The sequence below is a fragment of the Pleurodeles waltl genome, chromosome 5 (genome assembly GCF_031143425.1).
Source record: "Pleurodeles waltl isolate 20211129_DDA chromosome 5, aPleWal1.hap1.20221129, whole genome shotgun sequence".
Taxonomy (NCBI): Eukaryota; Metazoa; Chordata; class Amphibia; order Caudata; family Salamandridae; genus Pleurodeles; species Pleurodeles waltl.
The window spans coordinates 63891642-63963730 of record NC_090444.1 but is presented as its reverse complement, the minus strand read 5'-3'; the positions used below and the strand labels follow the sequence as shown (position 1 = coordinate 63963730).

Below are 72089 nucleotides of genomic sequence, written 5' to 3'. Positions count from 1 at the left end.
TAAAGTACTTACCTGCAATACCTTTCAAATGAGATATTACATGTAGAATTTGAACCTGTGGTTCTTAAAATAAACTAAGAAAAGATATTTTTCTATAACAAAACCTATTGGCTGGATTTGTCCCTGAGTGTGTGTTCCTCATTTATTGCCTGTGTGTATGTACAACAAATGCTTAACACTACTCCTTGGATAAGCCTACTGCTCGACCACACTACCACAAAATAGAGCATTAGTATTATCTCTTTTTGCCACTATCTTACCTCTAAGGGGAACCCTTGGACTCTGTGCATACTATTCCTTACTTTGAAATAGTGCATACAGGGCCAACTTCCTACAGTGTTGATCCCAAGTACAAACTCTTTATTCTCTGAAGCTAGAAGCAGAATATAAAAACTATCTTAGGTCAGCTACAATATCAAGGCATAATAGTGCATTGTCATGCCACAATGAACAAGCCTTCTTTTTCTAGCACTGAAGTCTGATAATTTATATAGGATAGCCTTAGATGATAAAGATTTACATGTGCAAACACTCCACATAAATCTAGTGAGAAAAAAGTATAAAACAACCATAGAAATATCTATTGGTTTCTACAGTCAAAATATAGGGCCTGATTACAACTTTGGAGGAGGTGTTAATTCGTCCCAAAAGTGACGGTAAAGTGACGGATATACCACCAGCCGTATTACGAGTCCATTATATCCTATGGAACTCGTAATACTGTGGGTGGTATATCTGTCACATTTGGGACCGATTAACACCTCCTCCAAAGTTGTAATCAGGCCCATAGTGCCTGAATCTGAGTACCTAACTGCTTTTCCATCCAGTGGTTTTCAATATGCGTATACACAATTGCCCTAGGATGTAAGAATAGACGTGTGCTAAGAGTGACACAGATCTCACAAGATTACAAAGCTCTATCATATTTTGAATACATATACATTACGGACAATGACTTGATTGAACACCTGGCTAGGGTGAACTTTTGTCCCAACATGGGTATAAAATAAATGTTAAGATATCTAAAATTGCATATTTAAATGTAATTTTCATTGGATGGAGGGTTCATTATGCCAATGGCGGAGACTACTCAATCTCAGGCGCTGGCGTACACTTGCGGTGCGCTGATAGAGTAACGGCCATCGAAGGTTTAGTCATTTGTCTACACAGCCTAGTTAGAGTGAGTGGACAAATGCTAAGTTATCATTGTCTGTCACTGCCAGGTTTTACTTTTTGGTAAGGGGCAGAAAAAACTGTAATGAAGAGGGGGGTCAGTATTTTTTTCATTTTCAAAATTCCGCATAGGGATTCCTTTTTGAAAATAAAAAAACATTAAACGTTTGCTGCCTGGCTCCATTATGTTGACAGAGCTGTCCATCAAACTTTCAATGCATTTGGAGGAACCGCCGTGACGTGGCTCCTCTAAATGCAAAATATGTCCGCTGGGCCGGCAGACATTTCAAAATTTGATAGGCAGGTACTCCCTCAGTGTGACGGAGTACTTTACTCTGTCGCCCTGACAGAGTAAATACCTGTCCGCCAAACGCTAAATCAGGCCCAAAATATTTATAGCTATGGGACAACAAATCTAGCCTAGTGGTTAAGGTTTCTCCCAGCACTTCAAGCTACACACATTTGATGTACAACATTGTAGGAGGCTGGACTGGCTTGTAGTGAGTACCAAGGGGTACTTGCACCTTGCACCAGGCCCAGTTATCCCTTATTAGTGTATAGGGTGTCTAGCAGCTTAGGCTGATAGATAATGGTAGCTTAGCAGAGCAGCTTAGGCTGAACTAGGAGACGTGTGAAGCTACTACAGTACCACTTAGTGTCATATGCACAATATCATAAGAAAACACAATACACAGTTATATTAAAAATAAAGGTACTTTATTTTTATGACAATATGCCAAAGTATCTTAGAGTGTACCCTCAGTGAGAGGATAGGAAATATACACAAGATATATATACACAATAGCAAAAATATGCAGTATAGTCTTAGAAAACAGTGCAAATAATGTATAGTTACAATAGGATGCAATGGGGAAACATAGGGATAGGGGCAACACAAACCATATACTCCAAAAGTGGAATGTGAACCACGAATGGACCCCAAACCTATGTGACCTTGTAGAGGGTCGCTGGGACTATTAGAAAATAGTGAGAGTTAGAAACATAACCCTCCCCAAGACCCTGAAAAGTGAGTGCAAAGTGCACTAAAGTTCCCCTAAGGACAAAATAGTCGTGTTAGAGGGAGAATGCAAGGAAAACACAAATCAGCAATGCAACAACGATGGATTCCTGTCTGAGGGTACCTGTGGAACAAGGGGACCAAGTCCAAAAGTCACAAGCAGCTCGGAGATGGGCAGATGCCCAAGAAATGCCAGCGGTTGGTGCAAAGAAGCTCTTACTAGGCTGAAGAACTGTGAATACTGCAGGAACGACAAGGGCTAGAGACTTCCCCTTTGGAGGATGGATCCCCCACGCCTTGGAGAGTCGTGCAGAAGTGTTTTCCCGCCGGATGGACGCCAACAAGCCTTGCTACACGCAAATCGTGCGTTTGGCGTTTTTGGACGCTGCTGGGGCCCAGGAGGGACCAGGAGGTCGCAAATTGGACCTGCAGAGAGAAGGGACGTCGAGCAAGACAAAGAGCCCTCACTGAAGCAGGAAGCACCCGGAGAAGTGCCAGAAACAGGCACTACAAGGATGCGTGAAACGGTGCTCGCCGAAGTTGCACAAAGGAGTCCCACGTCGCCGGAGACCAACTTAGAAAGTCGTGCAATGCAGGTTAGAGTGCCGTGGACCCAGGCTTGGCTGTGCACGAAGGATTTCCGCCGGAAGTGCACAGGGGCCGGAGAAGCTTGCAAAGTCGCGGTTCCCAGCAATGCAGCCCAGCGAGGTGAGGCAAGGACTTACCTCCACCAAACTTGGGCTGAATAGTCACTGGACTGTGGGGGTCACTTGGACGGTGTCGCTGGATTCGAGGGACCTCGCTCGTCGTGCTGAGAGGAGACCCAAGGGACCGGAAATGCAGTTTTTTGGTGCCTGCGGTTGCAGGGGGAAGATTCCGTCAACCCACGGGAGATTTCTTCAGAGCTTCTGGTGCAGAGAGGAGGCAGACTACCCCCACAGCATGCACAAGCAGGAAAACAGTCGAGAAGGCGGCAGGATCAGCGTTACAGAGTTGCAGTAGTCGTCTTTGCTACTATGTTGCAGGTTTGCAGGCTTCCAGCGCGGTCAGCGGTCGATTCCTTATCAGAAGGTGAAGAGGGAGATGCAGAGGAACTCGGCTGAGCTCATGCATTCGTTATCTGAAGTTTCCCCAGAGACAGAGACCCTAAATAGCCAGAAAAGAGGGTTTGGCTACCTAGGAGAGAGGAAAGGCTACTAACACCTGAAGGAGCCTATCAGCAGGAGTCTCTGACGTCACCTGGTGGCACTGGCCACTCAGAGCAGTCCAGTGTGCCAGCAGCACCTCTGTTTCCAAGATGGCAGAGGTCTGGAGCACACTGGAGGAGCTCTGGACACCTCCCAGGGGAGGTGCAGGTCAGGGGAGTGGTCACTCCCCTTTCCTTTGTCCAGTTTCGCGCCAGAGCAGGGGCTAAGGGGTCCCTGAACCGGTGTAGACTGGCTTATGCAGAATTGGGCACATCTGTGCCCAACAAAGCATTTCCAGAGGCTGGGGGAGGCTACTCCTCCCCTGCCTTCACACCATTTTCCAAAGGGAGAGGGTGTCACACCCTCTCTCAGAGGAAGTTCTTTGTTCTGCCATCCTGGGCCAGGCCTGGCTGGACCCCAGGAGGGCAGCTGCCTGTCTGAGGGGTTGGCAGCAGCAGCAGCAGTGAAACCCCAGGAAGGGCAGTTTGGCAGTACCAGGGTCTGTGCTACAGACCACTGGGATCCTGGGATTGTGCCAACTATGCCAGGATGGCATAGAGGGGGCAATTCCATGATCATAGACATGTTACATGGCCATATTCGGAGTTACCATGGTGAAGCTACATATAGGTAGTGACCTATATGTAGTGCACGCGTGTAATGGTGTCCCCGCACTCACAAAGTTCAGTGAATTGGCTCTGAACAATGTGGGGGCACCTTGGCTAGTGCCAGGGTGCCCTCACACTAAGTAACTTTGCACCTAACCTTTACCAGGTAAAGGTTAGACATATAGGTGACTTATAAGTTACTTAAGTGCAGTGAAAAATGGCTGTGAAATAACGTGGACGTTATTTCACTCAGGCTGCAGTGGCAGGCCTGTGTAAGAATTGTCAGAGCTCCCTATGGGTGGCAAAAGAAATGCTGCAGCCCATAGGGATCTCCTGGAACCCCAATACCCTGGGTACCTCAGTACCATATACTAGGGAATTATAAGGGTGTTCCAGTAAGCCAATGTAAATTGGTAAAAATGGTCACTAGCCTGTCAGTGACAATTTGGAAAGAAATGAGAGAGCATAACCACTGAGGTTCTGGTTAGCAGAGCCTCAGTGAGACAGTTAGGCACCACACAGGGAACATACACATGCACACCTATGAGCACTGGGGCCCTGTGTGACAGGGTCCCAGTGACACATACATATAGGCCACAAACCTATGAGCACTGGGGTCCTGACCAGCAGGATCCCAGTGACACATAACAACCATACTGAAAACATGGTGTTTTCACTATGAGCACTGAGGCCTGGCTATCAGGATCCCAGTGAGACAGTGAAAACAGTGACAAACACCCTGACATACACTCACAAACAGGCCAAAAGTGGGGGTAACAAGGCTAGAAAGAGGCTACCTTCTCACACAACCCCCCCCCAAACGAAGGACAATAAGGCTAACCTTGGCCAGTTGAGACTTTATTGTCTAAGTGGTGATAAGTAGAGAGTAGCTCTGCAATAGACTGGTTACTCCCTTTATCATCCACTATATGGTTACTTCCCTGTGGGGATGTAAACCACCCTGTTTGAAGTTTTTTAGCTAAGCAACAATGTGAAGATGTATTTTCAGAGTTTCTATCAGTAAGTTTTAGTTTAGAGCAGTGGGAATTGTCCACTGAACCTATTTGTAGTGATGGAAATGCCAGACAGGGATGCTGTCTCAGAAAAGCCATAGCTGGGCAAAAACTTTGTCCATCTGGCTGGAAGAGAGAACAGGGATGCTGTTTCTCTTGAGTTGGAGCAGGGCAGGGATGCTGTCCTATGAGCTCCACACTAGGGCAGGGATGCTGTCCTAAGTGTTGTGAGGTAGTGCAGGGTTTCTGCACTAAAGTTTCTCTGGAAGGGTTGGAGGGATGCTCCATGTTAACTAAAATGGTGCTGTTTTTCTCACCAATGTTAGTTATCCCACAGAGAGGTACTTCCACCTCAGGGAGTCCAGCTTTGCCAGCTGATGATTCCCTTAGAACAGGTGCCACCCCAGGAGAGGTTTCTCCCACCACAGGAATAGTATCCTGAATGGTAGGGTGGTTAGGGGATACTGTGATACCCTTTTTACCTGTTGATGGAGAGGGATCCTGAGTTTTCAGGCCTTCTCTCCTTTGCTTTTTCATTTCACTTGAAATGAGAGGGAACAATTCCTCAGGGATGCCCAGCATGGCTGCATGGGCATAAAACTCTACATCAGCCCAACCTGAGGCCTCTAGGTCATTACCTAAGAGACAGTCTACAGGTAAGCTAGGTGATACCACCACCTGCTTAGGGCCAGTAACTCCACCCCAACTAAACTGAATTATAGCTAAGGGAAGAAACTTAGTGGAGTTATGGACATCAATAATCTTATACTGTTGTCCAATGATGTGTTGTTCAGGAGGCACTAGGTTTTCAGTCACCAAAGTGAAACTGGCACCTGTGTCCCTGTAGGCCAAGGCCTCAACACCATTTATTGAAACTGTCTGCCTGTACTTATCCATTGTAAGGGGACAAGCAGCCAGTGTGGCAAGGCCAATGCCACTAGGTGTGACAGAAACTGTCTTGGGACTGATTACATCAGTTTCCACTATGGACCCATAAGTGAACCCAACTACACCCTTTGCTTGACTGTTGCCAGCAGTCCCACCACTAGTACCACTACTGCTAGGGGCACTAGAGCTTGATGTATTAGTGGTGGTAGGCTCAGGGGGTTTACCTGGACAGGACTTATCCCCTGGCCTATGGCCTCTGTTTTTACACACAAAGCACCAAGGCTTTTTAATGTGTGCAGGTTGGGAAGAAGAGGAAGAATTTGTTTTATCCCCACCCTCTGAAGAGTGTTTAAGATTTGAAGTGGGATCTTTGGTTTTACCCTTATCCCCATGCTTATCTTGAGATTTTTCACCATCTTTCTTCTTATTGCCATCTTTGTCACCCCCTGTATGAACTTTTCTGTTCACCCTTGTTCTGACCCATTTGTCTGCCTTCTTTCCCAATTCTTGGGGAGAGGTCAGATCAGAGTCTACCAGGTACTGGTGCAACAAATCAGACACACAATTATTAAGTATATGCTCTCTCAGGATTGTGTTATACAGGCTTTCATAATCAGTAACTTTACTGCCATGTAACCACCCCTCCAAGGCCTTCACTGAATGGTCAATGAAATCAACCCAGTCTTGTGAAGACTCCTTTTTGGTCTCTCTGAACTTTATCCTGTACTGTTCAGTGGTTAAGCCATAACCATCCAGGAGTGCATTCTTAAGAACTTGGAAATTGTTAGCATCATTTTCTTTTACAGTAAGGAGCCTATCCCTACCTTTTCCAGTAAATGATAGCCATAGGATAGCAGCCCACTGCTTTTGAGGGACATCCTGTACAGCACAGGCCCTCTCAAGTGCAGCAAACCACTTGTTAATGTCATCCCCCTCCTTGTAAGGGGGAACTATCTTATGCAGATTCCTGGAATCATGCTCTTTTGCAGGATGACTATGGGGAATACTGCTGCTGCCACCATGGGTATCTAAACCCATTTTCTGTCTTTCCCTCTCTATTTCTAAAGACTGTCTATCCAAATCCAGCTGTTGCTTCTTGAGCTTCAGTCTGGTTTGTTCCACTCTCAATCTATTGAGCTCCCTTTCTAACAATCTGTCATCAGGGTGGGTGGGAGGGACATTTCTAGATACAGAGGTATGATGGGAATGAACAGAAGGAGACCTGTCCCTTACAGAGGGCACCCTAACAGCTTGGCTACCAGCATAATGTGAGAGCACATCATCAGTATGATGTGATTCAACCTCTGTACCAACTATGCTAGACTGTCTAGTAATGGGCAGGCTGAGAAGTTTCTTTCCTGAACCTTTTCCTGGGGGAGTCCCTGGATCAGATTGAGAACCATTAGCTACTTTTTCTACAGATTGGGCACTTATGGCCTTATCCTGTACTCTAAGCATATTAATTAACAGTTCTAAGGAAGGATTCTTCCCTACACTCAAACCTCTCTCTATGCAGAGACTCCTTGCTCCTTTCCAGCTAAGGTGATCATATGCAAGTTTGGACAGTTCAACTTTTTGGCCTGTGCCAGACATTTTTAGAGAGAGTTAAAGTGATAGACAAAGAAAAAAAGTTTTCAGAACTTTTTGGAAAGACAGAAAAAACTTTTTAAACTTTTAAGAACTTTTTGAAAGTTTAGAAGTACTTTTCAGCACTTAGAAAAGAGTGAAAAGAGGAAATGCAAAACTTTTTGGCTATGTGTATATACACTGACCTTGTTTTGTATATTTTTCTCTTATGAAAAGTACAATGACAAGAGTGGTAAGTAGTCTCAAGCACTTATCCCACCACTGCACAACCAATGTAGGAGGCTGGACTGGCTTGTAGTGAGTACCAAGGGGTACTTGCACCTTGCACCAGGCCCAGTTATCCCTTATTAGTGTATAGGGTGTCTAGCAGCTTAGGCTGATAGATAATGGTAGCTTAGCAGAGCAGCTTAGGCTGAACTAGGAGACGTGTGAAGCTACTACAGTACCACTTAGTGTCATATGCACAATATCATAAGAAAACACAATACACAGTTATATTAAAAATAAAGGTACTTTATTTTTATGACAATATGCCAAAGTATCTTAGAGTGTACCCTCAGTGAGAGGATAGGAAATATACACAAGATATATATACACAATAGCAAAAATATGCAGTATAGTCTTAGAAAACAGTGCAAATAATGTATAGTTACAATAGGATGCAATGGGGAAACATAGGGATAGGGGCAACACAAACCATATACTCCAAAAGTGGAATGTGAACCACGAATGGACCCCAAACCTATGTGACCTTGTAGAGGGTCGCTGGGACTATTAGAAAATAGTGAGAGTTAGAAACATAACCCTCCCCAAGACCCTGAAAAGTGAGTGCAAAGTGCACTAAAGTTCCCCTAAGGACAAAATAGTCGTGTTAGAGGGAGAATGCAAGGAAAACACAAATCAGCAATGCAACAACGATGGATTCCTGTCTGAGGGTACCTGTGGAACAAGGGGACCAAGTCCAAAAGTCACAAGCAGCTCGGAGATGGGCAGATGCCCAAGAAATGCCAGCGGTTGGTGCAAAGAAGCTCTTACTAGGCTGAAGAACTGTGAATACTGCAGGAACGACAAGGGATAGAGACTTCCCCTTTGGAGGATGGATCCCCCACGCCTTGGAGAGTCGTGCAGAAGTGTTTTCCCGCCGGATGGACGCCAACAAGCCTTGCTACACGCAAATCGTGCGTTTGGCGTTTTTGGACGCTGCTGGGGCCCAGGAGGGACCAGGAGGTTGCAAATTGGACCTGCAGAGAGAAGGGACGTCGAGCAAGACAAAGAGCCCTCACTGAAGCAGGAAGCACCCGGAGAAGTGCCAGAAACAGGCACTACAAGGATGCGTGAAACGGTGCTCGCCGAAGTTGCACAAAGGAGTCCCACGTCGCCGGAGACCAACTTAGAAAGTCGTGCAATGCAGGTTAGAGTGCCGTGGACCCAGGCTTGGCTGTGCACGAAGGATTTCCGCCGGAAGTGCACAGGGGCCGGAGAAGCTTGCAAAGTCGCGGTTCCCAGCAATGCAGCCCAGCGAGGTGAGGCAAGGACTTACCTCCACCAAACTTGGGCTGAATAGTCACTGGACTGTGGGGGTCACTTGGACGGTGTCGCTGGATTCGAGGGACCTCGCTCGTCGTGCTGAGAGGAGACCCAAGGGACCGGAAATGCAGTTTTTTGGTGCCTGCGGTTGCAGGGGGAAGATTCCGTCAACCCACGGGAGATTTCTTCGGAGCTTCTGGTGCAGAGAGGAGGCAGACTACCCCCACAGCATGCACAAGCAGGAAAACAGTCGAGAAGGCGGCAGGATCAGCGTTACAGAGTTGCAGTAGTCGTCTTTGCTACTATGTTGCAGGTTTGCAGGCTTCCAGCGCGGTCAGCGGTCGATTCCTTATCAGAAGGTGAAGAGGGAGATGCAGAGGAACTCGGCTGAGCTCATGCATTCGTTATCTGAAGTTTCCCCAGAGACAGAGACCCTAAATAGCCAGAAAAGAGGGTTTGGCTACCTAGGAGAGAGGAAAGGCTACTAACACCTGAAGGAGCCTATCAGCAGGAGTCTCTGACGTCACCTGGTGGCACTGGCCACTCAGAGCAGTCCAGTGTGCCAGCAGCACCTCTGTTTCCAAGATGGCAGAGGTCTGGAGCACACTGGAGGAGCTCTGGACACCTCCCAGGGGAGGTGCAGGTCAGGGGAGTGGTCACTCCCCTTTCCTTTGTCCAGTTTCGCGCCAGAGCAGGGGCTAAGGGGTCCCTGAACCGGTGTAGACTGGCTTATGCAGAATTGGGCACATCTGTGCCCAACAAAGCATTTCCAGAGGCTGGGGGAGGCTACTCCTCCCCTGCCTTCACACCATTTTCCAAAGGGAGAGGGTGTCACACCCTCTCTCAGAGGAAGTTCTTTGTTCTGCCATCCTGGGCCAGGCCTGGCTGGACCCCAGGAGGGCAGCTGCCTGTCTGAGGGGTTGGCAGCAGCAGCAGCAGTGAAACCCCAGGAAGGGCAGTTTGGCAGTACCAGGGTCTGTGCTACAGACCACTGGGATCATGGGATTGTGCCAACTATGCCAGGATGGCATAGAGGGGGCAATTCCATGATCATAGACATGTTACATGGCCATATTCGGAGTTACCATGGTGAAGCTACATATAGGTAGTGACCTATATGTAGTGCACGCGTGTAATGGTGTCCCCGCACTCACAAAGTTCAGTGAATTGGCTCTGAACAATGTGGGGGCACCTTGGCTAGTGCCAGGGTGCCCTCACACTAAGTAACTTTGCACCTAACCTTTACCAGGTAAAGGTTAGACATATAGGTGACTTATAAGTTACTTAAGTGCAGTGAAAAATGGCTGTGAAATAACGTGGACGTTATTTCACTCAGGCTGCAGTGGCAGGCCTGTGTAAGAATTGTCAGAGCTCCCTATGGGTGGCAAAAGAAATGCTGCAGCCCATAGGGATCTCCTGGAACCCCAATACCCTGGGTACCTCAGTACCATATACTAGGGAATTATAAGGGTGTTCCAGTAAGCCAATGTAAATTGGTAAAAATGGTCACTAGCCTGTCAGTGACAATTTGGAAAGAAATGAGAGAGCATAACCACTGAGGTTCTGGTTAGCAGAGCCTCAGTGAGACAGTTAGGCACCACACAGGGAACATACACATGCACACCTATGAGCACTGGGGCCCTGTGTGACAGGGTCCCAGTGACACATACATATAGGCCACAAACCTATGAGCACTGGGGTCCTGACCAGCAGGATCCCAGTGACACATAACAACCATACTGAAAACATGGTGTTTTCACTATGAGCACTGAGGCCTGGCTATCAGGATCCCAGTGAGACAGTGAAAACAGTGACAAACACCCTGACATACACTCACAAACAGGCCAAAAGTGGGGGTAACAAGGCTAGAAAGAGGCTACCTTCTCACAAACATGACATGACAGATGACTTAGATCACATCTTTATTCGTCTGAAGAGGAATGCTTTATTACTACTGAGAAAATTCTCTCTGCAGTACAGACAACTGTAGTGAAGGAGTGTCCTTTGCTGCAGGGGAAGCAAACTATTATAGTTTCTCTGATACCTACACTAGAAGCAGCAGCAAAAGCAAGAATTCCTAATGTGCATGCTCTACACGGCATAGGGTGCAGAGGGCTGCTTCTTGAAATGCTAAATTTAAGTGTGCCCTTACACTTCACATGCAAGCATTTTTGCATTACACACAAAATATTCCACAGACTTTGAAAGCTTTATACATGAGTGTAAGAGTGTGTTCTACATGGATGGCTCTGCAAAGCCTGCGGTTGCCACTAAGTAGAAATGCAGCGCAGGGAACTGCTGAAGATGTACACACGCCAATGTTTTGGATGATTCCACTGCACAGCTCGCAGAGATACATGCCCTGTTACTTGTTCTACGAAGAACAGACCTGGCAGTTTTTACATTTATTGTCAGATTCTGCATTTTGTGTCCAATGATACAATGTAGATTTACCACATTGGCACCTGGAGTCAAAGATTACAAAGGGAAGACAATAAGTAAACAACTTTGGGGACAGGTGACTGTCCTACAGGATTAGCTTCTTTTGGTCCACGCACAGCACACATGGCCCATACAAGTGAAGGAAGTCATGCTAATGGGAAGTGTGCATTGGGTTTGGCTGCAAAACCAGCAGTGGAAACCTTTATGGTGGCTTCTGTAACTTGGTATCAAATGAAGATTGATACAGACAATTTGGAAGCAATACAAGCAACATTGAAAAGAGAGAAACTTCCTGACGGCTTTCCTTCTAAATACTCCTAACCTGTACTAAAGATAATGTTTCTATCAGATAAACATATTTGTCAAGGTGATTACAGTCTCATTTAGGTTCAGCCAAAAGTCTTTAATAACAAATAGCATCCACCAAGATGCATCACTGGCTCCTTCCTCCCTGCTCCTTCACCAACCGCCACGCAGAGAATCTCCTCGTCCTCCCCTTTCTAATCTCTGACATCATCAGTCAAAGATCTTAAACCACAACACATCTTCCCCCTTACAATGACCAACAAATTAACTTTAACTCAACTTCTAATACAAAGGAGAGTTTGAGAACAGGATAAAAAATGAGAAGGAAAAAAACATAACTAAATAAACTGAAAAACAACAAAATATAACATATATTGTATGTAAATGGAATTAATACAATTCTAAAGATTATTAGAACAATTAGTAGTGAATACACTATTATACATCATGTTACCATATCAAATTCCTCAATGTACAAAATCTTTCAAATGTCTAGGGAATATCTTCTTTCTTATGCTTCTCCTTATCTCCCCACTACTATCAGGCTCACAATAATTTTGCTCTTTGCACATGTTTTCAATATTCAATTCTCCATTCACACATTTGGCTAAGCATGACATACTCCATACATCACCTCCTTCTAGGACCACAACATTTCTTTTGATTTGCACAATGTTTCTTGGTCCCATAAATTTGGATTCACCTTTTTGTGTCCACATAGGTTTCTTTTTATATACCAAATCACCCACATGCCAAACTCTTTGGTGTGCACTATGTCTAGCATCAAATACCTCTTTGTACTTGGCTTGGTTTGCAATTACTTCATAACCGATGGGCCCCAAATTTTTTGATGACTTCTCACTCTTTCCTCTAGGCCACAATCATAATGGATTTAATTTAGGACCTGCCACTACCTCTTAAGACTCTAAACTGAGACATATCCAGTCACAGCATTTGGGGAATTCCTATGAGCCCACAATTTTTCTCTGAGAACAGTTTTCAAAGGTAGTCTATTATCAAGAGCAGTTTGCACACTAGCTCTCACTAATTGATTCATCTTCTCAACCAGACCAGTTGCCTGAGGAGAATATAGTGAAGTACGGAAATGGGAAATGGCTAAACTGTTCAGAAAGTTCTTCATCTCTAATGAAGTGAATAGTACACCATTATCAGTGATTAACACCGTAGGGATACCCTCACAAGCAAAAACATCAGTTAAAAACTCCATAACAACCTTGGTGGTAATTGAACTTACTTAACCGGCAGTGACCTACTTAGAAGTATAATCAACCAAAACAATGACAAATCTTTCCTTAAAAGGTAAGGCTTCAAATGGTCCAATCAAATCCAGCCCCAATTTGTGCCAAGGTTCATCTGGGATAGAGACAGGTGATAAAGGAGCAGTTCTTACACTTTTGGACTTATCATTACTTGCACATTGTATGCAATTTTTGACAAGTGCTTCCACCTGTCTATCTAAACCAGGCCACCAGTAACATTCTCTGACACTTGCCTTAGTCACGTTTCTACCTAAATGTCCCTCATGAGCCAAGTTGACTAACTTTTCATATAATCCTGCTGGTGGGACTAGTCTTTCACATATATACAAATTGCCCTCAACAATACTTAACTCATCCTTGACATTCCAAAATTCTCTAGCACCTTCTGAACAACCACTTAAACAAGGCCAACCTTCCACCACGTAATCAGAGACCAACTTACGAACAGCGCCCTTCTCACATTCTAAATACCATTCTTCTTTATCAATAGCTGATTCTTTGACCCACAATATCGGAACTTGGTCATCCGTAATGTGATCTGCCAAAGGCGATCTGGAAAGAAAATCAGCTGGAACATTCTTCTTCCCAGGCAAATACTCAACCTAGAAATTATATTCCATCAAGTTTTCTACCTAACGTTTGATATGCGGAGTTGTGTTTTCAACACTTCGGGAAGCAAATATCTGAACCAAAGGTCTGTGATCACTTCTAAGCACAAATGGTAAACCCCATAGAAAGTACTTAAAATGATTTGTAGCCCACTTGCAAGCCAAGGACTCACGCTCTATGACAGAATAATGTTCTTCTGACTCCTTAAGTGAATGAGACGCAAAAGCTACAACTCTTTCTTCACCGTCCACGATCTGTGGGAGAACTGCACCAAGACCCTTCAGGCTCGCATCAGTGGACAACACGGTTTTTCTATTAGTATCAAAATGACCCAAAGTGGGCATTTCTCCAATTTTGTTTTTTACAAAATTAATGGCTTCTTCACATTCCGAAGACCACTCAAAACTCATACCCTTTCTTAGCATAACCCTTAAGGGTTGTGTTAGACCTGACAGCCTTAGGGTAGTCACCCCTAACTTTTTGCCTGCCTCCCTCCATTTTTTTGGACACTGTTTTTGCTGGTTTATAGACTCTGTGCACTTTACCACTGCTAACCAGTGCTAAAGTGCATATGCTCTCTCCCTTAAAACATGGTAACCTGGAATCATACCTGATTGGACTATTAATTTACTTATAAGTCCCTAGTAAGGTGCACTTTATGTGCATAGGGCTGGTAAATTAAATGCTACTAGTGGGCCTGCAGCACTGGTTGTGCCACCCACTTAAGTAGCCCCTTTTTCCTTGTCTCAGGCCTGCCATTGCAAGGCCTGTGTGTGCAGTTTCACTGCCACCTCGACTTGGCATTTAAAAGTACTTGCCAAGCCTAGAACTCCCCTTTTTCTACATCTAAGTCACCCTTAAGGTGTGCCCTAGGTAACCCCTAGGGCAGGGTGCTGTGTAGGTAAAAGGCAGGACATGTACCTGTGTAGTTATATGTCCTGGTAGTGTAAAACTCCTAAATTAGTTTTCACACTACTGAGAGGCCTGCTCCCTTCATAGGCTAACATTAGGGCTGCCCTCATACACTGTTGAAGTGGCAGCTGCTGATCTGAAAGGAGCAGGGAGGTCATATTTAGTATGGCCAGAATGGTAATACAAAGTCCTACTGACTGGTGAAGTCGGATTTAATATTACTATTCTAGAAATGCCACTTTTAGAAAGTGAGCATTTCTTTGCACTTAAATCCTTCTGTGCCTTACAATCCACGTCTGGCTGGGCTTGGTTGACAGCTCCTTGTGCATTCACTCAGACACACCCCAAACACAGGGTACTCAGCCTCACTTGCATACATCTGCATTTTGAATGGGTCTTCCTGGGCTGGGAGGGTGGAGGGCCTGCTCTCACACAAAGGACTGCCACACCCCCTACTGGGACCCTGGCAGACAGGAGTAAACTGAAAGGGGACCTGGTGCACTTCTTAGCCACTCTTTGAAGTCTCCCCCACTTCAAAGGCACATTTGGGTATAAAACAGGGCCTCTGCCCTACCTCATCAGACACTTGCTGGAGAAGAACCCTGAACCAGAAACTACATCCTGCCAAGAAGAACTGCCTGGCTGCTCAAAGGACTCACCTGTCTGCTTTCTACAAAGGACTGCTGCCTTGCTGTTGCCCTGCTGCCTTGCTGAACTCTTGTCTGGCTGTGAAAGTGCTCTCCAAGGGCTTGGATAGAGCTTGCCTCCTGTTCCCTGAAGTCTCAGGACCAAAAAGACTTCTCTCTTTTACTTGGACGCTCCGTGCGCCAAAAATTTCGACGCACAGCTTGTTTCGCGGCGAGAAAAACGCCGCACACCGACGCTGATCGACGCGACGCTCTTGGGACGATCGAAGATCCGACGCACGGCCTCGCAAGGACAACGCCGCCCGACCTCTAGAGGAGAAATCGACGCGACGCCTGCCGTGAGATCGTAATTTCAACGCGCAGCCCCGCAGATCGAAGTCTAGAGGAGAAATCGACGCGACGCCTGCCGTGAGTTCGTAAATTCGACGCGCAGCCCCGCAGATCGACGCACAGCCGGAGAACAAGCAGGAGAATCCACGCACAGACCCGGGACATCTGGTAATCCCCGCGATCCACGGAAAGAGACTGTCCACGCGCCGGAAAACGACGCCCGACTTCCCCGCGTGGAAAATAACGACGCAAGTCCGTGTGTGCTGGGGAGAAATCGACGCACACACCCTTTTTCCACGCACCTCTTCTCTTGTGGCCCTCCGAGGAGATTTTTCCACTCCTAACCAGGTACTTGTGCTTGAAAGAGACTTTTGTTACATTCTAAAGACTTAAGACACTTTATATCACTTCCCTGTGATATTTCTACAATTTTCCATTGCAACTTTATTCTTTTTGACCTACAATTATCCTGATAAATATTATATATTTTTCTAAACACTGTGTGGTGTATTTTTGTGGTGCTATATGGTGGTATTGTATGATTTATTGCACAAATACTTTACACATTGCCTTCTAAGTTAAGCCTGACTGCTCGTGCCAAGCTACCAGAGGGTGGGCACAAGATAATCTTGGATAGTGTGTGACTTACCCTGACTAGAGTGAGGGCTTTTGCTTGGACAGAGGGTAACCTGACTGCCAACCAAAAACCCCATTTCTAACAGGTTGCACCACACTCACAAAACTCTTAATGAATTTTGAATAGTATTCAGCAAGACCTAAAAATGATCACACCTGATCCTTGTCTGAAGGTGTAGGCATAGATGTAATTGACTTGGCCAATGCTAGTTTAGGTTTAATACTGTCACCAGAGACAGTGTGACCCAAGTATGAAACTGTTCCAACCCTGAATTTACAATTTTATCTCTTCAAAGTCAACCCCTTTTACTTTAACCTCCTCAATGCTTCTCTTAGAGCTGTGTCATGTTTATCTTCATCTTCACCATAGACAAGCATATACTCCTGGAAAAACAATACCAAATCTAGACCCTTGAGCACTTCCTTCATTACTCTTTGGAAACATACAACAGCCAAAGCTAGTCCAAATAGCATCCTAACAAACCTGAAAGCTCCCAAAGGCATGACAAAAGATGTAAGATGTCTTGAGTCTTCATGGAGTATAATTTGATGATATGCTGCAGACAAAACCATCACACTAAATACTTTGGCCTGAGACAGCATCATCAGAGTTTTGTTAATATTGGGTAGTGGTTGACGATCCACCCATATAAACCGGTTGAGACCCCTCAAATCCACACACATTCATATTTTTGATCATTATCCTTAGAAACTAAAACAATAGAAGCTAACCATTCTGAGGCATCAATTTCTTCAATAACTCCCAAACTCAATAACCTATTAGGTTCATCTTGCAGTGGGTTTAACAACAAGTATGGTACTTTTCTTACTTTATGCACTACTGGTTTCCCTTTGGAATTAGGTGTGAAGGGTTGGGGAGGAGTAGCCTCCCCCAGCCTCTGGAAATGCTTTGATGGGCACAGATGGTGCCCATCTCTGCATAAGCCAGTCTACACCGGTTCAGGGATCCCCCAGCCCTGCTCTGGCACGAAACTGGACAAAGGAAAGGGGAGTGACCACTCCCCTGACCAGTACCTCCCAGGGGAGGTGCCCAGAGCTCCTCCAATGTGTCCCAGACCTCTGCCATCTTGGATTCAGAGGTGTTGGGGCACACTGGACTGCCCTGAGTGGTCAGTGCCAGCAGGTGATGTCAGAGACCCCTTCTGATAGGCTCTTACCTCTCTTGGTAGCCAAACCTCCTTTCTTGGTAGCCAAACCTCCTTTTCTGGCTATTTAGGGTCTCTCCTCTGGGTATTCTTCAGATAACGAATGCAAGAGCTCACCAGAGTTGCTCTGCACTTCCCTCTTCGACTTCTGCCAAGGATCGACCACTGACTGCTCCAGGACGCCTGCAAAACCACAACAAAGTAGCAAGACGACTACCAGCAACATTGTAGCGCCTCATCCTGCCGGCTCTCTCGAATGTTTCCTGGTGGTGCATGCTCTGAGGGCTGTCTGCCTTCACCCTGCACTGGAAGCCAAGAAGAAATCTCCCGTGGGTCGACAGAATCTTCCCCCTGCTAACGGAGGCACCAAAAGACTGCATCACCGGTCCTCTGGGTCCCCTCTCATCCTGACGAGCGTGGTCCCTGGAACACAGGAGCTGGATCCAAGTGACCCCCACAGTCCAGTGATCCTTCAGTCCAAGTTTGCATGTCTCCTAGTTCAGCCTAAGCTGCTTTTCCATAGCTACCTTCTATCAGCCTAAGCTTCTAGAAACACCTCTATTCTACTAATAAGGGATAACTGGACCTGGCACAGGGTGTAAGTACCACAAGGTACCCACTATAAGCCAGGCCAGCCTCCTACACATGGCAATTAGAAGCAGTGTCCTTCATCTCCTTAGCTCAAAAGGTAGCATGCTCCATACTTTCCACAATGGTAATAGCTTCACGTAAAGAAGGATTTTTCACTAACAACTTTTCTTGCACCCTCTAATTGTTAGTAAACCGTGCAAGCTGATCCCTGATGAGAGAGTCAGTTAAATCAGCCAATTCGCAAGTTTGTGCTGAGGCTTTGATAGATGCAACATAATTTCCAACCCTTTCATCTTTAGCTTGTGTTCTTATGAAGAATTTGTGCCTTTCCATGAAAATGTTTATTTGAGTTCCAAAATGTTTTTTAAGCATCATGACTGACATTTCATAAACATCTCTGGGGTCACCATCAGCAGTGCCAATGGTAATTAGGTCAAGACTGTCATAAATGTTCTTTCCTTCAATGCCCAAATTATGTAAAAGAATTCCTTGTTTTCTCGCAGGTGAGAATGTTTCCCCACCAATTCCAATCAAATAAGATTCAAACAGATTGATAAATTTTTTCCAAGGTATCACAGGTTAACCTCGCTCAGATAAAAATTGTGGTGGTTGGGATAAATTGAGAGGAGCCACTTGTGACATATTGTAATTATTAATAATGCAATACAAAAAAATAACAAGGTAAATTAATAAATACCACCACTAATTAACCTTAAAACAGACAAATTGACTAAATAAATATATTAAAATAGTGTAATCACTAAAGGTCATGAAATGACTCAACTTCCAGATCACTTCCAGTGTTCCTTAGTTTGTATCAGGAAGTAAGGCCAGCGTTCCAGCCTCCTGCAATAATTCCTTCATTAAACTAAGAAATGGCCATTCCTCAGTTCGTGTAGCAGGAAATAAGGGTAGCGTTCTAGCTTCTTGCGGTAATCCCTTTAATTAAACAGGAAGTGGCTATGCAAGCCGAAGTGTGAGCGGATCCATACAATTCAACACACCGACATTGGAACTGAAGCTCCCACTCTCACGCCAAAGCTCCCACACTCGCGCCGACCTCAAGAATCGGTTATGGCGCTCAAAACAACACTGACGCTCTGACACTCGTGCCGACCTTGGCGCTCAAGACAAAGCGCAAGGTAATTCTCTCACGTAGTCAATTTCCAAGATGGCGTGCTTCCCCAGAAGCGCATGCTCATCCGCAAATATAAGAATATTGTATATTCTTCCTCAAACTGCAGTTTGTGCTTATCCTCTACCCGTGTTTCACAAAATGTGAACACGACACCCAGTGCCTCACCAGATTGGCAGCAGGAATCCACGGAATTTCACCAAACCGGCGATCAACTGCACGCTGAGGTTCACCAGGCTGGTGGATGCTTCAGTAACTCGTCGCCACTTGTCAAGGTGAGTCCAGTCTCATTTAGGTTCAGCCAAAAGTCTTTAATAACAAATAGCATCCACCAAGATGCACCACTGGCTTCTTCCTCCCTGCTCCTTCACCACCCGCCACGCAGAGAATCTCCTCGTCCTCCCCATTCTAATCTCTGACATCATCAGTCAAAGATCTTAAACCACAACAATATTCCTAATGAAACTTGATTAGATTTAATAAAGGCAGCTCATGAAGGGATAGTTTAGCACTACTGTATCAATGCTTCAGCAACAATACCAGTGCCTCTACTAACCAAAGTTAAAAAAATATTTGCAGCCATGAACTATTGCTCGACAGATAAAACATTCCACTGTTGCAAAACAAACAGGGACTCCCCTTACTTACGCTGAGAAACTATTTGTGGTAATTTTTTCTCGACCACATTGTGCCAACCAAGAGTGTTAACTGGTGCAAATATTTATTGGTTGCAGTCGATTCATGCTCCAGATTCCTTTGGCTTTGACCACAAAAGATTGCCACTGCTCGAGCTGTCATAAAAGACTTATAGTACCTAGTGGCAATGAGAGCAGTTCAAACCATTCATTTAGACAATGGTCCTGCATTCGCCACTAAAGCATTCATGGATACTGCGTCTGCTTTAGGAGTACAACTGTTATATTCACACCCTTTCCACCTGGAATCAAACCAGGCTGTAGAACGCACCAACAGTATGCTTAAACATGCCTTGACTGGTAGAATATTGGATAAAGGATTTATCTGGCTGCATAATCTATTTGGGGTTCAAAGGGCGCTAAACAACTTGCCTAGAAGAGTATTAGGAGGTCACACCCCATTCAAAATGCTCTTTGGAGTATCAACATATGTCCCTGGAAAGATGGGAGAGTTTAAATCACCTTTGGCATGAGTCGCTCTGTTGCAGAACATTCAAGAAACTAGAACTAAGTTGTCTAATGTGAAGAAATCTGAGTCTGCCACTAACAAAGATAAGATTTCTAAAGCTGCTGATGGGTGACTCCCCAAAGTGGGAAAGCTAGTTCAAAAAAAGATACTGGAAAAATAAGTCTTTGGGCCTTTCTACAGACCATCTGTTCCACTTCTTGGGGTTAATGACACTCAATAATAATTTGGCAGTCATTGTCTTGTAAAAAGACAAACAGAAATATGATTGATCACATCAGAAAGGATTATGTGGCTGATTCTGTTCAGCAGACCCAATTCCCACCAAGGTGCCTCCAGAATCGATCTCCCTACTCTGAAATGACTTTCTCAAGAAGAGTACAGCCACGCTGAAGTCATGATCCCTATTCCAGCAAATGAGGATCCTGCAGTGTCTCCGACATTACCCCAAGTACCAGTTTCAACAAGTAAACCTGATGCTGTGAATTCAACAGTTCCACCCATGGTAACCACTGCTGTGGTTTAATACAAGTAGCATGGATCAGCACGATATTGTGCTGCCCATATAGTCGCCAACCTGGCACACAGACATCAGTTTCTTTCATGACCGTTTCCACACACAAAACGTGGAGCCATGTAAAAATTAATCTTAGGCCAGAATGCAGTATCTAATGGGATCATTAGGGTGAAGAGGCCAGGTGGCGAGAGGGGAGAATGGGAGAATTGGTGAGGAACCCGCAATTAAATAGAGTCTCTACCAGAAAAGGCATTAAAAAAGGTGAATAACTTTATCTTCTGAAAGAGATTTCTAACTGCAGATTCCTCACCTCATATCAGATACCCAAGAAATACCCACTCAGGGTGGGTCTATGAATTGGCTGAAACCATAAAATCATGGAGCCCGGACAGGCAGACTCCCCTCTTAACAAACCTGACTGTCCAAGCAATAGTACTTCGTGAACGTGTTGAGGGACACTTACATAGCGGCTTGTCAGATGCCCAGGATAGCTACCCCATGGGCCAACGCAGTAGTAGCTGTCTTGGCCCCAGAGGTATGAGCCTGCAAGCCTTCAAGAGGTTGCCCCTTAGCTGATGTATAGTAGATCTTAATGCAGTGTACAATCCATTGAAAAATGGTACAATTCTGCACAACCCTTTCCAGCTCCAGTAAACTCAATGAAGAACTGACCATCTACCTACAGGTTCTTAGTGCAGTAAATGTATAATGAAAGAACTCTCTTTGGGTCAGGGCAATTGCGGTTCTCCTTCTGCTTGAAAGGATGAGGGAAGCAAAAATAGTAGGGAAAGTGATGCTCTTGCCAACATGACATGGGGTCACAACATTCGACAGAAAGGAATCATGTGTTTGAAGAACCAATTTGTTAGCTAAAAGGCAGGTGTACAGAGGGTGAACTGAGACTTGCTCACTGTTCCAGCAAATGCAAAGGCCACCAGAATGACTGTTTTGATAGTCAAGAGTTGTAGAGAACAGCTCTGTAGGGACTCAAAAAGTAGCACATGAGAAAGGTGAGGACCAGATTGAGGTCCCATTGGGGCATCACCAAAGGGGTAGAAGGTAACAAATGTTGCAAACCTTTCAGGAAACTAATTACAACAGGTAACTTGAACAAGGATGGTTGATCTGGCAGCCACAGGAAAGTTGAAATGGTCAATACATAACCCTTAACAGTGCACAGGACAAAGCCTTGCCAGGCTAGAGACAAAACAAACAGCAACACCTCTGACAATGGTGCAAAAAGGGGGTCACCCTGGCAAAAAGAACACCAAACCATGAACTTATCCCAATGACAAGGATATACGGTGGTAATGGAGGGATGTCTGGCTGCCAAGATAACATCACAGACCTTAAGAGGAAGATTGAAAACTTTCACCTGTTGCTTCTCAATCTCTTTGAATGAAGGTAGACAGTGTGCAGCTTTGGGTGCAAGACCCTGTCCTGTTGCTGCGGTAGGAGATACTCCTGAAAGTGCATCCTGACCAGAGGAATGATACTCATGCTGAATAGCTTGTAATACCAAACCCTCTGCACCCAATCTGGAGCCACAAGAATGACTTGGGCCAGGTCTGTCCTGATCTTATTAGAACTCAGGGAAGGAGTGGAATTGGCGGAAAGGCATATAGAAGTCCTGAAGTCCACTCGATATGAAATGCATCTCTGAATGAAGACCGCTTTGGAAACTCCAATGTGCAGAATTTATGACATTATGCATTCTCAATGGAGGCAAACAGAATGGGCCAAGATTCTTCCCAGATGGGGAAAAGAACTTGTGCTACCTTTGCATGTAGTCGCCACTTGTGATCCGCAAGGCATTGATGGCCGATTTCACCCGCCATGGTGTTCAGTGACCCTGCATTCAGGAAAATGTCCTAGGATTCCTGTCAAGCCCAGAGGTGAAGAGCCCCCACTCACAGAATCAATGACCCTGTCCTGTTTGTTGCAATAGATTAGTAATGTAATTGCACTGTGTCCAGAATGGTCCAAATGAAAGACAGCATCTGAGGGAGAACCAATGTGACGTTAATAATGAACCCCAGTGAATGAAGGAGGTTTGTGAAAGTCTGGAGTTGGGTGAGGACTCCCTGGGGTAAGCTCCCCTTCAAGTGCCAGTCATGAAGGTAGGGGAAAACTGGAACCCTCAACCTATGCATATGGGCTGCAACCACTGCCATTACTTTCATGAACACCCTAGGGGTACTGGTAAAGATAAAGGGAGCACAGCAAACAGGAAATGCTCATAGCCCACCATGAACCACAGGTACCACCTGTGGCCTGTATGACAGGTTTTGGAAATGTGCCTCCTGCAGATCCAACACCACCATCCAGTCTCCAGGTCTAGCGCAGACAGAGCCTGAGCCAATGTGAGCATCTTGAATTTCTCAAGTAACCTCAAGTAGCTGAGAGGGTGCAGGTCTAATATAATATGGAGGTTTTCATCCTTTTTGGGCACCAGAAAGTAGTGGGACTAACAGCCACACCCTACGTCTGGTCCAGACACCAAAGGAGAAAGGAGAGACAGTCCTTTATCAACCTGTTTTGGGATGGTGGTAAAGGTGGGGGGTTTACACAAATGGGAGGGTGTACACCTTATACATAATCTGAAGCAACCATTATAGCAGACTGTTGGGGCAGGTAGTGCCTGATCCTGCTGCTAACGGGATGCCTTGCAGGATGGCGGATGCACTAACTAGGCTTAGACGCTGTGGCAACCTGGAGGGGTGGTGGACTGGACAGCACCCTGGATCTGGCACCCGCAGTCCTAAGGCAGGGTGCACTATAAAACAGGTGAGGACATAGCTGCATGAGCACTATGCCCCTACAGTGTCTAAGCCAATTCTTAGACATTGTAAGTGCAGGGCAGCCATAAAGAGTATATGGTCTGGGAGTTTGTCCAACACGAACTCCATAGTTCCATAATGGCTACACTGAATACTGGGAAGTTTGGTATCAAACTTCTCAGCGCAATAAATCCACACTGATGCCAGTGTGGGATTGAATGAGAAATGCACACAGAGGGCATCTTAGAGATGCCCCCTGCATGCCAGCCCAACTGCTAGTGCTAGGCTGACCGGTCTCTGCCAGCCTGCCCCTTCCAGACTAGTTTCTGGCCACATAGGGTGAGTGCCTTTGTGCACTCTGTGACCAGGAACAAAGCCTGTCCTGGGTGGAGGTGCTTCACACCTCCCCCTGCAGGAACTGTAACACCTGGCGAGCCTCAAAGGCTTCCGAAACTGGACTGGAGGGGAAGGCATACCAGAGTCCGATGAGATGTCAGAGGAACCCACATCTCATTAATAATTTTCTGCTGGCTTAGGGTCATTTTCTAGGGAACTAAACTCTTCTTCTTCATCTCCCTCTCTCTTCTCATCGGAATGATAATTTAGGAATGGTAAGTCCAGGGGTAAGTAGGACCTGAATAGTGATGACATTGTTGTTGGATTGTGGCGGGGGCACAGGTTTGGAGTCGGGAATAATGGTTTCATCGTCAAGGTGCACCAGAGGCATCAAGGATGGAGCCAGAGTGGAAGGAACCAGGATGAAAGGAGGCATCTGTGACAGCATTAGTCTAGATCCAAGGGCAGATCCCGACACCCTACCTGGGGTTGGGGGAGAACCCACCAGCAGTAACCCAGCGGTGGCACCTCTTGATTCCATGAGGTCCAAAGGCACTCCAGAGGGAGTCAGTGGGCCGAAGATGGAGTGCATGGCATCATAAGTTCTTTAAGTTGGGTGGATGTCATTCTGGCTCCAAGGAACTTGGGATGGCACTGAGCATGCCCGGACACTGGCTCCACAGGTGGAGCGTGGGGGTGGGGCCTATGAGCACGGTGTTGTGGCTGTGTAGCTGAAGAATGCTTTGACTTCTTCTGGTGCTTCTTGGACTTACCCGTCTTTGAGGAAGAAGTCTTGAACTGTGAAGACCATTGTGGTTGGGAAAGGCTCCAGGAATGGCCTTGTGATCGCCCACAAGAGCACACCCAGGATCGATGTGGAACCTTCTTCTGCTGTGCTGCCAGGAGCTTCAATGCCTGCCCTCATATCACCTTCAGATTCATGGACTTGCAGTCGTAGCAGGCTTTGGGATCTTTGCTCAACCCCAGGAACTACAGGCAAACGAACTGTGGGTCAAAGAGAGACATCTGTGTGTGACATTCTCCACATGATTTAAACCCTCTGGGTTTGTTGGGAGACATATCCCTAGCACACTTGGAGCAACACTCTAAAGAGGACTCGACAAAAAGTTGAAAAAAGTGGTAAAAAAAAACTGCGCAAGATAGCTCTCCAGATCTGTGCTGTTGGAGCAAAAAGAAAGGAACCTTTGTGAGGCCAGCAAGGGTCATTGCGACGTCACTTTAGGTGCAAACCAAGTCGGTGGACACTACCTGCCGGCGCACAGATGTACTGCTCAACATTATCCTAATCCAATCTGATGCTTCAGGAATATTCTAAGGTGAGGAATCTGCGATCAGAAGTCTATCAGATTCTTCCTATTTGAGAGACACTTTAAATGAAGCTACAATCACTTCTCTGCATTATCCTTGCTAACTTAGTCAGTGTAACCAGCTATAAACTGCTTGACCTTTCACCCCAATGCAAACTAATGGATCTGTCTGATTTGTTGGTTATCTGTTATTCTTACCATGGTCATTATGTATTTTTGTTCTCACTATGCCAGAGTACTTGTTTGCAACTGAAAACTGCTGGTACTGTCCTATTATAACTATTGCACCCCTACAGAGAAATGCGGGCATTGTCCCTCTAAAATTAAAAAAAGTGCAGATACTCAGAACCTGTGAGTAGCAGCCCATTTAAAGCACTGTTCACGCTATATAAAACTGTAATAATAAAAGAAGATAAATTAAATCCATATATTAGACGTGTTGGAATACAGTTTCATTTAGATTGGCAAAACCAAACAAGTTGAGAAATCGTGTATGTTTAATCAAAAATGCAAAGGTTGAAGCGTAAGTATTTACACCTTAAGGTATGATACCAATTATGGTATTTTCCCTATATGTCATTGACTGCCCCTGAAAAACTGAAATGACAGCATATCGCAGCAGAGCGTCATCCTGCAGCAGCAGGTGCGGTAGACGTTAAAAGCAGGCGTCCACGTTAGGGCCAGACTGGTGACAGCGCCACTGCAGCCAGAGGGGGTGAAGATGCAGAGCCCTCCTGCCCCTTCCTCAGGAACAAGAGTCCATTGCCTGACCTCGGCATGGCGGCCTCCGGGCAGGCCACTGTCACGCGCAGACCCGAAGTGGAAAGGTGCGGCCGGCACGTAGTGACGTCCTCGTGGGGGCGGTGGCTCGGCCTGCAGGTGGGCGGTGACGTCACCGGGGGCGGGGCCACGCGCAGGTGATGCGCGCGGAGGGCGCCGGAGGCCGGGGTGTTCTCAACATGGCGGCGGTCTGCGGGTTCGGTGAGTGGAGGGGAGGCCTCGGGGGGTGCGGGGGCCCTGGGGGTCCCGCGGCTGCTTGGTCGCTTTTCCCCGAGCGGCTCCGTAACTTCCCGTCCCGGGGTCCCCGACGCTTAACAAGCTCCAACTTTCAATGACAGGTGGTGCCTTTGTTAGCCTTTATAAAGGGTGCTGCCTGAGCACATTGGCCTATGGGTTAGATGTAAAAATGTATCAAAATGCGCTGTGACTGTTCCTTTGTTTCGTGCTTTTTACATTCTCTGCCTCGGTGTGAACGTTTCCGTGGTGCTTTCATTCCGGGGCGCTGTCCCACAGCATCAAGGTATGACTCGCAGTGATGGCATTAAATTGGGTGTTCATCTGGAATTTGCTTTTTGATGACCCCATGTCCGTGGTGGGGGCGAGTGGCGGTCCCGCAAGTTCTATTGGACACATACCTGGTGGAGCTCCACAGTAACGAGCTGTTCGTGAAGATTACACTTTCAGCTTTGTTAGTGTTCGGCTTTGGGCAGTTGGTTTTCATCCAGTGGGTGACTTTAGTCCTGCAGGCTCTGAACTTGATATGCTTCTGGGCCTCTTGCCCATGAGGGAGAGAATAAGCTGTCTGTCGGCTTAGCAGAGGGCGTTGATATCAAATGGTGCTGGCTAGTGGGATCATGTATGCGTTGAAGAGTGTCTGCTCAGTGAGGATCTTTGCAGACCTCGGCAGATGCGGGTGTCTGCGGTGTGCGTTACCAGGCTGTCTGACTAGGTAGTTCCAGTCCGGAAGGAGCTGAGGCTTTAGAGCGCCCTTGGATTCTGATGTTATATAGTTGTTGGGTGGGAGACTGTGTCATATGCTGTGGAGAGGTCAAGGGGCATGAGTACAGCCACGTCTCCTCTGTCCCGAGTCCTGCAGGTGTCATCTGTGGCAGCAATGAGGGCACTTCACCTGCTGTGGTTCAGTCCGAAATCAGACTGAGTAGGTTGAGGAGTTGGAGAGAAACCATCAACAGACACCTCACTAAATATCTCAACAACCATTAGGACCTTTGCTGGGAACCGTAAGAGGGAGATCAGTCTATACTTGGCTAGAGTTGAAATGTCCCAGGAGGAGTTCTTCAGCAATTGGGGGGGGTGGTATTTGCTTGTTTCTTTTGTTTTTAATAAAAAAAATCTTTAAAGGGCTTACATCCTGCCCACACGCCATACATTACCTATCATTTGTAGGCTTCACCATTCACTCTCCTTTTCTTGCTTCTGACTGGTAAGCAGCTGCTTCTTATCTCATCAGGCAGAACTTCATCTCTTCTTTCCTCAATGTTGGTTATTCCCTGGAGCTCGGACTAAGTACCCCTTCCAGTTGGCAGTCACTGGTTGCCAACTGGTGCCCTTCCACTAGCTTGCCCGTGCTTCAGAGGTCCTTTTTACCTGTGTTCCCGTCTCCCCTAGAGTACATGCGTTTGTTAAGCATGAACTCTACAAAAAGGTAATGGGGCACTTCACATGAGCACCAGTTATATTTCAGACTGACGGGGAGAGATTACATGTTTTGCCCAGAATCACAGCATGTTGAGCCGACGCTGAGACTCTCACCCGGTTCCCCAGCTTCAGAGTTGATTGCTCCAATCGTTGCGCCACATCCTCTCTCATCCGCTTCATTGCCCAGTTCTGCTCCCTGCCTCCTCCCTCGTACGTTCCAGATTGTCCAAACAGAGAGAGAGATGTCTTTCTATTTACCAAACAAACAAGTACAATATCAACAAAATTAAGTTTTAATTACTTTTTAGAATGTGATAATTTTATAACAGATGGGTCACAATTACTTCTGTTTGGTACATAGTTTAGACATCTGTTCCTTTTGTTTTTGTTGCCGATTTCTCTTTCATACTTTTTTTTTTTTTCCCATAACACACATTTTTTAAATAAATGTTTCTTTGCTTCTGTTATATTTCGAGATGAAGAGGGTTGGAGGGAAGCCTCCTACTTCTCTCTTCATGACACCTCATTGTGGTCTTGTTTCTGTATCTCACGCAGTAACGTTGCTTGCTCTGCTTATTCCAGTTACTCTCACGTTTAGAAAACCAGAGTGAAATGGAGCCTGCAGGGTGAGGGTGTTGCAAGATTTTGGGAATGGGGCTGTAGTGGCATGGGTGGGAGAGAGCAACTGGAAATGCGAGTGTAAATGAGGGGCACGGATGATGCTTTGCAAGGGAGAGGATTTGTTTTGCTCCCCACCTCCTCCTCCACACCTTCCACATTGCCCACTTTAATCACTGTTTCCTTAGAACAGGCGCATAAAGGATAGTGATTGTTCATAGCTGTACATAATGCCCTGTTGAAAAATACTGTAACTAGTAGTTGATCTCCTGTTGTGCCCCCACTAATTCATTGCTTGGTTTACTCAATCCAGTCAATGTCTGATGAGCACCCTCAGCACAGTAGACACCAAATTACTGTAAGGATATGAACTAAAACAATAAGTACGCAATGTGTTTCACCAATGTCACCCACGCTGTAGGAAAGTAGCATCCTTCTGACATAGTACCCCCTCTTTTTGCCTGGTGTCCGTCTGTTTAGTCTCTATTACATTGGGGTCTTGCTAATCAGGACCCCAGTGTCTGTGCAATCTCTAAATTTGGTTGTTGGAGGACTTTTACACCCCACAGTTGATATATTTGTGCCCCTGTGTAAGTCTCTAGTATATGGTTCCAAGGTACCCGGGACATTGGCGCACCAGGGTCTCCTATGGGCTGCAGCATGTATTTTACTGCCCTCGAGAGGCCATGCAAACTGTCTGCATTCCTGCTATTGCAGCCTCCATGAAATGGTGCGTTTGCTTTTCACTTCAGATATAAGGCTTGCCTTGTGTCGTGATCACTGCCCTTGGACGCTGTAACTCACCCCTCTGTTAGGCCAGGCTGAATGCTCCTAAGTGTGAGGGTATCCTTGCATGAGCAGATGCACCCCTACAAATCCCAGACTCAATTTCCTGGGATTTGTAAGTGCCTTGCAGAGTCTGCCCAGTAGCCCATGCTGCTACAGACCCCATACACTGTTCTACCCTTCTGCTGGTGAGCCTATCTCAAGCGAAGGACGGCACAACAAAGTGTTTTCTGTAGGAGGCGGGTATGACCTCCTCCTCCTCCTCCTTTAGAACTAGGTGTCTCTGGGCTGGGGTTGGATGGCCTCCCAGCGCCACCAGACTGCTTTGAAGGGCGCATTTGGTGCCCTCCTCTCACAAACCGGTTTGCACCAGTGCCTACCCCCACCACCACACCCCCATCCAGCTCCTCTAGGGAGGGACACAGAGCTCTTCCAGGTGGCCGGTTGATCCTGTCATCTTGGAAACAAGGTAGGCAGAGGCCCCTGGAAGCATCTGACTGGTTAGGCCAGGTAGATGATGTCCCTTCCCCCCTCTGATAAGTGGGTCAGTACAGAGAGTGACCCACCCCCTTTTAGGGTTACTTAAGTACTACTACAAGGGTGGGTCCTCCGATTCGTCAAGCAAGACTCTACAAGGAACTCTCTGCAAGGCATCTTCTGCTTCTGGCCCCCAGATCCGCTGCTGGTCTGCTTTTGGAACTGAAACAACACTGTATCCAGTTGGTAGGGCTCCCACTGCAACATTGTTTTTCCAGCTCCTGCAAGATTTCGGCAGCATCCATGGTTGTGTATCTTCCAGGGACACAAGGACTCTATTGGCATCCAAGAAGCAAGCAGGAGTTAGGAGTCACTCTGCTGCATCCGCGGGCACCTCAAGATAACGACGACTGGCTGGTGGAGCCTACTGTCCCACGACATCGAAAGGCTCTGCAACACAGGAAGCAATTCTGTGGTCCTCTCCTGGTCCCCCTCCTGTCTTCTGAGCAACTTGGGAGACCGTGGGCCCTTGTGGCAGCCACTGGAATGGAACCCTGTGCACTCTAACTGTTGGTCTTGTCAAGGTTTGTTGACGCTTCTCCAGGCGATCTTCAGGCTCCAAGAAGCCCCAGCCCCCACCACTCTGCAACTCCAAGATCAGCTTCGACTCTGCAGCTACGGGGATGTGACACTTCTGTTTTGTTGTGCTGCTGAAGCCTTCTTGGGACTCCCTGTGCCTGCTGCCAGTGGGTCAATGGTGGGGGATCTTTAGACTCCGGCTGGCTTTCCTTCCCGCTGAAGGCCTGCCCATAATCCCCTGCTAGGGTCGAGTCACTTGGACTTTGCTGGTCCTCAAAACCCTGCTATCTTCCTTGCCAAATCTAATTGCATTTGCCAAGGCTTGCTGGTGGTTCTGCTGGCCACATACCCTCCTGCAATCGAGCAAACTATGTGGGACAGCTAGTGGGCAACTCCAAGTATCTCCTGCATCCCCTAGACTCCATAGCTGGACTTGTTCCTTCACCGTCCTGCAGGGATTTCACTTCCGAGAGGGTGGGCATTGCCTGCATGCACCGCCTGGGCATCTCTGAGTGGTCTTGACACTGTCCCCTTCTTTTTCAGGTTCTTCTCATCCAAAATTCACCCTTGGGTTCCACTGACCTGATCCATGGGTTTTAACAACATCTGAACAATCGAGGCTTCCATTGACTCGTACGAAGGTTTCCAATCTAATTTCAACCCTATGCACCTGGGTTCCCTGGTGTAGGTACTGCAGTGTTCTAGGTATCCACGGGTGGGGGTACTGTCCAACCTTATTTAGGTTTTCTAGAGATCCCCTAGGAAGGTGTCCTGAATCCATAAAAATCCAACTGTGGCGGCCCTCTGTTAGCCAGTGTGACACCCGGCTCAATAACTCCACACCCGGGCACCTGTGGGATCTTTAATACTTATCCCTGGTAATTTCCTACTGCCCCATGGATTCCAACACACCTAACTTGGTTGGGCACCTCCCTTCTTTTACACTTTCTTAATATGACCCCCCCCACCCCTCAATAGGGCTCCATGTACTTCTATGCTTTCCTGCTAGTCACTAAGTGTATATTTTGTGTGCAGATATCGCCAAGTGGAGATATACCAATGTTAGTATAGTCTTAGTGTTGTAGAAATAATATTTTATTTTTGCAACACCTTGTGTGGTTCTTTCTTGTGTAACAGTTACCGCCTGAGTACTGCGGTATTGTAAGTGCTTTATGATAAGCCTGAGCTGCTCTCCACAGCTACCCCTAGGGAGCTTTGGTTATCTAGGCACCTAAACACGATCCCTAAGGGGTTCCTGGACTCGCATTAGGGTACCCCCCTAGACACACGAATACCAATCGGAATACTTCAGCTAAATGGCAGTGCTCACTAGTGGCAGGTTGGCTGGGACAGCTTTTTTTTTTTTCCAAATATATTTTCTGAATGAATTTTCTTTTCACATTTCCCTTGGGGTTTCTCCATCTGCAGTCCCTTTCCTAAGCCCCCCACCGCTGTTCCTGCTCCGTCGTTGCCTCCCCCCCCATTGGAGATGTCATCGTATTATGAAAAGTGATCTAAATCCACAGTCGTCCTTTGTGCTGTGGAAAGGGCTCGCCTCCGCCCTGCCGGCTGTAATGGGTGAGTTGACTGTGCGTGGTGGCTTCACCGGCGTTGTGTTCTTTCACGGATTGCTGTTTGCAGCACGGCGGATGTTACTACGGACATCCCTGGCACTGAAGCCAGAATGCAAACATTTTTGGGCTCTGGGAGTGGCTGTAATATTTACGGCGTGAACAGTTGAAAGAAGTGTTCATAGTCGTCAACTCAGAACCGGCCTTAATGTTTGTGCTGGGTGTTCATATGCCGGACTTATTGTGATTGCAGAGGCTAGCTTTAAGCTGCATGAATATTGAATCATTTTCTAATACCCCCACCGCCCATCGCTCCAGTGCAAGCCTGTTGCCAAATAAGTTTATCTCTGAAATTCTGCCCCAACCTCACTTACTTAGTTGTTTGCAGATGCTGCCACGTGTGAGCGTGATATGTGTCCTCTCCTGTGTTTGCATTGCTGGGTGCCTGGTGTGATACCAGTTGTTCACAGGTGTGGTAGGGGAGATCATAGTATGGCTTATTTACCTGGTGTTTGTATGTGTTTTACACTTGACTTTTAAGAGCCCGGGTGGTTGCTGCATGTCAGAGGCTCGCAGTGGTGGCTGCACTCATGCCTGGACACTAGCTGCGCCCCTGTCATTGTACAGAAACGAGGTCATTAAAAAGCCATCAATGTTAAAAAATTATGATTTATGAGGTATTCCAGTTCCTCTGCTGGCCTTTGTTAATGGTGCTTAAGGTCGGTCACCTGGCTGCTTTATGGGCAGTAGCTGCTATGAAAATCCCAAGCTATGCACAAAGCGCACCCGTTTCATCTGTACTTATTTTTCAACCCATCAATCAGGATTATTGTTAAAGTTACAGAGAAAATACTCTTTCACAATTAGGAAGGAAACCGTGTGTTTATGTGGCCTGGCAGAACGGAAAACTAGATAGAAATGTACTTGAGTGTGGTGTCTTCAATATAGTTTAACAAAATTGAGAAAGCCGTGCCCCGCATCCAGCCGGCAAAAGCAAAGCTAATAGGTCTCATCTAAATGGCATATTTTGGCTTCGTCAATGTCTTTTAGCCGTGTTGCTACGCAACATACCTCAAAGTAAAAACAAATTGCTATAACGCCGCCAGTGTTGACCGAATGAAGTGCTTTTGTTCCCTTTAGCCATGTTGCACAGCAGCTTGCACGGCTGCGCAATGTTCTTTAAAAAAAAAAAACTTGACAAATCGATTATATGTTTCATAAGCCAAACCTTTTGGCTTTGCCAATGCTTGTTTATAGACATTCTGAAACTAACATGTAAAATATCAAAAAGTCTCTACAGAAGTACGAAACATGTATTTTATTCACACGCAGAACTGTTTCATCTTACTGGCAGGAGTAGTACATCAGACTGAATCAGGGCAATATTTTATTTTATTTTTTAAAGGAAAATTTTTCAAAGTGACTTTTGTGCTTCCGCCCACCCTGGCAATGACCATAGCGAACTGAGTGGGAAGTCAGTCATGTGCACCCTTTGGATGGCCAGGCTTGCTATTCTACAAAGACAACATTTTAGTAAAATCAGATGTCGGAGAGGTTTTATTCCAGCATACATCCTGAAGATCTGTATTTCAAGATCATATTATATGTAATAATAAAGAATAAGCATTGGCAAAGCCAATAGGTTTTGCCTATGCAAAATGTCTTGTCAATGTTTTTTGTACATGCTGCAAACGACTAGAATAAAGATGTGAAGTGACGAGTTACTGACTTGGGGGAGGAACTAGGTTCGAGTCTCTGCGTTGCCTCAACATCCTGTGATCCTGGCCAAATCATGTAATCTCCCCAGTGCAGTATTTCTGCAATAAAATGAGTGTTTTTATAATGAAATAATTTATAGAACATTGAAGTGTTTTTTTCTAAAAGCTGCCTAAACTGTGAAAAAAGGTGATTCAGAACACTTTTAAGGCATGCAGAGGAACCCAGCAAAGGCAGGAAGCCATGAGGGGAGAGCGGAAGGGCCAAGAAACACAACAGTGGAGGAGGCGACGCTCCCAGTGTGATGCAAGCAGCACTGGGACAACAGACGATCGCTTGCAAGTGGGGAGATGTAGGCCATAGCTGGTTCTGAGTTGGGGGTAGAAGTAAAATATAGCAATATTCGGTGTTCAGTGAATTTTATGGCGCTTTTGGCCCCTGTGACACTGCACCTGCTGCACCATTCAAATCATGACCATAGTTCCTGAAAGGTTAATACACTTGTGACTTCTTGTTTAGCAATAATCTGTGTTCAGTGGGTTTCCTAGACATTTACCCCACCGCACCTGCTGCACCATTCAAAATTTGACCCTAGTGGCTGAAAGGTAACTGCACTTGTGACTGCTTATTTAGGAGTAAAATATAGCAATAATCGGTATTCAGTTGGTTTCCTGTAGCTTTTGGCCCCTGTGCCATTGCACCATTCAAACCATGACCCCGGTGCCTCCAAGGACATATGACAAAATTGTTTACATCTAGTAAGATGTGTTACGAAAAAGACAGTTGCAGATGGAATACATCCTTAATAGGTAAACCTAAACACACAAGCTTTCATAAAGTGCCTTTAAAATTTTTCCAACACTGGTGCCACAGATAGATGTCCTAAATAAAGCACATGCTTTACACATCAAAGTGAGAGCCAAGAATTGTTAAACTGTCTCTGTCTCTTTTCGTGAAAAGATCTTATCCTGTGCTTGATAATGACGGTGCCTTAAACCATGTGAATTGCACAAGATCACCATATGTTAGGCTGAAGTTGAGACTAAAATGCAGTTTTGTACTTTGTTCCTAAAAAGGCAGTTTCACTAATTAAATGGACTGGCCAAAGAAGAATTTTGCACAAAAAAAAAATGTACTAAATATGAAAAGGTCTCTACAGAAATTAAAAAAATGTATTTCATTAGCATGCAGAACTGTTTTATCTTAGTAGTACTAGTAAATCAGACTAAATTAGATTGGTCTGCAAACGCCCTCCTACACCCCAATAGAAAGCAGACAAGCATTTAATCAACATGAAAGAAAGCAAGTTCCAGGCCACCTTCATTTGTAAAGACATTTTGCAAAACAAGTGTTAAATATGAATAAGTCTCTGCAAAAATTCAAAAAATGTATTTTATTGACATGCAGAACTGTTTCATCCTAGTAGTACTAGTACATCAGACTAAATCAGTGCAAGTTGTCGTAAGTAATAGTTTTCAAACATGATTTTAGAAACAATCCTATTTCTACCCACCCTTACAGTGCAAATAGTGAACTTCATGCTCCATGAATGAAAGGCAAATGTTTTGTGCAGCTAAAGAACTAGATACCTTTTGAGATAGCCGTGTCTAAAACAAAATAAAAAAGGGCACAAGCTGGCTCCATGGAGAAATTATGCTAAATTCATCTTTCCTGTAAACTCTTGCTTTGAAGACAGTCAAAATAAAATACAAAGAACAAGTGGTCCTAATGGCAAAAATACTCAGCAATACTCAATATTATATTTACATCAACAAAAAATATAATATGCAAGAAATAAAAAGCAATTAATAATTGTATATTGAAGATAAATGAAATGCTTTATATAATTAACAAAACAATACATTTACACATATCAATGCTTTAAGGTTGCTCCTAAAAGTGCATAAGAAAAAGGTTCTTGAAAGAGTGCTCAAGTGATGTGAGAAGAAAGAAAAGGATGAATCTGAAAAATGTAAGTAACGAGTAGTGGCAAAGAACCATGCCACTGTGGTAAGCCTGCTAGGAAAGGTCTAGCATGTCCACAAGTTATATCCATATAAGAGTAAGAGGGCGACCAATCACAGCACATCTGTCCTTATGATAATGAGAAAACAATCCAGTCTTGTAGAATTATCTTGACGTTACGACCCTAATAATAGTTGTGGCAATTAAAGACCTAACTGGCAGGTCTTCATCAGGACATAAAAGGAGGACTGAGCGCAGCCTTCAATGACGCAGAAAAAACACGCACATTCTAAATGCATGGATGGGCCAATAGGCTCCTTGTCTAGCCCTGGGTGGGCGGGAGATCTGATCAAATATTGAAATCCCAAAGTACCGCCTATACTTTGTAAAATCAACTGTAGAAGAGCCAAGAACAAATAAAAAATGGTCACTGGCCTGCATGCAGAGTCAGGTTCATAGGAGCCCCTAATTGCGGGATTACGCACTTGAAGGTAAACAACTCGAAGCATCCTTTCCCTGACTTGGTAGCAGCGCCACCGCCTGGCATCGGTTGCCCACGCAGGGCCAGACCATGAGCCTGTTGGCTCATCCATGCATTTAGTTTGTGCGTATTTTTTTCTACATCATTGAAGGTTGCTCTCAGTCCTTTTACGTCATGATGAAGACCCTCCAGTTAGGTCTTTAATTGCCACACCTATTATTAGGGTCGAAACGTCAAACATAATTCCACAAGCCTGGGTTGGCTTCTCATTATCATAAGAACAGATGCACTTTTATTGAGCTGCCTCCTTCTCCAATATGGATATAATTGGTGGGTATGTGAGACCTTCCCTGACTGGCCTACCGGGGCGCCATGGTTCTTTGCCACTACTCTTATTGTTCTTATTTATAATTTTCAGATTCATCTTTTGCTTTCTCCTCCGTCACTTGAGCACTTTTACAAGCGCCTTTTTCTTATGCACCCTTAGGGGCAACCTTCCAACACTGATGGTGCATAAACGGATTTCTTTTGTTTTTGTTAAAGCATTGAATTGATCTTCATGATGGTGTTTAATTGCTCTTTCTTGCATATTATATTCATTTTTTGATGTAAACATTATACTGAGTATTGCTATGTATTTTTGCCAATGGGACCATTTGTACTTTGTATCGTATTGTACCCCGGTCCTTTGGCCTTGTTTGGATTACCCCATTATTTTGTCATGGAAAATCAAAATAGACACCAGCCTACCTCACAGAAACAGCTTCACATCTTGACCCCGGTCTTTGAATGCCCGCAATTAGGACGAGATAAGAACAAGATTTACAGGCCTGTTTGTTTCAGAAAGCGAGTTGGTGAGAGAGTCCTGTAAACACGTTTTGGCATGGGGAGGTGTGAACTTGAGCTGGGGAGCCTGAAGAAAATAAAGCCAGCAAATGGAAAGCCAGAAAATGAGTTACAGGCCACAAAGCCGATGGCAAGCAATGGGTAAAATGCATTCCCAGGTCAGCTTTCTGAAACTCTCTAAATGTCTTTCTCATACCACACCGCTGACCTGTTGCGATCTAAAAAGGGTAGCCTTGGGCAGCTGTGTTTATTTTCACACATTCTGCACCTCCTACTTATGAGCAGCAACATTTTCTGCACTGTCAGAAGTGTCTCAGTGGCATCTCTAGAATTGCTCAGTAGCGGGGGTGCAAATTGAAGCGCTTTGTCTCCTAGTCAGGGGTATGAAGCACCATATTTCAAAACACAATATTGCCACTTTGTAATGTATAGTTGGCACAATAAATGTCACATAGTGTTTACTTGAAACACACATTGTTACTTGCAAGTTACAAGATTTGTAAATCCAACATTGCTGTGATGGCATGAATTAAACTGGCATGCCAATCTGCATTTAAATACTAGACATATGGAAACTGGCATGGCGTAGAACTTAAGTACACATTGCCACGCCCAGGTTCATCCTGCATTACCCATTGTGATTAATTGCACAAAACTCACACCTTTCTTCACCTGCCTCACTGATCCACTCATCTAGAACTTGCCCCCACCTTACGAAACTCGCTGTATTCAGTGCGGGTGCAGGTGGCTCATTGGCTAGGCGCTAGTAGATTCAGTCTGTCTCAGATCAGGGAAGCACATGGTAGTTCTCTATCAATCTTCAGTGCTATTAAATATGCTGCAGCTGTGCTATACATATTCCTTTCTTTTGGAAATGATATATTTTTCAGGATAAAAAGGTAATTCTTGTTTCTGTTGTGGAAAGTGGGGCACATTTTTAAACAGCTGTGTTATGTAATCTATGCTCTCTCTTTGGTTGTAAATTTGCAAAATTGCAAAGATTTCTGATCTTCCAGCCGCCTCTGGTACAAGTGATACTGGAGCCTATGTGACAAGGTAGCACAAGGGTACATTGATAAATGAATTGCTTTCAGATATCAAACCACCCGGAAGAGTGTGGGACTAAATTGTTATTTGGGCAGAGACTGTGATCTTCAATTTTAAAAGCTAACCATAGATAAAGATACGTAACGAGTTCCGGCACAAGTGAGTATTGGCAGAGACTTGCCTCCTCGTCACGTGATCAAGCTCATTGTCCTATATGTCATAATACTAAAAGTGTACTCATTATTTAATACTAATCCATCACTAATTCTTGTTGGGTTCCAGAGTAGCGTGCTACTCATCGAAAAGCGCTTCGACGCTTCATCAGGGGTAGTAAGCGCTATATAAATACGATTACAATTACAATATGTATATGTCAAATATCACACATGGTGCTCAAATACAATAGCAATATGGTTTCTAGGGTATGCCAAACCATGCACTCACAATGAAGGGGTTTGGTCTCTATTATTTTCTTGGAACTGTTTCTTGCACATTAAAAGTCAGTATTGTTTATTATGGTCTCACTGGTGATGCCCTTTTTAGGCTTTTGGCAGCTCATGACACTGTCTCTAAAGTAATGTTTGTCTTTGCAGATTTGGTGAAGGGCCCACGGCAGTTGATGAGAGCTGGCATTGCCCTCATTTTTATTGGGCACATCAACTTCATTCTGGGTGCCATAGTTCATGGTACTGTTCTGCGACATGTGGCGAACCCCGAGAAGAGGGTGACCTCGGAGTACACCACAGCCAACATCATTTCCGTGGTCTCCGGACTGCTGGTATGTGCTCGGGGTACTAACAGTGGCAGTAACATTCCGTGTTTGTGCATTGTAGGAACCTAGTGCGAGGGCAGAGTACCCATAATGTGATAACCGCTATTACTGGAGAAGGATCTTACTCTCCTTACGTAGCTTGTGCGTTACTCCATATTATCATGGTCTGTGTACGTGTACTCACACAGAGCTGTATCCATTAACTTGAAAAGTACTGGAGTGATTTTGTATCCTTAAAATAACCATAAAACAAAATTGGGCCCGCTGGTGGAGGGTGACAGCCTAGTACCCTTTGTTCAGTTATTTCTTGACTCCCCCCTAACCCCCCCCCCCCGTAAACCACACAAAAAAAACAGTGGCCACTTTTTCTGACATACAAAACTACATTGTGTAAATATACCAGGGTTATCTAAGCTTCTCATCTTGATCGTGAAACATTGCTGTACTGCACTTTTTGGCACATTATGCCCTGGGGGGTACGGTCTCCGTCATCCTGCGTTGAAATATTCAGTGCCACCACTAAACCATTGACAATAAAGCCTGGACAATTTGGAGCCTTTAGTTTCCCTTTCCCTCTTTGGTAATGATTGGTTTTGTTTTCTATGTCCTAGAGCATTGCTACAGGTATCTGTGCCATCCTGATGTCCCGCAACCTCCCCAGCGCTAGAATGGTAAGTCTGTTACCCTTGTTATTAATTAGTCATTAGGCTATCTTGATCCTTGGAGATTGTTTCCACTTCAGTTTTCACTATCCTTCCTTTTGCAATTCTTGGAGAGTGTTCTGTATATATCTGAATGTAAGTGGGTGTTTGTAGATTGCAGATCTAGCCAGTGGCAACGGAGCGCTTTACAGGGCCAGTGACTTAGAATACCATCCACAATTGTGGCCAGACTTGGACTTTTTGGGATGTAGTATTCATTGAAGAGGAAAGCATTTCTAATTGTTATGAGTATGTTCTATGTCCTGCATGTATAGAGGAAGACTGGTTTCTTGCCGTTTCTTTTTCTGCAGCATGGTAATGTCCTGACTGTGCCTATGTCAGGACCTGTAGTTGGTTAGTTTGCGAGCCAGATACTCTGAGGCGGTGTGGATGGTGCAGCTCATTTAGCAGATAATGCATGTATGTATGAGGAGCCTGTGGTGGTCCCTCAGGCTGGGGTTGATGTTTCTGAATTTCTTCAGACCCTTGATAAGACGTTGTGCCTCTCACAGGGACTTTGTGGTGACAAAGGCAATTGAACAAGAAGTTGCCTCTGTTTAGAAGCTAGAATTCATTGCATTTCTGATACCGCTTACAGGGATGGAGGATTTCAATGTTTCAAGAGGAAGAGCTGGTACTATACTATGATGGCTTGGTCTTCTTGGCGATGTACTCTGAGGGGCCAGTATTGAGAATGAGTTTAAGTGACTAGGCTTTGGTTGATAGTTGTGGATTGAAGTAATTCAAAGTCCCTGTCATTGAACCAGTATTGGACTAACCGGGTAGCTATTTGGATGAATTAGGTGTTGAATGGATTGAACTTTATGAAAGTACTGGACATCCATATCTGAATTGGATGGCAGCACTGCTCGAGTCCTAAGTGTGTCAAAAACAAAGGATACTTTCAGGTACAGTTGTATGCCATTGGTGAATGTTGATGTGGCCGTCTGTATTGCATGTGAAGGGTGAAAATGACGGAGGACAAGTCATTAGGTTCTGAGGTGGGTTTCATTAACAGTATAAGAATCTGGTCAGTTTTGAAGGGCTCTAGGAGGTGACCGTGGGAAAAGGAGGCATTGATTATGAACAAGGGTGAGAGCTTGCTACAAGAAAATGCACCAGTTTAATACACAGCTCAGCAGACCTTTCACTGCACTTTTCATAATTTGACTTCTAAGGTTTCCACAAAAGGTTAAAATCAGTTGCTTCGTTTCACATGCTACAAGAACATTGTTGATCACCAAATTTATACTTTCACAAAGAAGATCTGATTGCTCCCCAGATGTGAGAGCTTCACCATCAAGAACTTTGATTATAGTTGTAAGTAGGATATGGACTTCAAAGGGGTGGCTTTTTGAGAGTTCATTGAAGAGGTTGATATCATTGGACCTACTAGAGTTTGGGGTTACCACAGTGCTTGATCATCTTGAAGTGTTCCCCTTGATCTTAGATGCTTAATTTGGTGGTGTTAGTATCATATCTGGTGTTGGTTGACGTGATGTCCTTTTAGCAAGCCTGCAGGTTTGTTTTGATGTCACGGAATGAGTGCCTGAGGACAGTTTGGATGGTGTGGGGGATTATAAAAGGACATTAGCAAGCTGCAATCAGTTACTTATGCAGGTATTGCTCTAGTCGGACTTTCCAAATTTGTGATGGTACGACTGCCAAGCCTGTCTATGTGAATAAGACATATATTGTGTCCTCTCCTCTGTGATCCTATCTGAACATCCACATCACTTATCTGGAGCAGTATTTTTGAAGGCTAAATTAGAGCCTAAATTAGATTTGGCTGAAACTAGAGACAGGATTCCTGTGTGTTCTCCAGGTTTTTAATGGTGGGAAATAAGCACTGTTGAAAATTTGCATCCTAGAAACTTTTTGTTTATGGTGGGATTGTATGTTGATAGTGCAAATGTTTGAAGTGGAAAGCCTGTGTTTGTTTTTGTTGAGAAACATGTGTTTTATATATGTTTATTGTAAGAAAATGCCACTGTTGGCATGGTTACCCCCTAACGTTTTGCCTTTTTTTGATGCCAGCTATGATTAAGTGTGCTGGGACCCTGCTAACCAGGCCCCAGCACCAGTGTTCTTTCCCTAAAACTGTACCTTTGTCTCCACAATTGGCACAGTCTTGGCACACAGATAAGTCCCTTGTAACTGGTTCCCCTGGTACCAAGGGACCTGATGCCAGGGAAGGTCTCTAAGGGCTGCAGCATGTATTATGCCACACTGGGCACTCCTCGCTCAGCACATGCACACTGCCTCCCAGCTTTTAGTGTGCTGGTGGGGAGAAAAAGACTAAGTTGACATGCCCCACCCCCCCCCCCCCTCCCAACACAGCCCCCACTTTTGGCAGTCCAGAGGAGTAAATGAGTAAAACAAGGAGTTGCCGCCCTCCAGCCAGGACAGCCCCTAAGGTGTCCAGAGCTGAGGTGACCCCTTCTTTAGAAAATCCTCCATCTTGGCATGGAGGATTTAGCTCAGTAGGATTAGGGATGTGTCCCCCTCCCCAAAGGGAGGAGGCAGAAGGAGGGTACAGCCACCCTCGGGGACAGTAGCCATTGGCTAATGCTGCGCTCCAGTCCTAAACATACCCCTAGTATTTAGGGGCAACCCTGAACTCAGGAAATCAGATTTCTGACGACCTACAAAGAAGGATGACTGCTGACCAGAAAACCCAGCAAAGAGGGAGACGACAACTGCTTTTGGCCCCAGCCCTACCGGCCTGTCTCCAGATTCAAAGAACCTGCAGCAGCTACGCATCCAGTGGGCCCAGCGACCTCTACCAACTCCAAGGACTACCCTCAACCCAAAGGGCCAAGAAACTCCAGAGGACAGCGGCTCTGTCCAAAACAACCAAGAAGAAACCATCTTTAAAGGGACTCCCACCTCACTCCTGAAGTGTAAGTCCCCAACACTCTGCACCCGACACCTCTGGCCCGTGTCCAGAGAAACCAACACTGCAGCGAGGATCCCCAGGTGACTCCCGCGACGTGTCCGCTCTGAGACGACCTTCCTGCACCCTCACAGGAATGCCTGCAGAGAGGATCCCCCTGACCGCAACTGCCCAGTAACAAAGAACTTGGTGCCTGGGAGAAGCACTGCACCCGCAGCCCCCAGGCCCGAGAGGAACTAACTACTGGTGAAGGAGTGACCAGCAGGCGGCCCTCATCTTTGCCCAGTCATTGGCTGGCCCGAGAAGCCCTCCTGTGCCCTGCCTGCATCACCAGAGTGACCCCCCCCCCCCCCGGGTCCCTCCATTGATTCCAATAGAAAACCCGATGTTGTGTTTGCACACTGGACCCGGCAACCCGTGTGCTGCTGAGGGTGTATTTTGTGTGCCTGTTTGGGACCCCTCCCAGTGCTCTACAAACCGCCCCTGGCCTGCTCCCCGAGGACGCAGGTACTTACCTGCTAGCAGACTGGAACCGGAGCAACCCTAGTCTCCATAGGCACCTATGTTATTTGGGCCCCTCTTTGACCTCTGCACCTGACCGGCCCTGTGTTGCTGGTGGTGGGTGTTTGGGATTAACTTGAACCCCCTACGGTGGGCTACCTATGCTCCGGAGACTGAACTTGTAAGTGCTTTACTTACCATGTTATTTAACGTGTAGTTACCTCCCCCAGGAACTGTTGAAAATTGCAGTGCCCACTTTTAAAATAGTTTTTTGCCATTTTATGAAAAACTGTGTACATTACTGTTTTGGTTCTAAGTATACCCATACCAAACACCTTTAATTTAATGTACCCACCTGCAATCTGAATCTTGTGGTTCTAAAATAAATTAACAAAAGAATATATCTTTCTATATAAAAAACTTTTGGTCTGGAATTAAGACATTGTATGTGTGTTTTCACTTATTGCTTGTGTGTGTACAACATGCTTAACACTGCCCTCTAAGAAGCCTAACTTCTCGACCACACTACCACAAATAGAGCATCAGTATTATTTATTATTGCCTTTGTTAAGCCTCTTGGGGAACCCCTGGACTCTGTGCACAATGTATCTCATTTTGAGATAGTATATACAGAACCAGCTTCCTACATTTATGGAATAAGTTTGCATATTTAGATCTTAGAAATGAATAACCAAGATTTGTCAATATGATCTTGATATATAAAGATGTCTTGTTGGATGGGGCACACATCTCCCTGTCTTACTGTGTGCACTTAGGTTTGCTTCCAATGTTTTGGTGTATTGATGGCTTTGGTAGGTTTATAGTTTGGATTGAGCCCAGAAGAATAGGTTTCTTCATAAATATAGTAAGGCCACCACATAATCATATATAGTGGTTAAAGCCTCGTGATGAATTACTTGGTGCCGCATGAAACAATTTTCCTCTTCTCTGCTAAGTTTACATCCCAATATATTTGCTACTTACTGCTCCTCTGGTCCCGTCTTTTCCTAGTTTGGCTTGGTGGCGAGAAACTTTTGTAGTCAGAATAGCAATCTGCTGTTGCCTTTTCTTTTTGTCAGGCCATGCCATTTCTTACGCGCTTGGTGTTTATTTGGTCCATCCTTTTTGCAAGCATGGATTGGCCATTGATCAGACGGGACACCAGAGAGCTTCTACAATCAATCCATAAAGTTGAGGGAAAGAAGAGGTTAGGAAGTTACCCCATGGTGATATGTGGCACTTAACTGTCCAAGCGCAACATTTTTAACCCTTCCAATCTGGTATTATGATACATGGTTTTGGTGCATTAGGCAGGGGGAGACCCTCTTATTCTGCCTTTTCGTATTAACAGATGTAGCTTTCAGGCAATATCGATGTGCTTTATCTGTGGTAAACACCAGCATCTGATGTGATAAATGAAATAACTGAAGAGGGGTGGGCAAAAGGGCTTGGAGGACAATTAGCTGGTTTAATAATGGTTAACAAAATTTGGATTTTATTGAACACTTTCTCTATGACCCTAGGTTTGATTCAGTAGATAGCCAGGAATCCCCTTCACTCTGCTACTGTTTTTTTCTATTTTATTTATAGCACAATGTGAAATCTTTATGCTCCAATAAACTGGTGTAATTAGTAGCACTAGAGCCAATGTAATTATGGCCTGGTTGTATCCACAGTGGATTAAAAATGTGTGTCAAATACATAGCCATTCAGTGTGTGTGTGTGTGTGTGTGTGTGTGTGTATATATATAATTTATAATTGATTGGCCCTATTCTCTACCTTCCTTTTTGTTCGCTAAACCAGTGTGCAGTCTGCTTGCAGGGTGATGAGTAAGCCTGTTGTTTAGATCAGTTGCCAGGAAAGAGCTTGACCAATGTGCACTGGCAATCTCTCTTGGGTGTGGCTTGCTGCTCATTCCTATCTACACATTTGTACATTAACTTTGATAACCTCCTCTTAGGGAAGTTTAGCAGTCGGCCTTTGCTCTACAAAGGGCTTTGTGGCGTGGGGTTGAATGGACATTTGTTATTTAGTGACCGCTCTGGCATTTTTGGATAGAAAATCTCTGTGACTTTATATAATTGGACTACTGACGTCAAGTTGTCCATGCCTAATGTGAGTAGCTGCCCTACATTCTTTTACTTGTATTTTTACTTTTCCCAGTGTATGTGTTTATTGTGGTAAATGTAGGATAATTGCCTGACTGCAAAGAAAAATGAGCCTTGAGATTTTCATGCAGGGCATTTTAAAACTTCAGCCCTGTGGACAATGCATCAGAAATTACTGTCCTTGTTTTGTCAAGAGCTGCCTGTCTCTGTCATTTTACAGTTCATTCCAAAAGGTGGATGATTTAGATCAAAACCAGATTGAAAATCAGAGTGACCTTAATTTGAAGGATCCTGATCCTTCAGCATTAGAGATACAGGCGTTCGTTTGGGTAGAAGCCAAGCGGTATCTTGGCTCTCCTGCAAAAATCCAAAGGTGTAGGCTTACTGCTGGAATTAAACACTGTGTAGAAACTTGACGTTTGTATTTTTCATTGGGCTGAAATGAGCAACGTCAAATTTCAAAGCAAATCTGGCTCGATTACTCCTTAGCGAGCACTATTGGTCTTAACATTTAATGAAGATCTTTCCTGATTCGCACACCTGCTGACCCATTATGGGGAAAAAAAGAGCTAGGATTTGATTTTCCTCTCAGTTTCTGGAAGTGAACTCCACATCACCCAGTTTGGATTTCCTTAGACGTTAAGAAGTGTCTTTTGTGAATCCTAGTGTAGTTTGAATCCTTTTAGAAAAAATAATTCCTCCTGTTGTGCTTTTGAGAAATACAAAGGTGGCTCAGACAGACTGTATTGTGGTATGTTTCACAAAATAAGTCGTAGATTTTTTTTATTTTTTTTATTGCCCACCTAGAAATCTGTGTGATACCATAATCGAATTTAAGAAATCTGTCCAACTAAGATTTCAAGACTGTTGTTTAAAAGCTTAATTTCTTTCACATCCGGAATATCTGTATGCTAAAGACACAAGCATAACTTATTGGCCATCTGAACCAGGGGTATCTTTAAGGCAATGAGCAGGCATTGATTGGGATCTAATTACAGGGCACTGGTGTGAATAGGGACTCTGAAAGAGTGTTCTTCGTGCAGGCCAACGTACACCCCTGCTGTGCTTCATTTACTGAAGCAGGTGGACAAATCCAACTTACACGATGTAGATAGAGTTGTAAGAGGATTAGGCAGATCAAATCAGATACAAGAAAATACAATGTAAAATATGCCCCGGCATACCTGATCCACAATGAAATGAATGTTGGCCACGTTAATGAGACGAAGTGAGCCAGCAAAGTAAGGAGCACACAGAAAAAACATTCACTGATTGCCAAAAGGCTACGCCTGTTGACAGAAGGTACGCCTGCCAGTCACTAAAGCTGAGAGCAGAGTAACTCTAGAACACAGAAATGTATACAGGAAACAAACATAAACACTGAAATGATACTGAAAGCTGGGTAAGTAATGGAGGTTGTATGTACCTCACTGTAGGAAAGTGTCCCTTTTTTACATGGTCACCCCCACTTTTTGCTGGTAATTGATGTAATTTTGACTGAAAGTGCACCTGGTTCCTGCTAACCAGGTCCACGGTGCCAGATCTTTCCCTAAAACTGCAATTGTTCCCCAATTGACAATGCCCTTGGCCCCCTGTAAGTCCTTAGTAAATGGAACCCCTGGTACCTATGGCATGGGTACCAAAGAGGGTCCCCCGGGGCTGCAGCATGTATTTTCCCACTCTCATTGACCCCTTGCGCAGCACATGCAGACTGCTGTTGCAGGCTGCGTGTCTTGGTGCAGCTAAAAGTTAAAACAACATGGCATACAGTCCGTGTGCCCTGTCTCTTTACACTGTGTGCGATAAATGCAAGTCATCCCTACAGCAGACCTTAGAGCTCTAAGGCAGGATGCATTATTTTACATGTGAGGGCATATTTGCAAGATCAGATATGCCCCTGCTATATCTTTGTCGATTCCTAGGCATGGTGAGTGAATAGGGAAGCCATTTTAAGTACATGTGGTGGACACTGGTGAATATGAGCTCCCCAGCTGCATGACAGCTTTACTGAAAATAGGGAGGTTTGGTATCAACCATCTCATATTAATAACCCCTCACTGATACCAGTGATGGACTTATTAATACATGCACCCAGAGGGCACCTTAAGGTGTCCCTGAAAGCCTACCAACAACAGATGTGTTGGCTGATTAGCTTTATCCAGCCTGCCGCCACAAGACATGCTTCTGACCCCCAAGTGTGAGATCCTTTGCTCTCGGGTTGTCGGGAACACAGCCTGCTGTGGGAGAGGTGTTTACACACCCCGCCCAACAGGATGACCTGCAAATCTGCATTCCAAGGCAGGGGGGGTTTCAAAGAAGCCAACCACCCTTAGTATGCGTATCTGCCTCGTCGGCCTGTATGCTGCTTCTGTCGAATTACGCCAGAGTCCTCTCGTCCTGCAAGCAGTCGTGCCTCCAAAAGCTAGGAGGACTCCCCGCCTTCAACAAAGACTCTGGTACTCCAGCGTCCTCCTAGACTAACAATGGGCACCTGGCGCTGTACTGAACCTCTGCACTCAGCCGCACCAGTGGCACCTGGTGTGGCCTTGGACCTTTCCCCTTCCCCCCATACTTACTTTAAGTCCAGGAGAGTGGTCCCGTAAGTCGCTGTACTATAGCTGTATGCAGTGCTTGTTTATCCTCCATAGGATAACATTGCCGCTTCTGAAAAATGCACTGTCAACTTGTGAAAGGTGAAAATATTTCTCTTGCAAGCGTACTTTACAGATTGTGTTGATTCTGGTGCCTAAAAATATATATAAAAGATGCCTGTTGTTTTTGTAAATTGGTGTGTATCTTACTGAGTCGTGTGTCTCATTTATTGACTGTGTGTATTTGCAGAGGTCTAACACACCTCTCTCCGATAAGCCTTGGACTGCTCGACAACAGTACCCTCTAAAAGAACACCGTGGGATTGCTAGAGCAAGTCTCTGTCCAATAGTAAGAGAACCCTTGGGCTCTTGGCATGCTATATCTCATTTTGAGATATCCTATAAAGAGCTTGCTTCCTACATCCAGTGACTTCGGAATAAATTTGAATTAAAAATTACTATAAGGAAATAGATTATTTGCTGTTCCACATTTTTACCAGTTTCATAGTAAATCTAGAATTTATTTATTTTTTAAACTAAACTTATGCTTATTTTCAATTGAGAAATGGACCAATCTCAAATTCTTAAGCAGAACTGTGCAGTGAAAACAGTATGATGGTTCTTTCGGGTATTCACAGTTCAATGTAATCCGATAAGTATATTTTATGGCATCTTATTTGATTTTTTTTAATGTTTTGCCGATTTGTAGAGCGCACTAATATCTGCAAGGGCATCCAGGCGTTTCAGCGGGTGTGTAGGTGTGCAGTCTCTGCAGTGTTGTTCGAAGAGCCAGTTCGTCAGCGTCGTGCCAAACTCGAGAAGTGAGGAGGAGGCCCGGATTTGTTACAGGAGGTTGTTCCATGCTTTCAGTGCGATGCAGGAGAATGCGCAACCTCCTGATATGGTTTTGTTGATGCGGGGGCGGGGGAGTGTGGGAGTAATGCTGAATGTAGGTGTTTAGTAGGCTGGTGAAAGTGTGTGTGTTTTATATATGCTGGTCCTATTGTGCAGAGCTTTGAAGGTGTGCATGAGGAGTTTGAATTGACTGCATTCGTGGGTGGGTAACCAGTGGAGGTGAGTAGAGATGTGGGTACTGTGAGGGAGGTTGAGTAAGAGTCTTGCTGTTGCGTTCTGTATGGTCTGAAGTCCGTGTAGGAGTTGGTTGTCGATTCTGTTGTGTAGAGTGCGTCACCAGTTGAGTCTGCTTGTGATGAGTGCCTGGTGTTTTGTGGCAGCCACTTAAAGATCTTGTGGAAGCAGGCAGCACTCACTAAGTTGACCTATGTCGTCATGTTGAGTTTGTCATCCATGGGCGGTGGTCCTGTGTTCAGGTGTCATCCCAGGGAATGTTCTTGTTCCTGAATACCAGTACTTCCGTCTTGTCGAAGTTCAGCCTCAGGCAGTTGGTTCTCATCCGTTCAGCTTCCAAGACCGTGCGGTTGGCGGCAATGATTATAGAGGTGGTTGTCTGGTCCATCAGGGAAGAGGATGAGTTTGGTGTCGGCGGTGCAGGAGATTATGGTGATGCCTTGGGATTGGGTGATGATGGCGAATTAAGGCACCTAGATGTTGAACAGGGTCGGGCTGAAAGACCATCCCTGGGGGACTCCGCAGTTCAGGTTCTTGGTGTCTGATGTGAAGGGAGGGAGCCTGACTTTCTGGGTTCTTTCTATGAGAGAGGAGCAGATCCAGCTTAGTGCGAGTCCTTGGATTCCAGTTTCGTATAGACTTCTGATGAGTGTCCTTTGTCGATTACCATAGAGAGGTCGAGGAGGATGAGGGCTGCCGTTTCTCCTCATCCATGATGCTACAGATGTTGTCAGTGGCTGCTATGAGGGTTATTTTGGTGCTGTTGTTCCTAAAACTAATTAGGTGTCATCTAGTAGGTTATGTTGATCAAGGTGGCTTCTAAGTTGCATGTTGATGGCACTCTGTATCCCTTTGGCTGGTAAAGGAGCAGGGAGGTTGGGTGTACATTGCTAAGTTGGTTTGGGTCAGCCGATGGCTTCTTGAAGAGGGCGTTGGTAGCTGCGTGCTTCCACGATGTATGTTGGTGGGAGCAGTGCTGATTGGCCTTGCTCTGAGGGCATGGATCGGTTGGAGCCCCTGAGTGGATGGTCTGCATGATTTTCAGTGTATCTTCTCTTGTTGGAGCTTTCCATTTCCTCAGGTGGCCCTTTTGGAAGGTGATGGGCAGGCTGTGGGTGAGATCTCAGGGGGGTGTGTGGTGTGTGTGTGAAGTTGTTTTAGATGTTTGCAATTTTGCTCTGGAAGAAGTTTGATAGTTCATTGCAGAATTTTTGAGCGAGGGTGATGCTGTGGATGCAGCGTATGGTGAATTCCTTGACATTCTAGATCTTCTTGCAGCTGTTGAAGCATCTCATTTAGAAAAATGAAATCTTTTAACACACATAACCAGTTGGATTCTTTTCAATATTACGTTTTTCACAGGTACCCTGTCTTTCATGACATGCATGTATACTTCCAGCCTTATGATTGTCCAGTCTTCATTCATTTATCAATGTAGGCAGCTTTTAAGGTCGGAAGTATTGTTCTAGTGTCCCAAGCTCATCCACTCTTCTAGTAATGTTTAAAAATCCTGATCACTCAGTTTGATGAAAATTGGTTTTAAAGTGGTAAGGCTGTACTGTGCATGAAACAGCCGTATTTACCTACTGTTTTCCATAAACCACCTTCATTCACAGCGAATCAATGTCTGATGTGAAACCCAGCTTGAGATTTTTGAAGTAGAACTTGTTGCTTTAAGGTGCTTTGACTGATTAAATTATTCAAAACGTGTGTGTTTTACTTACCATATCCTAAATTAAGGGTGTAGGCTTCCCGCTTGACTAAATTGCTCTCCCCTGAAGTAGCCATTCTGTTCCTCAGTTTTCTAACTTGGTAACATTTTATGGTTTCAACAGGATAAGCAAATAAACCCCACTTTATTTGATCAGTGAGGAAGTAGTGTGGGTGTATATCCAACTAATTACTATATGCTGGAAGACCTATGGTAATTCTTCAGCAATAAAACCTGGTAAGCAGGAATTCAAAGAACTTTATTCTACTTTATACAAGGGGAATCTGGCACCTGCCTGCAACTGATCTGGATAGTTTAGAAATCCATCCTTAGGGTGACAAGTGTGTAATTGATGATCAGTCCTGAAGTAGGCTTATCATAATGGGATCCAAGTATACTCCCATAGCACAAGTGTTGGCACGGCCAGTATTTTTTTTTTTTTTTTTTTTTTAGCATGCAAAGGTAGTCCGTGGGCGAGGGGAAAGCACCTCTGGTTGATATGATGTATATTTTAAAAATTAAATATATGCCTAGTTTAAGAGCACTACAGTTTGCATTAGAGTTGCTGTCTGGAAATACAGTCCAGTCCAATCCAGTAGTCCACTAAGAGCCAGGCCCTTAGTAGCAGCTGTTGTGCTATGGGGATATTGCTCTCCAGGCCTAGAAGCTTACGCAAAAGTTTGTTCTCTATGCATCAATTCTACATTGAAACAAACACACCACAAATGAAAGTAGAGGAAAGTGCTTCAAATTTGTCTCTGGAGGCCTGGATTTACATCCGTTTGAATATGAAATCCTTGCTAATTAGTGAGCGCAGAAAACCCAATTCAAAAGTAGAACAATTGCGCTTAGAAGTAGGACCTTTATAACTACCATCATTACAAAACAGTGCCACCAGTCGGGCCTAGAATTATGCTGAAATCATACTTAAAAATGCCATCTCTGTGGAATCTGTTTCCATTTTATTAGAAACAAATTATAAAAGAGCCAAGTAGACTGGAAACGTTTATGGTTCATATATTGACAAATAAGTGACTCTGCTTGTTTTGGTGGATACTCTAACCACAGATTCCTCACCCTTTGAATCTTCCCCAGGTGATGCTGGATGTAGAAACCTTTCGAGCAGTACTCCTGTGCACCGGTAGGTGGTGTTGTGTGGCTCCACATCAATGATCCAGAAGTGATTAGTGGAGCTGCATTTAAGTACCACCTTTTTGCGCCAGTTGGTTTCTAGGCTGTCCGTGCCCCCAGGCACAAAGCCTATCCGCAGATTGACATGGCCAGTGTACAGAACTCTTTTAGATGAAGTGAATGTAATCTGGCTCGGACCAAAAAGTCCGGCAGGGCAGAGCGGGCAAAGTGTCAGTCTCTGCAGACCTGACTGTTCCGGCAGTACTGCTTTTGTAAACCTGTGGAGGCAAATTATCCAGGACAGGCACTCTGCGTGGAATGGGCCCATAAACCTTCTGCAGAGAACGATCCTTTTATATATGTCTTATTGCCTATAAGGTAGGGTGCACAATGTTTTCAAATAGGAGATGTAAAACATGAGCTTTCACGTGACTAGCCCTTCAAAGCTATTTTCATTATAGCAGGGTTGGCTATTACATGGGAAACACTGGGATGCAATATTAAATACTAATAATATTTCTCGGAAATGGAACAAGCTATAAAAATTATTAAACAGCTATTTCTAATACTTTTCAAAAATCCAACTGAATAATAGTTTGTTTGTTTTCCTAAATATTTCTGAAAAATATATTTTAGAAAGTTACCCTTGCCCTGCCTAAGGTCCCTGGAGGCTAAATCTGCATTTCGCTCTCCAGCTTCTGGCATGCAGTAGTTGGCATTTAAACATGGGTGAATGAGGTGTTAACTTTGTCTCAGGAGCAAGCAGTCGGCTAACCTGGTGTAGTGAACTTTTGTTCTGACCACTGACTCCATGTTGCACTTAGCCTAGCAGCACACCGTCGCATTAGTGACCACCAACTTCATTTTGCCTTTGGACTTTATCGTAGCATTAGCCACTGCCACGTTAAAAGCTGCAAGTAGATTTCCACATTGTACAATGTGCACATGTTTTTATTTTTTGTGTTCTTTCTCACCAAGGGCTTAGGCTGATAAGAATGTACTCAGATGGCAGGGAACGGTCTTGTTTTGAATTGGTACCTTGGGATTGTGGCCAAGTCCTGACGTGTTATTTTCAAAGCTGGCCTAAAGCAATCAGCATTTTTCTTGAATAAACAAACTTCTGCAGTGAGAGGGAGGTTCTAGAATTTTCCTCTCTTGTTTGTTCAAAGTATACGAGGCCGAGACCAGATGGACTGGGTACAGAGAGTATTTGCAGATGTCAGGCACATCCAGGACGCTATAGTGTGTCATCTTTCCTGTGAGGATAATTGATCTCTCTCCCCTCAATAGATTCTGGGATCTGGCGATTTGATGCTGAATAGTAGGGAGGTGAAGCAATTGTGCCCTTGCCTCATGGTGATGCATATTTTTTTTATTCATTATTTCCTTTGCATTATAATATAGATACATATATTTGCTGTGTATATTGCAGTGGAGAATCATTTGTACATTTTTTCATTTCATTGCTGTGACCATTTTTAAATGCGTGCTTTCAGCATGCTAATCTCCTTTTAGGAACCTTGCGAAGTGAAATAATAAATGTCTTCTTTGGACTAAGAAGCGCATCCCAGACAATTTTGTCAGTGCATGAGTGTTTCAGTTCGGTCAAACGGAGTATGCAAGGGATGCTGGGAGGATCCTTTTTGCCATTAAAGTGAGAAGAACTGCTTTGAATGTTGCACCCTGCTTTACCGGTCTGCTAGGGTTTTTCATATCATACTTTGGGAGCATTACAAAGAAGCCTTCCTTGTCACAGGCAGTGTTAGTTGATACTTAAGCAGGGTCCTTCTTTTGTCTACATAGCCAGTCTGGTCCCAAAAACAGTGGATCTCGCTTGATATTAGTGTGACAGCTGGTTTGACAGGCCTGCTGGGTTTACATGTAAAATTTACGATGCTCTTCAAATGGCAAAAGCAGGATGTCAACTCAATCCTTGAGTATCCCATGTCTGGTTGCTGAAAGTTTAGCTCCGTTTTACCTTACTTCTGTCTGTGAGGACTGCCTAATACTGGATTTTGGTGCTTGGATATGGAGGACACTAGGATTTCCATGGTACAGTCCTCACTCAGACCCTCAAAGCCCGTGTTTAGTGTGGCCAAAGGCTTTGGCCATCTTTCAAATGCCTAACATGAGTAGGGTTAGCCCCTGGAACCTTCACCCCATTGTTTAGGACGTACCCAGGTGTCCTTTCCACCCACTAGCTTGTGCAAGACATAAATGTGGCATTTCCAGGCACCCACTTCAGAACACTCCTTGGCCTGAAGAGGAACATAAGAGGACTGAACCTGCTGTCTGCAACCTGAGAAGAGTCCTGGAGGTCAGGACATGCTATTTCTCGCTAGTACCCAGGACAAAGTAGTGGGCTCCAGGGGTAATAAGGCCGATCTCCTGTTAAACCTACTGGGACCCAAACCGTTACAAGAGGCTTTTTCCTGCAACTGCCCAGCAGACCACTGGCAACTGTACTTTCCTGGTGGCCTCTGCCTGCCACCATGTGATTCTCTCAGTGCCTCTGCTGAGGTTCTGAGTGTTGCATAAACTAGGGCTCAGGCCTAGTTCTACAAGATTTGGCTTTCCCACTTATGAGTGACTGATCTTAATTCAGCTCACCATCGCTTGAGTGTGAAAGTCCAAGTTGTTGTAGCTCCACACAACCCCACTTGACATACGTGCCATTGTTGTGTTCATGCTGTCTGGGTTAATAACAGTCCCTCAAAAGGATCAGGGACGCAGTGGTAATTCAATCCCAATTTCATTCCTTAGAGTGTCACACACAAGTACTGCATTATTAAAAGACATATATATTTAAAAGTGTTTATTTCAACATTCTCAGCCAGTTGCTTACTACATACAAAAAACAATTAGAACATCACTAATGCACATGTCATTAACAGCAAGAATAATATGAACATTTCTAAAATGACTGGAATGTTTCTGGCAACTGATGACCCTAATGATTACTTCTATGTGCTACAAATGAGAGCTTGGAGTAGTAGGTTAATTCGAGCATTCCATCCATCACTTTTTTTGTATGCTTTGAGGTCTTTACAACATAGGTGTGTGGGGAGGGGGGGGTATTAAAGTGTACTCCTGTGGTGGATTGAGACTTAAGACTAATGTTAGAAGGTTAAATCTTTGTGCAGGATTAACCGGTTAATGTATCCAACCTTTGCTCTATTGTGATCAGAGTCAAATTGTGCCTAGGGCCTGTTCTACCGCAACCATTGACTATCATTGGCACTTTGTGATTCTTGGCGATATTTCTACTTCCATCTTTAAAAAAAAAAAAAATCATATCTCCAGTTCCCACTTATTGGATTTTGTTTACTAATTGTTACTCCTTTTCTAAAGTCAGTTTGTGTTTTTTAATTTTTAACTTTCAACTTTTTTACTGGTTTCAACCTGCGTGAATACTTTACAAATTGCCTCTAAATTAAGGCTGTATGCTCTGTGCTGTACCTACCCGAGAGTTGAGCTAAGGTGTATTTGAAGACCTTAGTGGTTTACTAGGATTTTGATTATTATATCACTACCTATTCCCCCAACTAATAACCCAGTGTCTTAGACTACGGTATATACACGCAGTTGCGTACTCCGGGCAGGGGAACAATCCCATATACATACAAGGGAGATCCTGGTACTAAGAAAATAAATTTGACAATAGGGAACAAAGGAAACTTCAACATTCTTCAAAATCTGAAACTCCTACCAAGCCAAAATATAGGTACTGTGGGGAAATGGGAACATGTTGAATACCCTCCTGAAGATTTGGGGGGAATGGCAAGGGAGGGAGGATGTGAAGGATACAAGTAAATTATCAGTAATTAGGGGTTGAGAATGAGTATGGAAACAAAGTCAAATGTTCAGAAGCACAGCCAGTGCTGCACTAGTGGAAAAGAAGTGAGAGAGCTAGACGTTTTTAATTTTTTATATATATATATATATATATTACTAACAAATCTGATTCCTTCTCCCTTACAATGGATGCAACCTCCAGATCCCAGTCTCTCTCTGACCATCTGCTGGGGATTGGAGCAGTGTACAATTTATTTTCTTAATAAAAAAGGGAGGCTAGTGGGGAAGGGGATAGGTGAGCCCTGATCTGAAGAGGACTTACTTTCAAACATTATCCTGGAATAAAGAGAAAGTAGATGTTTCCACAAGAGCAGCAGGATTGAAACTAGACCTCCCCCTCAAAGAATCTGATATGGTGCCATTGGAAAGGAAAGGGTTTGAGGAGTTTGTGGAAGAATCTGAAGTCCCGGGAAAAATTGCTGCAATAAATACAGAAAGCTGAGAAGGCATTTACTGACTAAACATCAGACAGGTGGCTGCCCAGAAACAGCTTTAAGAGAAGATCAGAAGGAACTAGGAATAGTGAAGAGGTGATGAAGGCTTGAGAGCAAACTCTTGAATGTTTTTCAGTGGAAAAACAAGCAGAAGGGCCCAAATCAAGCAAAAGGTCCAGGAGTAATCAAGGCCAAAATTGTACTATATACAGTATGCACGAGTCAAGAGTCCTAGAAATAACTGATCAACCCTCCCTGTTCTCTAGGATCTCTAGGACGAGAACAATCTATAATAATGAATTAATATCAGAGGGGTGGGGTAGAGAAACATGAAGAACAAAGTAAACATTACACCTAGTGATGAAAGAAGTGAAATCTCTTATTTGGCCAACTATACTGTTAAGATTTCAGGTGTAGAATAGAAGTGATTAGGTCCCTTTCTAAAAGGGAATAATATAGATGAAGACTCAAGCGATAAAGGAGTGGGTGGAAAAAGTTGAAGAACATGAAGAACAAAGTAAACATTACACCTAGTGATGAAAGAAGTGAACTCTCTTATTTGGCCAACTATACTGTTAAGATTTCAGGTGTAGAATAGAAGTGATTAGGTCCCTTTCTAAAAGGGAATAAAATAGATGAAGACTCAAGCGATAAAGGAGTGGGTGGAAAAAGTTAAAAAGAAGGGCCATTTTAGCACTGCATTCAATACTTTATGAAGTAAGACAAACATATGTCAGTTCTTGTTTAAACGGAACTGGGTAAGGTTAAGGCTGATGTAGGTAGACTTGACAAACTAAGTTGATGTGGGTTGAGAAAATGACAGCACAAACCAGAAGAGGTAGAAAACCGGTCTTGAATGTTAAACTTGAGTTTCCTAGGTATTCTGGAAGTAGTAAAGGAGACTTTATCCACGGAGAAGGTTTTCTTGAAGTGAATTAAAGAAACATTGGTAGATGGTGACTTTCATATTTTGGATTTGTCAGTTGCAACGGCACACAAGATTCTATTTCAGAAATCTGTTGGAAGACTGCCTTTCTAGCAAGGTAATCACATGTTTAAAAGGCTTCCAATTTAAAGAAATTGTATTTCAAGGGAAATAAGTTATCAAAGCCCCCTTCAAGGTATTTCTTTTAGAATTTGTTTCCTGACTGTTTGATTCTGCCCAAAAGGGGGGAAAAGTATGAGAATTGCAACCATTTAGACTTTTGAAAACAAATTTGCAAAATGGCAACCATACACGTGACAAAGTACAAGGAATACAGGCCTCTTCATTGGTGGAAGACATAAACTGCCTGAATTACAACAGATTACTGTCTATATTGAAGATTATAGTACCTAGCATGATGTATATTTGTCAGTAGTTGGGTGGAATATTAGTATTAAAATGGTGACGTTAACCCAATGTTTATTTTTGTTTCAAACTCTCCCATGTTATCTAGATGCGGCTTAAAGAAATACACTCAGTCGAATGATTTCATAATTTTATGGGTGTACAAAAGACTTATGTTAGGTGAAAAACCTGCTTCCCATGAGAGAAGGGTGGATGAGCACTCCTTGATTTGGAATTATATTATGTTGCAGCATAGGCCCATATACTACAATGGGCCATTGTCCCAGAGATGAGCACACAATAGAATGCTCACCCCTTTAAAGGAAATGACTGGGATTGTATCCTTTGTTAAGATTGCCATGCACCGTAGATGTGTTAAACCATAAACCTGTCTCAGTGGACACAAGTTTAAATAAACATATCATTCCATACCTGAGCTTGGTATATTTTGTTTGATGATAAATTGTTGCTGCGAGGTAATGTTGGTTGGTTAGTTGGTTGGTTTCGTTTACACCTGTGCTGTTTGTATGTTTTCAACAAGGTTGATGGGGAATGATGCTATACATTGCATCAAGGACTGTGAAGTAAAACGCCGTAGCTGGGCGGTCTAGTCTTGGGCCTGTATTCCATTGCTTTGGGAGAACTGCATGTTAATGGCACACGTCTCAAATTATTTTCTAACCTGTATGTTTTCTGATGAACACTTTCTTACTCCACAGCACTGGGCATTGCTTGCAGTGTCGCTGGCCAATTCCTTGCTGTCTGCTGCTTGCTTCTGTGGCCTCGTGTTGGCCATTTCTCTAACTGTCGCCGATGGAGGAAGGAACCTGGTCGCAGGATGCAACACAACTGCAGTGCCAGCTCATTTCCGGTCGGTCGTAATAAGCAACGACTGTCCTTTTGACACCACGCGCATTTACGTGAGTTCTCCTTCCACCATCTTCTTGGGCACCGGTGTCATAATTCACGTTGTTCTGTTTGTTGTAGGGACCTCATTGGAAACCCTCTTTTGAAGGGACCCTTGGGGCAGTTTTAGTCTTTTTGTGGTGGCCAGACCTGAGCTCTGATCAGTTGCTCAGAGCTGGGAGGTCAAAGGTCTCTGCTTCTTTTTGATTATGTATGATTCTGTGGGTATATCTAGAAAAGTATTTGGAAACCAGGAAACGTCATTCACAACCAGTAAAAATATATATGAAAAATAAGCCTGGTAAGCTGCTTGTGTGTCTTGTGTTAAACAGAGACCGACTGTAAGAGGTTGTAAATTGTTAGCTGGAATGGTTTACACGATTTGTGAATCATTGTTCATTTGGTGTTTTGCCCCTCTTTCTACATTTGTTTTTTTCCTCCAGGGACTATTAGTGGGACATTTTGATTATATCTCTTTTATTCCGTTTGTATTCCGTTCATGCAATATTTATTTTATGTTCCCGTTAAGTACGTGTTTTTTTTTTTTAAACCATTGTGCCGCCATTCCTGCTGGTGCCCTACACTGCTTCTTTCAGCCTGCTTCTTCATAGGCTGAGTGGCCTGGAGGTGGTAGTGTGCTTGGTGCAATTTACAATTAAAGTTTACAAGTAACAAAGTTTAAGAGAAAATGCAAAATGAGGCGGTAACTTAAAATAGTTATGGAGGGTGGAGGTGAGACAAACTGGACAAGCAAAGAAACACTATGTAAAAGGTACACACATTTAAAAAAAAAAAACGTAATCTTTGATTTAAAAAAAAAAAATGGTCCCCATATTTTTTTTGTAGAGGGTGGGTTTCAGCCACTGTGTTTAAAGAATTGTAGTCATCTTTAATGCTTAAACCTCTGATAAGTAATGTGTGACCATAAAATTGTGTAATTTAGTGGAAATGAAACTAGTGTCCCACAAGATGTTGATATAGGCAGCTGAAAACGTAATTTGCCCCTTGACCACCATATGCCTCTTGACCTCAATCCCTTTCAGAATTGAATGTGTACAGGGGGCTGTAGGTTTCTCTGGTAATGGTTTATCGCACCATGTTCAATATGAAGACATTCCAACCAAGATTCCTCTGAATGTTTGCCATTCTGACTCTGCTTTTCAGGACACAACGCTAGCCCTCTGGTTCCCCTCCATGATTCTGTCGGCAGTTGAAGCTGCGCTCTCCATTAGATGCTGTGTGGTGTCATTTATCCTTTGTGGGATTGGACCCTGTGGACAAAACTACATCCGTGATCGGGTTTGTACCAAATAAGTCCACTAACTGGTGGTCTTGTCACCAGTGGCTGTCTCCTCTATACCAGGCTTAGCGTTACGTTCTCTCTACTGTTCCACAGTAGACGCGCCCTGTGCTAGTTTTTACAGAAAGTGGCCACCTGACTTGGAGCCTTAACATTGGTTCTAGAGTATTGTAATCCAAGGTAGCAGAGGAGCACCGACAATGAAGAAAAGCACTAACACATTTAAGTACTTGCCAGCCTGGCTTGTGGTATTGCATAACGTGCACCAGATAGCACTGGGTGGTGTTCTTTGCACATATACGTGGACTTTGAACTGATTACTGCTTGTGGAAGGCGCTGCGTTGGTTTTATTATTTGTTTCTTATGGTGGAAGGTCTCATTTACAGGTTATGGAGGGAGGGTAAACAAGCTCTTTATTTACCCAGTTACAGGAAGAAGCTGCTGAGAAAGACTCTTCGGAGCACCGCAGAAAGGAGACTCACCAGCTCATCACAGAGTTTGGAGATGTTCGAGCCTAGCTGGAGCGGTAAGACCTATGTCACGCAGCTACAGCCCAAGAGGCCTTTCCAAAGGAAGTGTCTGTGTTCTAAAATTAAGGAAAGCGTTTTATAGGCTACCTATATGCTCTGTTGCCAAAACCCCTGCGCTAACAGGCAAAGGCCCAAGACTATCTGTGCATTTAATCCAATGGCCTCTCATCCATTTGTTGTTAACGGGCTCTCCAGTCGTCTTTAGTGATTGCACGCTTTGTCTTTCAGTGTACAGATAATTCTGCTTGTAGCAATGTTAGGTGGGGGCCACTGACAATGTTAGGTGGGGGCCACTGATCAGGAACCAGAAACATAAGTGAACTCTGAATGTAGCAGGCCTGGAAACCCCCTTTAAGCTATAATAGTTTGGGGTTCTGGAGAACAACATAAGACTGACTGTTAAAAGGTTACCGTTTGAGAATGGGCCCTTGGGAGCATTGTGCTCCTTAGTATAATATCTTGGCCATTTAACATAATGAACTCCCTCTCCTGGGAATGGAGTTTCTAAACTTCAAGGGATGAAACTTTAGACACTAGCAGCGAGTCTTTTCCCTGGTGAAAAGTGTGGAAGTAAGTGTGGCAGACACCAATCTTCATTGAAGTGACCGCCACCAAACAGTTTGTCGTCTGTACTCTTGTTTGTTCTCTGTTTTGTCATTCTGAACCAGGAGGCTGCTACATCCACAGTTGGGAAGATTGTTTACCTAAAGTGTGAAATGAAACACGCAATGAACAAGGAGGCCTTCAAGGGGGACTTAGCAATTATTTCTACCAGCGGATCTGCCACTTGCCAGGGAGAGGCAGCCTAACATTCTTGTCTCTTCGCGTGGAGCGTGAGCCTAATCATGTCACTGAGGGCTCAGGCCGCAGTCTAGAGTACCTTGAAAAGCAGCTCTCACGCATGTGCTCCTCCTGTGCAAGCAGCACACTGCTGGTCGGTGCCTCACTCAACAGTTTTGTGCTGCTGATTCTTGGACACATCCCAGCCCCAAATGTGAGATTAGTGGAAATGAGGCAGGAGCTGGGCCATATACAGGGGCGTAACAAATGCCCCTGTGGCGGAGAGCTGCTCCCAGCCTTTCAAGAGGCCCCCAAGCCTTTAGGGGCACCCGTTTCAGCCCAAGGCCAGTGAAGTCTGGGGGATTTATGTGAGACCCAGAGGCCCTGCATTGCATTTTGCAGGAGGAGCCCATCATTTTGTGTTCTGCGCTCCTGGCCATATGTTCACTTGTTCCTGATTTATTAGGCCCTGTAGAAAGTTTGCTTGATTGGCACTTGTCCCAACTTTCAAGAAGATCCAGAAACTAGAATGGATGTGGTGGCTCTTGTTTTCATGGATTGGCCAGGCGTTGCTTTTTGGATTTTAATCCATATTGTACATACTGTTTGCAAATGAGGCACCAGAGAGTGGGAGGTGCTAGATCTTAGACACATGAAACTTTGTGGGTACCTTGCTACAAGAAGTTAGTAACAGACAGCTGTAGGGCGAACTTTGAATGAACTGGAATTTAAATGTTTTTGTTACTGTTGTGCCATTCTGTGCATTGCTTGTAATGAATGAATCAAACCATCAAAGTGCTTCCAGTGTTTTTTGCAACCCACCTGTCGCTTTGCATCAAGTGGCCACTAAATAGGTATTGGTTATCTTGAGGAGAAAGGGGTATGTATATATGTGTGTGTATATGTATGTATATGTGTGTGTAGATGTATGTATATATATATATATATATGTATATATCTGTATGCCACTTACCCAGTGTACATCTGTTTGTGGCATGTAGTGCTGCAGATTCACATGCAATGCATTATTCCTTCTGGTGTTGGGCTCGGAGTGTTACAAGTTGTTTTTCTTCTAAGAAGTCTTTTCGGAGTCACTGGATGGAGTGAAAATAATTATAAAAACTGCAATGACTACAGGCTTCTGGGGAGGAGGGAGGGTGCATGTGAATCTGCAGCACTATATGCCACGAACAGTTGTACACTGAGTAAGTGACATTTTCCGTTCAATGGCATGTATAGCTGCAGATACACATGCTATGCATAGACTAGAAAGCAGTTACTGTCCCCCAAAAATGTGGTGGCTAGCCTGTAGGAGTTGGAGTTGTTTGAAATAATGTTTTTAAGACAGCGTGACCTACATTGGCCTGTTGCTTTGAAAATACATCTACACAGTAATGCTTTGTAAATGTATGTGGTGTAGACCATGTGGCAGCTTTACATATGCCTGCCATTGGTATGTTTCCTAAAAATGCCATAGATGCACCTTTCTTCCTAGTGGAATGTGCTTAAGGTGTGATTAAAAGTTGTCTTTTTGCCTTAATGTAACAAGTTTGTATATATTTGACAATCCATGTTGCCAATCTTTGCTTAGAGATAGGATTCCCTTGATGTGGTTGTTGAAAGGCAACGAAAAGCTGTTTTGTTATTCTGAATTCTTTTGTTCTATCTACAATTGTACATTAGAGCTCTTTAAGGTCAAGAGTGTGAAGGGCTCTTTCTGCAATTGAATCTGGCTGTGGGAAGAAGACTGTCAATTCCACTGTTTGGGTTACGTGAAAAGGTGATACTACTTTTGGCAGAAATTTTGGATTAGTTCTAAGTACAACTTTGTGTACTTGCAAAAAAGGTTCTTCAAGAGTGAATGCTTATATTTCACTAACTATTTGTAATGAAGTAATGGCTACTAGGAAAGCAACTTTCCAGATTAAGAATTGAATCTCATAGGAATGCATGGGTTCAAAAGGTAGGCCCATTAATCTTGTGAGTACAATATTGAGATTCCAAGCAGGAACAGGTGGTGGTGTGGGTGGAATAATACATTTTAGTCCTTCCATGAAGGATTTTATAACTGGGACTCTAAAGAGTGAGGTATGTTGGACATTCTGCAAATATGCTGATATGGCAGTAAGATGAATTTTAATAGATGAGAAAGCTAAATTTGACTTTTGTAAATGAAGTAGATAGCATACAAGATATTGTTTGGATGCTGTAAGTGGGTCAGTATTTTTTTTTATATTGACAGTAATAAACAAATCGTTTCCATTTGATAGCATAGCATTGCCTAGTTGTAGGCTTGCATGCTTGTTTGAGAACTTCCATGCATTCTAATGGAAGTTGTAAGTATCCAAATTCTATGACTTCAGGAGCCAAATCGCTAAGTTGAGAGCACTGGGATTCGGATGTCTGATGTGTCCCTTGTTTTGTGTTAACAAAACCGGTCTGTTTGGAGTGAGGTACTACTGACAGGTCTAGGAGTGTCGGGTACCAATGTTGTCGTGCCAACGCTGGGGCTATGAGTATTGACCAGAAATGGAAGTAGTGGGAGAGGGGAAAAAGCGTAAGCAAATATCCCTGACCAGTTGATCCATAGAGCATTGCCCTTGGACGGAGGGTGTGGGTGCCTGGATGCAAAGTTTTGGCATTTTGCGTTTCTGCTTGTTGCGAATAGGTATATTTCTGGTGTCCCCCACTTTTGGAAGTACTTGAGAGGTGAATTTCCCATTTGTGTATCTGTTGGTGTGTTCTGCTTAGGAGAGATACTAACTGATTGTCTATTCCTGGAATGTATTGTGCTAGTAGATTAATTTGATTGTGAATTGCCCATTTCCATATTGTTTGGGCTAAAAGGGACAGTTGAGATTAATGTGTCCCACCTTGTTTCTTTAGGTATTACATGGTCGTCATATTGTCTGTTTTTATCAAGACAGTCTTGTGTTTGAGAAGGGGTTGAAACGCTTTTAAGGCATGGAACACAGCTAATAATTCTAAATGGTTTATGTGATAATCTAGCTGTTTTGAATCCCATTCCCCTTGAATGGTAAGGATGTTGAGATGAGCTCCCCACCCTATCATTGATGCATCTGTTGTTATTGTGGTCTGATGCACAGGGTCTTGAAATGACCGCCCGGTCATTAAATTGCTGAGATTCCACTATTGAAGGGACTTGTGCGTTTGGCGTTCGAACAACACTAGATCTTGCAATTGACCCTGTGCTTGAGGGCATTGCTGTGAGAGGGACTGTTGTAGTGTCCTCCTGTTTAGTCTTGCATGCGGTACTATTGCTATGCAGGATGCCATCATTCCTAATAGTTTCATGATAAATCTTACAGTGTAATGTTGATTTGGCTCAATTTGTGGTATGAGATTTTGGAAAGGTTGTATCCTCTGTATTTGGATAGGCGAAGGTATTGAGAATAGCACCTAGGTAAGGCTGCACCTGTGCTGGTTGAAGATGGGATTTTTGGTAGTTGAGAGTGAACCCTAGTGTATGTAGGGTGTCTATTGTGTATTGAGTGTGTTGTTAACATTGTATAAAATTGCTTGATTTTATTAACTAATCGTCTAGATATGGAAAGACATGTGTTACCTTCTTAGGTGGGCTACTACTACCGCTAGACATTTTGTGAATACCCTTGGAGCTGTTGTTATGCCGAATGGTAGAACTTTAACTTGCTAATGTTTTCCTGCTATCACGAACCTTAGGTAGTTTCTGTGAGCTGGATGGATGGTTATATGGAAATACGCTTCTTCGAGGTCTAATTTGATGAGATTTATGCTTTCTTTCCCTTTAATCCCGAGCACTTGATCCTTTTGCACTTTTTCTTTGTCCTTCTATTTTGGTGTTTTGATAGGGGATTTTTATTTGAATTTTTATAGGAGTATGAAATATATTTTTGTATATAAAATAAAGGATGTGTTTCAAATAAGCATTGACCTATGCTGCATGTAAACTATATGAGATGTAGATGTTAATTAGGTTCCTGAGTGGGCAATGTAGTTTTATAATAAGTCTTACCCAGCCCTCTTGGGGTTTTTTCCAGGGTCACCCTCTGTGGTTTGTGACAGACCAGCAGTGATAGGCCTATCTTCTTCGGATTCTTCTTCGAAGTCGGTGTCTCTGATGGAAACCGCCGTCCGCGCCTGTTCTTCCTTCATGGTGTTGAGATAATTTGTGGTTTTCGACACCATTTCCAGTCTTCTGGCTCTCTGGTCACGCAGGGTCTTTTTTGATCGAAACGATCGACAGGCCTCACAATCCTCTTCGCTGTGATCGGGAGACACAGATTACAGACAAGGTGTTGGTCTGTGTATGGAAATTTCGCATAGCATCGGGGACAAAATCGAAATGGAGTCCAATCCATCAGGCTTCAGTGTGGTAGGCCCGAACAGGCACGAGTCGGGCGCACGCGCCCAGAAGGATGACATTTTGTTTTAGACTGTACTATTGGTTCAAAGAATAGGTGAAAACGCGATCGAAACAATACCAACGATCGAGGACGTTTTCTAACATTTCCGATTTGAAATCTCTGAGCGAGAGGAAACACGTCCGAACCCGACAGTGGACAGAAAACAATCTAACAATGGAGTCGATGCCCATACGCAGTATGACCGAGAGGAGGAGTCACTGGATCCCGTGACTCCGAAAAGACTTCTTCGAAGAAAAACAACTTGTAACACTCTGAGCCCAACATTAGATGGCAGAATAATGTAAAGCATTTGTATCTGCAGCTACACATGCTATCAAACACACACATTATATGTATATATATATGTGTGTGTGTGTGTGTGTATATATATATATATATATATATATAATGTAATACAAAATCTGGTGGTAAATACATAAACTGCATGTCTCCGGTGTAAACTTCCATGAACTCACAATTAAAAAGAAATGCTGCAAGGCAGAAATCCATTTTATTTTTTGGAGGATTTCCTAATTTTCTTTCTTTCTCTTCTTTCAGGTGGGATCACCAGCTATCTACCTTTTTTGTACTGTATATTGAAAGACATTCTGGGAAAACCGTGCCTTGTACCGTGTTTGATAGGTACTCGAAACCAGAGAAGTGCCTGAGACAGGGCGAGTGCATGTCCACATCCGATTGCTCCACTCTATCAAGTTACTCTCCCAGGTTGCAGTCTCTGTACAAAATTACACTCCATTCACACTCCCGCTGTAGACTGCATTGGGTAACAACACTGAGCCAAGATCCGTTGCTGCAGCTTCTACTTTGGCTCAACCGAGCTTTGACGATATGGTATTCAGACCTCTCTGGTCCCCCTCCTGAAACATGTCAGCGATGCACCCTTTGGCAAACAGACTATCCGTGGATCTACGCTTCCCGTGGGAGAGATCCTAATCCTAACCAATCACTTTGTTGCTCTGGTGTATAATTTTGGGAAATGAGAAAAAAAGTTTTTTCTCATTAACTTACCATTTGCTAAATTGTGGTTATTTCAGCACCACATGTAGAACATGACATTTGGAAGTTACATTTATTTTATCTTTTTATTTTCTTGCAGTAGATTCGCCTGTTCCCTGTTGCATTCTGGGGGTATGTGAGGCTATTTTGTAATGCACAGTACCACTAGTCCACCACATGGCCCCCTGTTGTCTGCATGCTGTATTGCCCTTTGTTTGTAGAGTACTGGACCGCACTGCACTAGCATTTCTCCTAAAGTTTCCATTTCATGGTCTAGGGCTCATGCAGTTACAATTACTTTTCAACAGCCGAGACCAATGCAGTCAAGTTCACATTTCAACATACATGTGCCAAACTTAAGGTTCAACCTTAGCACAAGGTGGAATGCAGTTCAGGTCCCAGCCCTACATTGGTTCCTTTGCAATGGCATTTGAACACCAAGAGGAAATGTAAATAATTACATTTAATTTCTCAGTAGCACGGAAACTATAACATCTGCTATTGTAACCTTACCAAGTCAAGAGATTGTTTCAGCAGCCAGGAAATGCATTCGTTCACATCACAACACACAGAATTCATGCATTTGGCGCCAAGTTAGAATATTTGATAAGGTTTATATTTTAGCGCCTTGGAGCCAGACTTGGCTAGTATTCTTGCATAGGAACACAATGAGATGAAACACATTCAAGTTAAGGAGCCACATAGTATTATTGGGCTGAAGAATAATATTTGTAGCATATATTAAAGTAGCAGCATTAGTCCAAGGAGATGACTTAACCACAGTGTGTAAATACACAAGATTTTTGATCAATGTATAGGTGTGTAGTATGTTCTGAGTCAGTCAGTTTGCTGCTCTTAAATTATATATTGTATATTTGTAAGGACTTCCCTAAAACCACCTTGAAGTGGCATTAACTGTAGAGCGTGTCCTATGATCCTTCAGTCATGAATGTCTTGTGTATGTTTATGAATTGTGAAAAGGACATGTGTGGACTGCTGAGATTCGATGCTTTGATTTGACTTGGCATGTCAAAAGGTAAACTACAGATATTCAGTTTCCTGCTAGATGATTCCAGTGCCAAAACTAGGATGGATGGATAACCAGGATAAAGCTACAGCTTCACTATGTAATATCTGTAATTGCCCAGCTGGAGTCTGCTTTGGAAAGGGAAGGGTTGTCCCTAGAGGTGTCCTCCTGTTCTTGTAGCAATTACATCCTTGTTTGACATCAGTTTGCATTGACTCTTTTGTGTGTCCATATTATGGTGCCTTGTTAGGAGCAAGCTCTCCTCTGACATTAAAAGACATAATATTCATCCAAGACCCCCATGTGATCATACCTGATCATGCGTGACTAGAGCAGCATTGTGGCTGAAGTCGAGACTGGAAGGAGTAAACAGCTAGGTCTTGCCTTAAGCCCTAAAATACCAGGTCACCTCCTGGCTAAATGTCCACCACATTTGTGCCCGGAGCATTAGACATGAGTGTGTGCAGATTTTTCGCGTTGTCTGTCGTTAACTATAGCCTTCTACTTGTGTTTCTTTGGGATGCTGTCAACAACAACCTTTTGCATAGTACTTTCAGGGAAGAAGGAACAAACCTGCCTCATGTCTCGTAGGCAGCCAGTGAGTATTCCTTGCATATGATACAGTTTTACAGATGTGACTGATTTGCTGATGCCAAAATGTAGATTTCTTGTATTTTAACTGTCATTCTCATCTCCTTACTACTTCAAGTTTTATTCACATGAGAAAGTGAGCCCCTAGTTTTACTGCAAAGCAAGCATTGAATAAATAAGAATTGTTATTTCTACAATATTTTGTGTTGTAGTTCTTCCTGCAAACACCACAAGTTGAAAGTGAATGTAGGTGTGTTGGTGTTAATTTATTCGTAAAGTGTTCCTCTCCTGTTTTTTTTGGGAGGTTAATTTTCTCACACTCATTACACCGAGCACAGCTGTCAAGTGCCAAATAATGTACAAACAGTAGGTTGTTACTGTTTTACTTTAAAATCTGACCTCTCCCTGAAGTCAAACACCAAACTACTTTACTCATCAAGGCACTGGTTGGAAGACGCAGAAATTCCACATGTCCCCACCAAGCAAGCCACCAGCTCCACATCTTCCATCTTAGCCTGTTCAATTCTCACAATTTAAACAATGAGTTCTAATTGTTTCAACCAGTATTCCCTGGGCTATTTGTGGGACCTTACAAAATAAAGAAAGTGTTAGAAATGGGGTCTCTAGTTTGCAGAGGTATACACCCTTGTCCAAGTAGGGACCACAATCCTAGTCAGGGTAAGTAGCACACAATCCAAATTATCCTTAACTTAGAAGGCAATGTGTAAAGTATTTATGCAATAAATCCTACAGTAACACAGTGAAAACACCACAAAAATACATCACACAAGTTTAGAAAAAAATGATATTTATCTGGTTAAAACAAGGTCAAAACTATAACGATTCAATAAGCACAAGTTGAAATATCACTTTTGCAAGCTTTAAAAGAGTCTTAAATCGTATAAATCAACAGCTGTCTCTTGGTTACACAAAGTACCTGGTTTGCGTCAAAAATAACATGCACTCAGACAGGAGAGGAGGAGATGCGTGAAAAAAATGTGTGCATCGGATTTTACGATGGGGCTCAGACGATGTAATTTCTGTCCATGCTGCAAGGGTTTTGCGTTGTTTTTTGGTGTGCAGCCTTGGTTCCTCACTGCGATGCAGGGACGCCCAGGGGTGATGCAGGGAAATCCTGGGCGTGCTCAAAGAATTCACAGGCGCTGCGTCGATCCGGTAGGCCGATATATCACATTTTCTGATGCAAGGCAGGCGCTACATTGAATCTCTCCACAAGACCATTGGATTGAGGATGATAGTGTGTGGTGAACTTGTAGGACACCCCACACGCATCCCACATGGACTTCAGACATGAAGTTTGTGCCTCTGTCAGACACTATCTCCTTTGGGAACCCCACACGGGTAAAGATCCCCATTAGAATTCTGGTCACCATGGGTACAGTCACTGTTCTCAGAGGGATTGCCTCTGGGTAGCGGGTGGCATGGTCCACCAAAACCAGGATAAACCTGTTGCATTGGGCAGTTTTGGGGTCCAATGGACCAATAACGTCAATGCCCACCCTTTCAAAAGGGGTGCCAATGATGGGGAATGGAATTAGGGGGGCCTTGAGCATCTTCCCTGTCTTCCCACTGGCATGGCAGGTGACAGGGCCTACAGAATGCTTCTGAGGCTATCCGCATTCGGGGCCAATAGGAGTGGGTGACAAGCCTGATAAAGGTCTGATCTTGCCCTAAATGTCCTGCCAGGGGAATGTCGTGAGCTAAGCCCAGTAGGAAGGCCTGGTAACCCTGGGGGACCACCAGCACATGGGCTGCCCCAGCCCTCCGGTACCTTAGGCTCACTGTAAAGGAGATCATTCTCCCAATAGATCAGGTGATCACTGGAGGCCTCACCTGCTGCTTGGGCTGAGGCCTGTTGCCTCAAACCCTCAAGAGTGGGGTACTCTTTCTGCACCTTGCAGAATTCTTCCCTGGTTGGCCCACCCTCAACTTGCCAGCCAGCAAGGTCAGGTAGGTCACCTAGGGCAGCAATGTCCTCCTAGTTGGCTCAGGGGCCTCCTCCTCAGGGACCCCGTCAACCACCGCAGTAACTTCTGGGACTGGTTTCCCGCACCCTTTGCCCCTCTCCTTGGCAGTTGTTTGGGACATTCTTCCAGGCAGGAGCACTAGAGGCATTATTTTTGTGGGGACAGGTTTGGGCTCCAGTTTGCTGTCCAAGAACCTTGCAATCATAATGCCAGGGCTTTTTAGGATCCCAGTTTTTTTCCTTTGCACCCACTCTTTGATTGTGAGGAGTCTCAGTCCCTGCACCCTCCTGTGCAGGTTTTTTTGGGGGGGGGGGCCTTTAGAAGGCTCTTTGCTTTTATTTTTGTTCTGGTTATTCTTTCCCTTGGGGTGGGCAGTTTGGCCTGCCCCATCAGTGGTAGTTTTGGTCACCCTCGTCTTGACCCAATGGTGGTCTGCCTTCTTCCCCTACTCTTGAGGAGAAAGTGGACCTAGGTCTGATGTAACTTCTCTTGAATACAATTAATCAATATATGCTCTTTCATCAATACATTGTAATTCCCACATGATAATGCACATTGTTACCTTTTAACCAGCCACCTAGTGTCTTTACTGAAAAGTCAAAAAAAATCTACCCAGGACTGGCTCTGGGTTTTTCAAGTCTCCCTGAACCTTATTCTGCACTCTTCAGGAGTGAGCCCAAAGCCCTCAATAAGGGTGCCCTTCATGAGGACCTAGCATCTGCCTCATCCATTATCAGGAGTCTACCCCTGCACTTTCCGGAGAACAATTCCCAAAGGAGAGAACCCCAGTGTTGCTTACTAAGCTCTCTGGAAACACAGGCCCTCTCAAAGGCTGTAAACCACTTGGTGATATCATCACCATCCTCATATTTGGGGACAATCCCTTTGGGGATTTTAGGGTCCGAGTGCCCCATTCTGTCCCGAGTTATAAGGTTGCTGCCATCATTTATAGGTGCTAAACCCCATTTTAGCTCTGTCTCTTGGTATGACCAGTATCTTGTCCTCCAGGGAAATTCTTTGGGGGGGGGGGGGGGTGGATAGAACAAGGGGGGGGGGGGGGGAGGGAGAGTTGAGGCGGGGGTGGGGGAGGAGAGTTGAGGGTGGGGTGGGGGTGTCATCGTGGTGTCCATGAGGGGGTGAAACCACAGTGGGCTCGAGCTCAGGAGAGCTGGGGGATGTTGACAGAAGGGGTCCACTAAAACTCTGGCTGGCGGTGAGGGGGTGCAGTTGTTGCTTGAGGCGTCGTGTTTCTCTCACCACAAGCTGGAGGAGGGGGGCTTGAGTGTAGAGACTGCACGTGACTTCAGGGAGTCCAGGAGGGATGAAACCACGATGGACTCAGACTCTGGACAACTGGGGAACCTTTTTGGCACCGGAGGCCCACTCCCACTCAGGTCAGTGATGGTGGGTGCAGTGGTGTCTTCAGGTGTCTGGTCCTTGCAGGGTCTTTAGAGTTGCTTGGGGAGCAGGTCCGCTGCTCACTGGAGTCTTGAATCTTTTTCGAAGGCAGGTAGTCCTCCTGGGTTGGTGGAGGCTCAGTTGCAGGACAAGCCATGTTCTTGTACAGAGTCCGTTGAAGAGTGCAGAGAGGCAGGCAGGGTTGTTACCAGGTCAGATGTTACTTCTGCGTCGTCTTCTCCTTCTCTTCTGCAGGTGGTTGGGGAGGGGTGCTGGGGGAAGGGGTAGGGAGGATTTCAAGTAAAAAATGGATGAGTAAAGTTACAGCTGAACAAGACTAACACGCAAGGAATCCTAAGGACTGGAAATTATTAGAATACCAAAAGTAAGTAGCAGGTATTCCCCAGGAGCCTGTGTGCAGAGGTACTACCTAGTTTTGATACATTTGATACATGATAGGATAACATTGGTTAAGTTGCAGTTAGGAAAAGGTTGGAAATGGACCCTACCCTGTGCACCTGGAGGCAACCCATTGGAACAAGGTAGGTTCAAGAGTGCCCCCCCTCCACCCGTGAATACCAAGAGAAGTGGAGTACCTTCTCCAGGGAGCCCAGGTGCAGAGGGGTGAAGTCAGGTTGGAACCTCCCATTGAAGTCAGTGGGGACCTCAGTTGTCCAGCTGCTGCAGTGACCTGTGGACCAGATCATTGGAACCATTGGAACCCAGACACTGTTTCCAGACCAGGAGCACATGTGAAAAGAGGGGACAGAGTCCAGACCACCTTAGTCCAGAGACACCTATTTCTAAAGGAGCCGGGGGGTGGTATAGCTGGGGGGAAAGGTGCATGCAGTATTTCACACAAGCTGCAATGACGGGTCTGTAGGCACAGTTTGCATGGGCCCCCATGGGTGGCATAATATATGCTGCAGCCCATGGGGGACCTCCTGGTGTTCAAATGCTCTGGGTACCATCTACCACAGACTTAGAAGGGTACACCAGTGTGCCAATTGTGGGGTGTGTGGAGTACTTACCAACCACATTTATGGGAGAGAACACTGACACTAAGCTCCCGGTTAGCAGGATCCAAATGTACTACTCACAACACACAGACATAGGGTAAGAAGTGGGGGGGAGGGGGGGGGGAAGCATGTCAGAAAGATCCTACAGTGTCTACTTAGGCTTGTCCACCTTAGGGGTGGGACTGACATGAAGGGGGTACACCTAATCTGCCTAATTTTCCCACCGGTCTTGGTGCCAAGAAGTAGTCATGACTTGGGGGGGTTGCCATCTCTGCCATTTTTAGAGACCTGGGTCGCATTACAAA

General features: G+C 44.5%; 1 protein-coding gene across 1 annotated transcript; it reads left to right on the top strand.

Annotated features, from left to right (window-relative positions):
* The first annotated feature begins 25938 nt into the window (after nucleotides 1–25938).
* Nucleotides 25939–67576, top strand: KRTCAP3 (keratinocyte associated protein 3). Its single transcript, XM_069233573.1, has 7 exons — nucleotides 25939–26158; nucleotides 38296–38480; nucleotides 39086–39145; nucleotides 57542–57742; nucleotides 58893–59027; nucleotides 59454–59554; nucleotides 65303–67576. Exons 1-6 carry the CDS (start codon nucleotides 26098–26100, stop codon nucleotides 59544–59546), a joined length of 735 nt encoding a protein of 244 aa, XP_069089674.1. The 5' UTR covers nucleotides 25939–26097; the 3' UTR covers nucleotides 59547–59554; nucleotides 65303–67576.
* Nucleotides 67577–72089: the final 4513 nt, after the last annotated feature.

Coding starts and splice junctions, on each gene's coding strand:
- KRTCAP3 (XM_069233573.1), top strand. CDS start 26,098: ATGCGCGCGGAGGGCGCCGGAGGCCGGGGTGTTCTCAACATGGCGGCG. Junction 26,159..38,295: donor GGCGGCGGTCTGCGGGTTCG/GTGAGTGGAGGG, acceptor TTGTCTTTGCAG/ATTTGGTGAAGGGCCCACGG. Junction 38,481..39,085: donor CCGTGGTCTCCGGACTGCTG/GTATGTGCTCGG, acceptor TCTATGTCCTAG/AGCATTGCTACAGGTATCTG.